At 51.4% G+C, this 71,131-nt stretch overlaps 4 protein-coding genes and 1 long non-coding RNA gene across 6 annotated transcripts in view; 2 read left to right on the plus strand and 3 right to left on the minus strand.

Annotated features, from left to right (window-relative positions):
• Window positions 1-937: 937 nt before the first annotated feature.
• On the plus strand, window positions 938-4,562 carry LOC119100824 (platelet-activating factor acetylhydrolase IB subunit beta-like). Its single transcript, XM_037223979.1, is given in 5 exon segments — window positions 938-1,012; window positions 1,014-1,163; window positions 1,723-1,845; window positions 3,260-3,448; window positions 4,146-4,562. Coding segments are annotated over 5 exon segments (627 nt in total). The 3' UTR covers window positions 4,236-4,562.
• Window positions 4,563-9,277: 4,715 nt separating this feature from the next.
• LOC119104651 (leucine-rich repeat neuronal protein 2) lies at window positions 9,278-19,025 on the plus strand. Of its 2 annotated transcripts, XM_037228375.1 has the most exons (9): window positions 9,278-9,429; window positions 10,953-11,429; window positions 11,996-12,252; window positions 12,734-12,849; window positions 13,094-13,233; window positions 14,766-14,947; window positions 15,610-15,831; window positions 16,586-16,804; window positions 18,187-19,025. In XM_037228375.1, exons 2-9 carry the CDS (start codon window positions 10,968-10,970, stop codon window positions 18,266-18,268), a joined length of 1,680 nt encoding a protein of 559 aa, XP_037084270.1. In that variant the 5' UTR covers window positions 9,278-9,429; window positions 10,953-10,967; the 3' UTR covers window positions 18,269-19,025. The 2 variants fall into 2 exon arrangements, with proteins under 2 accessions (XP_037084270.1, XP_037084277.1); XM_037228382.1 differs by lacking the exon at window positions 16,586-16,804.
• A 469-nt stretch (window positions 19,026-19,494) lies between these two features.
• LOC119104669 (eukaryotic initiation factor 4A-III) lies at window positions 19,495-33,070 on the minus strand. Its single transcript, XM_037228392.1, has 8 exons — window positions 32,766-33,070; window positions 26,475-26,677; window positions 24,204-24,336; window positions 23,204-23,337; window positions 22,312-22,539; window positions 21,493-21,601; window positions 20,400-20,642; window positions 19,495-20,020 (listed from the first exon to the last, which is right to left on the minus strand). The coding sequence occupies exons 1-8, from the start codon at window positions 32,911-32,913 to the stop codon at window positions 20,004-20,006; spliced, it is 1,215 nt and encodes a 404-aa protein (XP_037084287.1). The 5' UTR covers window positions 32,914-33,070; the 3' UTR covers window positions 19,495-20,003.
• Window positions 33,071-68,684: 35,614 nt separating this feature from the next.
• LOC119109666 (methyltransferase-like protein 24) lies at window positions 68,685-70,507 on the minus strand. Its single transcript, XM_037233388.1, has one exon. The coding sequence runs from the start codon at window positions 70,485-70,487 to the stop codon at window positions 69,876-69,878; it is 612 nt and encodes a 203-aa protein (XP_037089283.1). The 5' UTR covers window positions 70,488-70,507; the 3' UTR covers window positions 68,685-69,875.
• A 65-nt stretch (window positions 70,508-70,572) lies between these two features.
• LOC119102560 (uncharacterized) overlaps window positions 70,573-71,131 on the minus strand; it is an 8,198-nt gene continuing 7,639 nt past the window's right edge. Inside the window, exon 3 of the long non-coding RNA XR_005094710.1 lies at window positions 70,573-70,641. This is a non-coding gene — a long non-coding RNA (uncharacterized LOC119102560). The remainder of the gene's footprint in view (window positions 70,642-71,131) is intronic.

Raw genomic sequence — 71,131 nt, forward strand, 5'->3', positions numbered from 1 at the left:
CCTTTTGGTGCTATTGATAATCTTGCCCTTCCTAAGACCTAAGCCCCTCTAGTTCCTGAGCTATACGCCGCGAAAATTGGGAAAGGTATATTGGAGACAGTATTTCAAAGGTCCCTTGGTATTCATAACATCATAATAACGTCATTTAAATCTTGCCATTTCATAAGCCGTGCAGTGATCAAGGCCAACAAATAGAAATGTCGAGGCGTGTTTTTCTGTACTAGAATATCGCCAGAAGTTGAGAACGTGTGTTTACTTTGTTGTAATATAAATCGCGATGACCTGAGACGCTAAAACGGATCGGGTTGGCAGGGAGGCGTCCACATGCTCCAGATCAAACTTCATGCTTCAGTAATGCTGATATAATGTAATGTCACATTGAGTGTGCAACACAAGACAAGACTGATATAAGATGACCTGACCTGTTGGGTCACGGATGCCCAATCACGAGGTCGTGGTGACCTGACTTGAACCCTGTGAACTCCATACGGTTTATTTTAGCCTTTTGCCATGAAGCACTCCCACTCGTGACATGTCAAATGCTGTCAGGTAAACCTACAAGTTGTGTGCCGTTTACAGCTCCGCTGTCCCAATTCTGACGCTAGTTTCGTGACCTGAGCAGTCACCTTCGAACGCAACTATTTGGAGGCAGTGGAATTTGACTGGCCAATTATTCCATTCATCAACCTTCTTGTGGTGAAATTGACATTACCATGATGCAGAAATTTTATTTCCACCTCTTTCTTTCCCACCTTTTTCCACCTGATTCCCACCCTGTCACATGCTTAAGCGCCGCACGAGCAAATACTGATGTTCCATCAAACCTAGATAAGGATATTGAGAGTGATAAGAGCGGCCAAGTATAGTAATTATGATGATGATCATCATCAGTAGCAGGAGCAGCAGCATCATGATTACCGTGGCCTTGTCGCCAACGATGTGCCGCCCTCCACAGCACCGGCGCTTCGTGAGCGAGGCGAAGGAGCGCGAGCCGGACGTGGTGCTGGTCGGCCGACTCCATCATCTACCACCTGCAGCACTCAAACACGTGGCAGCGCCGCTTCGCGCCGCTGCACGCGCTTAACTTCGGCATAGGCGGCGACCAGACGCAGCACGTGCTCTGGCGCCTCACGCACGGCGAGATGGACAACTTCTGCCCCAAGGTACAGCTAGCGGCGAGGCGGGCACGCTCCTGCGCGCTGGAGAGCGGATGGCGCGTTCTAGCGCGATGTTATGATGCGTGATGAGTGTCTTCTGCAGCAGGGAATTAAAAACAGGTGTCAGACCTGGTTAGAGGGCTTGGACAACTTTTTAAGTGGCAACGTGGTTAGGTTAAAATCCGAGTTTATTTTAGCTTGAGAATATCCTAGTAGACTTCGAAAACGAGCGCCTCGCAGGTTTCAAAGTTTGGAGAAGCACCCGACAATCAGCTCTGACCTGATGATGCTTAGAAGCAACGCTTGTTTTTATCATCGACTGCCCACAACATGGGTCGTCGCTAAGGATGTGTTCCTTTTGTGTTTGGTTTGTTGCATTGCTTGTCTTTGTTAGACTGTTCAGATGCAAATATAGTTATATGCTGTGGACCTGCAGTCATACGAGCCTGAAGTGCGCTTCCTTGAGGCATCGGAGCACGTCAGTGAGTGGACCTCCGGCCTGTGTCCACTTATATCACGTCACTCTCCGAACTTCGTTAAACGGGCGCCGTATTCGATGCTGCAGGTGGTTGTATTGCTGGTGGGCACCAACAACTTCAACTTCTCGCCGGAGCAGATCGCCGACGGCGTCATGGCCAACGTGAACGTCATCCGGAAGCTGCAGCCGCAGGCCTTCGTCATCGTCATGGTAATGCAGCTGCGTTTTCTTTTCTTTGCCGTTGCCCATGAACAGGTAGCCAGGGAGCGCCCCTCGCTCTATCTCAGCTACACAACGAGCCGTACGTTAACACCAGAAAACATAAAATCAAGTCGTAGCACTCCTAGCTAAAAACTAAAAGCAAAATTCAGAAGCACGCAAAGAGGTGGTTTAGATCCGGTACGATTTGTACCAGACAAGGACAAATCATACAGGTGGAGGGTTAAAGAAGATATAGCCAACTTCAGCCAATGACAACCCGCTAGGACCATCCAAATTAGCTACTAGCACTCATTGTCAGTAAAGCCTATCAGTCACACAAGTCAGAGACAACTACCTGGCCATTTTCATGCGGGGTATTGAGCTGGATCTCCAGGGAGCCCACCCAGCTAAACGGAGCTTGTTGCCGAAATAACTCCCGAACCCCGCACCGTGAGTTCAGGTACCCAGTGTACGCACATGGATGTCAGAGCATGCTCATGGGATGTGGAAGAGGGTAAACATGGCGGGGGGGGGGGGGGTTATTTACACGTCAGCAGGGCAAAAAATCAATCGTTTCAATAGCTTTAGGTGTGTTGGTTGCATTAACATTTGTCGACAAAATGTTCCGCCTCTGCCACCATTTCGTCGCCTGCTACCTCTTGGTATGTTACTAGGTAGCATGTGACATTTGCTAGCCTGGTTGAGAATAACTCACTCCGCGTTTTGAGCCGTTTATTTCCTCGGTGATGTGTGTGTGTGTGTGTGTGTGTGTGTGTGTGTGTGTGTGTGTGTGTGTGTGGTGTGTGTGTGTGTGTGTGTGTGTGTGTGTGTGTGTGTGTGTGTGTGGTGTGGTGTGTGTGTGTGTGTGTGTGTGTTGTGTGTGTGTGTGGTGGGTGTGGTGTGTGTGTGTGTGTGGTGTGTGTGTGTGTGTGTGTGGTGTGTGTGTGTGTGTGTGTGTGTGTGTGGTGCGTGCGTGCGTGCGTGCGTGCGTGCGTGCGTGCGTGCGTGCGTGAGTGCGTGCGTGCGTGCGTGCGTGCGTGCGTGCGTGCGTGCGTGCGTGCGTGCGTGCGTGAGTGCGTGCGTGCGTGCGTGCGTGCGTGCGTTGCGTGCGTGCGTGCGTGCGTGCGTGCGTGCGTGCGTGCGTGCGTGCGTGCGTGCGTGCGTGCGTGCGTGCGTGCGTGCGTGCGTGCGTGCGTGCGTGCGTGCGTGCGTGCGTGCGTGCGTGGTGCGTGCGTGCGTGCGTGCGTGCGTGCGTGCGCGTGCGTGCGTGCGTGCGTGCGTGCGTGCGTGCGTGCGTGCGTGCGTGCGTGCGTGCGTGCGTGCGTGTGTGTGTGTGGGGGGCGTGCGTGCGTGCGTGCGTGCGTGCGTGCGCGTGCGTGTGTTGTTCTGCAGACCGGCGTGTAATCGCCGACCTCCGCCACAGGGCCTGCTACCTCGCGGCGAGAAGCCGAACCACCTGCGGGAGCGGAACGCCCAGACTAACGAGCTGCTGGCCGGGCGGCTGGCGTCGCTGGAGCGGACGCAGCTGCTGGCCGACTACAGCGAGCTGGTTTCGGCCGACGGGCAGATCGACCACCAGGACATGGCCGACTATCTGCATCTGACGCCGGAGGTCAGTTCGCAGCCGGTCCCTGATGTGGGACGTCGGTGCACCGCTTGTGTCCCGTGTCGGGGGTAAGTACACCTGTAGCTCACTGTGAGGGTCAGCACATTTAGACAAGTGTCGCGGGTCAGTACGCGGCCTGCGCCCATGCCAGAGGTCAGATGTGGTACGACCGTAGGCCTCCCTGCGGGGGTCAGCGCACTGCATCGAACTTTGTCCCTGCAGCTGACCTGGGAGGTCAGTACAATGTATCTCACATGGGAGGGGAGCGCACCATGTGCGCCGTCCCAGCCCCAATGACCGCAGTAACGGTTTACACCACGGGAGCGCCATTGTATAAAAGACAGAGATCTGCGGGTGTGTCGGCGGGTCTGGCAGCCGCGGGTCTGCCCGGCCCGTCTCCCCGCAGTTGGTCCTCGGCACCAGTCTGGCGCGCCAGAGACCACCTGAAAGGGAGGAGGGCAGGAGGAACTCGTAGCGTTGGATGACACAATGGCTTGCTGCGAGAGTGACGGACACCATCTGATGCATTGGCGAGCTGCGATGTGTGGTAAAGGGCCACAGCAGAGCGCTGCAGTTAACAGCTCTCTACTCTGCTTGACACATCAGTTGCACCCTTCTCACGGTCCAGTCAAGCAGGTGTATGGCTCTGTCGTTGTTTCTGCAAGTGATCCACCTGTCTGACTGCTGCTCTTGTTTGTCACAGGGCTACTCGAAGGTGTTCGAGCCCGTGTACGACCTGATTCTGCAAATTCTGAACGAGAAGGAATGCCTAGACGGCGCCACTGGCGAATAGGCCGCGCGACCGGCGCGTAGATGGCGCCACCGCTGCCCCGTGGCGCGGCTCCCGACCCACCGCCGGCCAGTGGGCGGTTATGTCAGTATTACGTTCTGCTTCTGTGTGACCAGTACGCTCCTATCGACGCCGTTGGCTTCCGCTGCCCCGCTCCTCTGAGTGCAGCGGTAGCGAGGGGGCCATGAGCTACTCAGGAGTCGCTTGGTTCGGTTGTCGGCACGTTTGGTTATGTACTGTGCGGGGTGGTGGCCAGGTTCATGCCACGGCCGCTCTTGTGTTTGGGGCTGCGGAGACGTCCGTTGGGCTCTGCAGGGCTGGTGGGAGGAGGAGGGGGCACCGCGCGAAACCCATCGATTACCTGAGGGGCGAACGCCTTGGAGGACCGTTGGTCACATTCCTCTCGGTTGTTTTTGGCTAGACTTGTTTTGTGGGTGTGTGGTCGGGAAGGTGAACCATATGCACGCCGCTGGTTCCTGGAGTACTTTGTTTTGTTCGCTAGCTGTAAGTGTCATTGCAAACGACTTAGCCTAGTTTGTATTGCGTACGTCTAGAGGGTCACCAATCACCAAGGAGAGACGCCACTTTTCTGGTTGCGTGGTGGGGATGGTTGCTTCCACTTGTCACCAGAAGCGGTGCTGCAATGCTGGAACTGACAATACAAACGCACTGGGTTGGGCCGGTATGCAATTTGCATGGAGCATGGTACACCGTGTGATCCACATCTGTGATTTTTCGTGTGGAGGTGTGGAAACGATTGCCTTTCAGTGGATGTTTCACAAAAGCCTTGCGAACGCTGCCCTTTCGTACTCTACCCTTGGCTGACCCCTTTTCACCGTGTTAGGCTTGCTAACGCTGTCCTATTTTCGGAAGCAGCTCTTGGCTTGCTGGCCATGGAGGCCTCAGCGCCGTGGTCACAGTCTGGGGGAGTCAGCTGAGTTTGGAGGATGGTGTGTGCTTCCGGTGTCATTGATTTTGTTCGCTGTATGTGTCGCGAGAACTCAGAATAAAGGGCATGCTGTTTCCTTGGTGTAAATTTGTGACTGTCGGAGAGCGCGCGTGGGACTGACCTGTCGGCCATCACTACGGTTCTTACTCCTGTTAATGCTGCCAAAAAATATAGTGTAGTTTGCTGCGCCGCGTAAGCGACACTTATGGCGCGATGCCTTTCCTAGGGTACACGGGTGGTCACAATCGCTTGCCCAGCTCGGTGTTTTCCGTGCAAAGGCTGACTTCTTTGTGGTCAGTGTTTGCGATGTTGTTTATTCCACACACGATTTACGGAAGAGGACTTGCTTATTGCGAGGGAGAAACTGCATTTCAAGCAAGACACGTGCTCTTCATTTCACACAAACGCTGCCAGGCAGAACCCTGTAACGACCAGGCTCCATGCTCCATGCAATAGCTCTGGGAGACCGCAGTCGGCGTTCAGCACTTAACGAGCAGCATGGGCTTGAGCTGAGCACGAGTCATCCCATGATGCGTGTGATACGCCCCGGGATAAGCCTGCGATGTCACCCCAGACGCGACCTTTAACACGAAAGCCACGCGCGTCGTATTGCAAGTATCGCGCGCGCAGCACGTGCGCTGAGTTACGTCCCGGGTCTCGCCGTTCTGGGACGGCCGGCGCCGGGAGCTGGCGCTAATGGGATGAAGGCCGGCTCTGAAGATCCTTAACGGTACCTGTGCCTTCCGGCAGCTACACAGTCGCTCAGAGACTGAGCGACCGGACGTGAGGGATGACACAGAGCAGAAACTTCACTGCGGCTGAGCAATCGGACGACAGTTTCAGAGACCGTACGGGTGGCAAATAAAGCGTAAATAGTCACAGCAACAGAGCAACAGTTCAGCACAGTCAGACTGAGTCCCAGAATCCTGGTCCGAACCCTATGTCATCAAAGAGTTCTGCTGCATCCGGCCTCCAGTATCGGGCTCCAGCCGTACGTCACCAGCAGTCATGGATCTGAACACAGCAGTGTCTGCCAGTATTGAACAGCTCAGTACACATAGGCGCCCGTCGACCGCGTAAAGCAGGTATAGTGTTATAAAGCGGACAATGTATCATATAAAGCAGGTACAATGGTGAGCAAATTGTACAATGCTGGAAAGAGGCGTGGCTCATGCAGCACGGCAGCGGCGGGCCCGGGCGACGCACCCATCAGCCGCGGACGTGCGCTGCGGTGTGGCCGGCGCGGCATTCACCTACGCCCTTTTTTTTAGCAACGAATGTAACTTAGCATTACGTACACGCACTGAAGTGGGTTGCTTGTCAGCATGGATGAAGTGGAATACCGGTGTACTGACATTGCAGAATTAACAACGTAGCAATTTAGCTGTGAAAGTAACGGAACTGGTAAGTACTTATCGCCTAGCCCCACTGTGGTAGGTTTCTTCGTAGATTGCAGTGATATGCCTCAAGCATTCTCCACACGGCGTGATGAATAGCGTATGACGCTTGATTACTATTTGAGACGAGGTAAGCGTGCTGCACCCGTCATGACATAGGTACATACGTGTGGTCGGACGTCGGTCGATCTAGCCACCTTGCGGCGAGGATGGAAAGTTGCAAGAGGCTACGCTCCTGGATCATCCCTGTTCAAAGTTCATGGCATATCAGCAACGCGACATGAGTGGGTTCTGCAACGATAAGATGGTTATGCTTGCACTGCGCTCGCGTTGAGTTTGCTCTGCACCATTTCGTCCGCGCGCCATTTTGCACACCACCACATCGCAACGAACAAGGAAAACTTAGGAAAACTGGTCGATATCAACCCAAATGTCCATCAAGCCCTACAGACCTGAAAGATGGCTATAGATGATAGACCTTATCAGACCCTATAGATCTGATACATGACTATAGATGACAGACCCTATCGGACAATATAGACCTGATGCATGACTATAGACCTTATCAGACCCTATAGATCTGATACATAACAATAGAAGACATACCCCATCAGACCCTCTAGACGTGCTTTACAGCGCAATCGTGCACAATGGAGGCAGCCGGGGCCATCAGCAGCCGCACGTGCCGGCCGACGATGGATGTGCCTCAGCCGTGCCTCATGGGTACCCCTCCCCCTTCAGAGGCCCGCCGGGGGTTATGCTCAGGCATGTTGCCGGAGGTCCACTGCGCACCAGCATCGTACGCCTCCGTACGGGTGAACTATACGGATGGTACGAATCACTTATCAGCGTTGAGTCTGTCTTCAATCTACTGTTTGCTTGACGGGGGCAAGCAGACTTAGGAGACAGGTTCACCTCCAATGATGGCATACGCAGAGTGTCAGTCGTGAAGGACACGAGTGTGTCACCAGGGGTCACGGGTGCCCACGAGGGGTCACATGAGATGTAGCTCGTCCGGGCGGCGCGGCGCCGAGTCTCGGTCAGCCGGTCGACTGCTGGGCGAAAGTGGATGCGCACGGAAGGGACTAAACGGCCGACCAAAGCTGTTGACAGCCCCATGCTCCGAGCGTATGCCACCGATTGACATGAAATCCTCTTTATTCGATGCCGCTTAGTCGATAACCTGTCCTTTCCAGAACGTGATGACTGGGTTGGGTCAAAGTTCAACAACAATACAAAAAAACAACGAAAAAATAGGTCTGCAGACAGACCATGCTGGGAGCATATGGCACCGATCGGCATGCAGCCTTCACCAGTCGATCCGCCATAGGCGAGAACCCATTTTATAATTTCGACTTGGCTGAAAATGGAATGCGGATCAAAGTTTAGCGTGAGTCCCACTTTCAAAAGAATCTTTCAGCCCAAGCTTGGCCGGCTCTCCTGGTCGGGTCTCGGCCCGAGTTCAATGTTTTTGTTATAGTTGTCGAATCCTATTACGATTCACCCCTAAATTAAATCGATTTACTCGAGCCCGGCCCCCCAAACAGCACAAACCCGGTATCGAGTCCGAGTTCGACCAGATTCGGACACACTCCGAGTGGTCTAGCCCTCCGGCAGTAGGAACACAGTCCGCGGCAGCGGTGGCTCACATCGGCGGGCGCCGCTCCCCTATCACCAGAGCTCCGCATCACTGGAGCCCTCAGCGGCGAGCGCCTTCCTCTATCACCAGAGCTCTGCAGCGACGAGTGCCGCTCCTCATCACTGGAGCCCACAGCGGCGAGCGCCTTCCACAATCACAAGAGCTCTGCAGCGACGGGCGCCGCTCCGCATCACTGGAGCCCTCAGCGGCGAGCGCCTTCCCCTATCACCGGGGCTCCGTAGTGGTGAGCAGCGCTCCCTATCACTGGAGCCCTCAGCGGCGAGCGCCTTCCCCTTTCACCAGAGCTCTGCAGCGACGGGCGCCGCTCCGCATCACTGGAGCCCTCAGCGGCGAGCGCCTTCCCCTATCACCAGAGCTCTGCAGCGACGGGCGCCGCTCCGCATCACTGGAGCCCTCAGCGGCGAGCGCCTTCCACTATCACCAGAGCTCTGCAGCGACGGGCGCCGCTCCGCATCACTGAAGCCCTCAGCGGCGAACGCCTTCTCCTATTACAAGAGCTCCGCAGCGACGGGCGCCGCTCCGCATCACCGGATCCCTCAGCGGCGAACGCCTTCCCCTACCACCGGGGCTCAGTAGTGGGAACAGCGCTCCCTATCACTGGAGCCCTCAGCGGCGAGCGCCTTCCACTATCACCGGGGCTCCGCAGCGACGAGCGCCGCTCCCTATCACTGGGGCCCCACAGCGGCGGGCGGCGCTCCCCATCACTGGAGCCCACAGCGGCGGACGCCGCTCCCCTTCACTTAGGCTCTACAGCGGCGGGCGGCGCTCCCCATCACCGGGGCCCCACAGCAGCGGGCGGCGCTCCCTTTCACCGGGGCCCCACAGAGGCGGGCGGCGCTCCCTATCACTGGGGCTCCGCAGTGGGGAGCCCCGTGCTGACATTCCGTCACCTGCGCTGCAGCGGGACCGCGCGTCATCGGTGGTCCGCTGTTTGCGCGCGCTATCAGCTGGCCGGCCGGACGCGCGATACGAGGCGCCGGGCCTCCGACATCGCGATACCGATTACCAGGCCGCTGACTCAGCGGCGTCGGCAGTGCGCCTCGGGCAGCGTTGCCGTCGCCGCCGTCGGAGACACGGGCCGCTCGTCGGCGATCGCTGAAGAGTAGCGGGACGACGCGTGAGAACGCACCGGCCGGGGAATCGGCCATCGCAGCGGGCGGAGACCTGCAGAGGTGAAGGACAGCGCGTGAGGTGAGCGTAAGCGAGGTGCAGTTGGCGGCGCTCCCGAGGAGAGTGTGAGGAGTTCAGGGGGCGTCTGTCTGTGTCCTCTGTGCTGTTACAGCATTCTGTCCGTCAGGTGTTACGTCCAGTGCATCCCGGGAGGTGCAGCTGGGTTCGTATGTATGGTGTGCAAACAGGTCATGCGGGATGCCGTGAATGTTATAAATGACGTCACGGTGAAGTCCAGGGGAAGACAAAAGGCCGAAGTGGTCTATGTGGGAAAGGGGGCCGTCGGGCGGGCAGTGTGCCTCTTCCACTTATAAATCTTGTCATTCGTCTTTTGGCATCGCATTGCTGGGGATCACGCGCATAGGAGAACAGTTTCTGTTTCCCCAACCCGTCCACCCGAAACCGCGCCTTCGTTTCGTTTTGTATGTAAGCCCGCGGTCATGACCATGCCCCCATGTCCCTTCAAAGCCTCATCGTTAGCAGAATCGCACGTACCGGACTTGTCTTGTTCTTTTCCATGGGACTGTCTGACGAGTGACATTGGGCACCGGTGGCGCAGTGGTTAACGCGCCCGCGTTGGCTACTGCGTGTGGAAACTGGAGGTAAGGGGCTTCATCCCCCGCGGTGCCCGCCCCTCCTGCCAGGGTGAGAAGCAAGCGACGCCATATAACCTCAGCAGCTGTGCGCGTCGTAGTCACAATGTTAACAACAGCATGTGATGATCCCCTGTAGCACGTAAGTTACTGTAGCATGTGAGCTCCAATATCCAGGTCGAAGTGGTCATATTAACGTCTCCAGTTATCTCAAAAAGTAAGCGTGAAACGGCAATGCAGAGGACAACACTGAAGCCCTTGAACACTATCAGACAGTCACTAATAGACATCGACACATCTGACCCGTGATATGTCATGTTAGGTCAAAGGAGTAAAGTAGTTTTTGCATTGGCCCGTGCGGCTGTGTCAAGAACTAAACAAGCCACAACAATGCGGACGAAAAGCTTAGAAAGGTCCTCTGAAGTTTTAAGATAAGCGTCATTAAGATTTGTCGTATGATCTTCAAACGGTCAAATCTGGTAACAAAATTCGAAGCGCTCTGGGATGACCTCATCTTGCAAAACCACCGCAATTATTTGTATGTACTGTAGAGAGATACAAGAATCAAGCAGGGTCTGTAAAACCTATTTGGAGCACATTTCCTGCGATAATAAGCGTTATCTGTCGCTTGTAAGCAAAACGACACAGACAGGACGTCGAGTGAGAGGTCAAAGATCACGCACCCTGTGGATCGGAAACTGAGACCTTCTCAAAACGTGTAAAGGTGCTTTAACTCAGGTATTAAAAAATCCGGCATTGTGCTCGAAACCGCTCAGAACGTTATTTCGGAAAATCTCAGAGGGTTTGCCGCGCGGCGCCCGTAAGGCACTCATCCGTAAGGGTTAGGTGCAACGTTCTGTTGATTGTTCGTGAGGGAAGCTTTGGTCGACAAGCACCGCTTGTGACAGGCTTATGAACACGAAGCGACGTTTGTTTTCATTTATGTTACAGACATTGCGCCCCGCCATGAAGACCTGCATCGCCCTGAGCGTCACCTGCCTGGCGCTGGTGCTGCCATCTACTGAAGCCGGCTTCTTCTTCGGCTCGACCGTGTGCTCACAGTGCAAGTGCACCGAAGCCGACCCGTACATCATCGACTGCACGGACCTGGACCTGGGGGAAACGTTCGGCACCAGCGACACCTGGCCTGCCAACAAGAGCGGAATTCAGCTGCAGTACGACCAGAACTCGCTGACCCAGGTGGTGGCGCTGCCGGCGCTCGATGTCGTGGACCTCTCGTTCCAGCACAATGACGTCACTAAAATCGCCGATGACGCGTTCCAAGCGCTGTCCCGTCTGCGCCGGCTGGACCTGAGTCATAACAAGTTGAGCCGTGACTCGCTGCAGGAGCACACGTTCCGCGGCCAGTACAGCGCCAACAGCTACCAGCCGTCGTCTCTGGAAGTCCTCGTTCTCAGCTACAATGGCGTGAGGAACCGGCGTGGTCCCGGGATGGCGTGTGGAGTCGGCGGGGTCTCGGGACCGCGATTGTGAGAACTCTTGCAGGGTCTGGAGACCCCGCAAGAGTTGTCATGGCTTGAGTAGCTGTAGGATTGGTGGATCTAAGCAAAGACCGTCCCGCAGGCAAATAATGCGACTTCCCGTTGTGTTCAACGAGCAAACAGTGCCTCTCTGACGAAAACCACTGGGCGCTTACATGTCCATGTTCAAAGTGTGTGTGCTCAAGATGATGATGTTTGAGTAAAAACTCACACTGTCAATAACTGCGTCCCATGTCCTATTTATCGGTTCATATGCATGCAAATAGGCTTGCACTGGCTTCTTATAAAGTGCTTATCAATATTCCACTTAACCAACGGAACACATTACTGCATATTTATAATCGATCAATGGGAAAGAAAATGCAAAGGTTAAAAGACAAGACTGCGTCTTGAATCTCTATTCAACATGCTACGCTATTGTTCTGTGGACATCCTCACATCCCCGCATCCGCACACTGCGGCCGCGTCACAACCGCGCCACCACTGCCGCAGATCCACTCGATCTACGAGGACGCTTTCTCACACCTGTCGAAGCTGCGAGAGCTCGACCTGTCGTACAACCCGCTCTCCGTTCTCGACCACCACACGGTGCTGGCGGTGACGGAGCTGGCACGGCTGCGCGTGCTGCGACTGGCCGGTACGGGGCTGCGCCAGCTGCCCACCGGCTTCCTGCACGCCCTCATCACGCTCCGTGAGCTGGACCTGGGCGATAACCAGCTGGCTGTGGTGCCGCCGGACCTGTACAACAGGTGGGCTGGAGGAGATGGCTCGGTGTGTGCGATGATGATGCTGGTGGGATATCAGTGGGAGGTATGTGAGATAGGCGTACCTGTGGATCTGCATCTCTTGTGCAAAGCTGATGTACACTTCCCATGAATATCATATGTTGTGTCACAACAGCTGTGATGCTGGGGTTACTCGCTTTTAACAACACTTCGGTCAGGGTGGACGGGGGAAACGGATACGACAACTCGTGTGTTTGAGATCACATGAACGTTTCGTCGATGGGCCTCCGCGTCATCCACAACAGTTAACAAGAAAAGCTGAATCATGTAGCCAAGGAATTCAATCGCCGTCGCGTAGTGTTAGAAGAGCGTTCTCAAAGAATGCCAAACCCTGCTCTCCCACACTTTCAAGTAATTCAATCGCCGTCGTGTAGTGTTAGAAGAGCGTTCTCAAAGAATGCCAAGCCCTGCTCTCCCACACTTTCAAGTCTGTCGCCCCTTCCAGTCACGCCATCACATCTCTGCGACTGAACGGCAATCCGATCAAGGCGGTCGACGAGAACTCCTTCAACGGCATGACCAAGCTGGAGATACTGAACCTCTCCTCCATGCCGAAACTAGGTGACCAAAGATACTGCAACATATTGCGTACATGCGAACGCTTCACCCAAGTCGACGAATCAAGAAAAGTCATGTCCAGACCACCATGCCATGCATACACAGATGTTTTGCCATTGACACAACTCGTTTCGGGCGCTGCCATAAGCGTTCGATGGCCATGCAGACCGTCTGCGCAGACTCCCAAACATGAGACCGTCCGCGGTCCTGTCACTCGCCGCTGACAGCTGGCCCGCCTCCTCCGCAGAGTACATCGGAGCGGGGTCCTTCTCCACGCTGGTGGGGCTGCGTGTGCTGCGCTGCCGCGATAACCCCCGCCTCTGGAGCCTCAGCCCGCAGGTGTTCCGCGGCATGGACACGTCTCGCGGCATCTTCCCCCTGAAGGAGGTGAGACCAAGCCGTCGGAGGGGGCCATCCCGGCGGAGCTGAGCGGCAAAGGACGAGCGGCAGCAGATGTTGAAGAAATAATGATGCTGTAGTGAAGCAAAACGTTTGCAGCCTACAGCCGCGGCAATGCTCTGCCCACTCCGCGCTGTGGCGTGTGTGCACATCAAATCAGCGCTTTTGATCTTGCTCTCTCTGTGCATTCCGACGCGGAATTCTGGGTTACAATCACAGAAGCCGTAACGGACGCAGCGCATGGGTATGTCTCAAGGTCAATCGGATGGTTCGTAGATGACTGAAGTGGCGATTTTTGATGTCATCATGAAGCACCAGCATTAACACGCGCTCGGGTGGGGTCAAATTGACCCTCGCAGGTTTTCCAGAATGGTTTCCAAACAGCGCGGTGTAGCCGCGGCCAATTTTGCATAGCTGTAAAAAATTGAATAGCGGATAGTCTGACATAAAACAAATGTAGATGCACCTTGCACGGTCACTGACCTATGCCAAGTCAAAGTCAGGCCATGGTTTCAGCGAAGGCGATTTCTAGGGAATCGTTCAACCTGATGCAACAACGAAGTGTTAGACGAAAGCATACATCTTTGAGATGCTTTCTTGGGCAACGCAACAATTGAATGAACAAATTACATTGACCTATGGTCAGGTATAAAGGTCAGACCAAGGTCAAAACCAACCTGTTTTTTACTACAGCACTTGCTGAATGGGATAGTTATGACGCTGATTTCGAATTTATTGGTACTAGGAACCGCAATATACACCTTCCATAGACTTCTTAAATGTCAGAACAGGCACTGACCTAGAATGACCCAAGTCAACATTTTAGTTTTAGGCGCATACCGCACAGTGTAATCTTTGTCGCTTAACCAAATGCAAAACTCAAAGCGGTCTTGTATGATTTGGGTCACCATGACATTTAAAAGGTCAAAAAGACCACTGACCATAGATGATCATGGGGCTTTTTGCTAGGGAAAGTTGTCTAGGTTCTAGGGACCCTTTGGAGGCCAACATGGGATTGAACATTTTTGAAGCTATTTGATCCGAAGGTCCTGACCTGGGAACCTCAAACTTTGACTTAAGTGAGTTCACAGACAGGTCAACACACCCTGTGAATTTAGTGTCCTTGCTTTCTTAGTTCCTGAGATCTCGGGGGGGGGGGGAATTGACTCCCCCCCCCCTCCTCCACCCAAGCGAAGGATATCCAACCGGCCCCCTGGCCGCGTGTTAAGCAAGCAAGTATAACACGAGACTTAGTAAAACCTGATACCCTTCTATGTACAGGACCGATGCGTCAAATTCACCGACAAACGGCTATGAAGCATCAGTTAACACTGACTGGTTTCCGTCCGCACCCTGGGACGCAAATGCACCACCCTCTAAAGGCCGCTGCCCTGTGAGTCTGCTTGCCACGCTCCTGGCGTGGGTACGTGCTCTTCTCCCGTCGCACCTTGGCTCCGCCCTGTCGAGCAGACCGACACGCGTCCGCCGCGCCGTCCCTATCACGGCCTCCCTCTCCACAGTTGCTCTTGAGCGGCAACAACCTGACCACGCTGGACGAGCGCACGGTGCCCTTCTGGGACCAGCTGGTGATGCTGCGGCTGGAGGACAACCCGTGGCACTGCGACTGCCTCATCAAGTGGATGACCACCAACCTCATGCAGCACTTGGAGACCGTCGACGAGCATGCGGCCAGCCGAGTCACGTGAGTGCTGCAGCAGACGACTGGCCTAGTCACGTGAGTGCTGCAGCAGGCCCCGCCAGCGCGTGAACACAGCGGAGAGGACCACCTGCTCCTCATGGACACCGCATCCTTCACACCCACGGTTAAGCAAAGCGCATGCAGGATGGTTTTCGGGCCGCACGGCTAGGCTGGCGGTCTGCAGACATGAGCATTTGGATATGTTATGTGCTTATATCATGTTTTAAACAGATGACATCTGCCTTGGCTCTTAATCACATTAACGTGGCGAGCAATGTTAAACGGAACCGGAGAGCGACAAGTCTGGCTGTGGTACTGCTAAGCTGGCGAGTGCATTGACCTCCGGAAATTTGAGCACAGAACCGCACTAACCCTCCACAGGTGCCAGCCATCCCTGGCTAGTACCAGATTCCACCCGACCTCCAGGTGTCAGTCACCCCTAGCCAGCGCAAGGTCCCACCTGACCCCCTGGTGCTAGTCCCCCCTGACCAGCACCAGGGCCCATCTGACCCACAGGTGCTAGCCACCCCTGACCAACCCCAGGTGCGACCTGACTCTCAGGTGCCATTCACCCTGGGCCAGCACAAGGTCCCACCTGACCTCCAAATGCCAGTCACTCCTGGCCAGCACCAGGCCCCACGTGACCCGACCACATCCCCCGTCAGGTGTCAGTCGCCGCCGGACCTGGCCGGAGAGGCGCTGGAGCGCCTGGCAGACACGCCGGACGTGTTCATCTGCCCGCCGGAGGCGCCGTTGCTGAACCGACGCGGCGGCTCGAACTCCACCTTGGCCGCGGCCCTCTCCGTCGGCGCGCTGGTCATTCTCATCGCCGCTGGCGTGGTCGGCTTCCTCTTCTGGCGGCGCGACAAGATCCGCCGCGCTTACAGGTGGGCGCGAGCGGCGCTGGTCGGCGGCCGCGCGGCTTTTCCGCCTGTGAGCTGCCTGCATGCTACGTGACGTGACGCGTGTGGCTGCGTGACGTGACGCGTGTGGCTCCGTGACGTGACGCGTCGCAGCGGTTGCGAGTGACGGGCGTCGCTGGGCCGAGAGGAGAGACAGCATGACGTTATGGCAGACTGAGCCACGGTCTGCGAGGGGGATACACGCGCCAATCAGAGCTCCATGGCGGCCTTGGCGGCAGGGGAAGCTCCTTTGGGCTAGCTGGAACAGCGTGTTGTTGCGCGGCCCTTCCCTGGAGACAACTGGGAGGTGAAGCTGATTCTGGGCATTGTGCTTAGTGTGCATTCAAACTTAAAAGGGTGTTAAAAGGGTGTAAATCTTCTGGCGTGCATGATACAAAAGTAGCGTATCTTTATCATGTTGACGCCACAAAACTACACAAGTTGACTGCACTGGCAGTGTTATGGATTCTGAACATCACAATGCAATGTAATACAGGAACCAAAACTTCACGTCACATTTGAATCCGTCTCGGGAAGATGCATGCCATTTCTCTCCACATGGCCAAGGCTACAAATACGTCCCCCCAGTCGTGACCAAGGCGCCACGCAACCGCATGCTTGCGGCGCCAACGTGTCCCCATGCTTACGCGTCCCCCACCAGCGCCGCACACGCGGCCCTGGTGTGACCAGCCCGGCCGCTCGCTGCGCCCTCACCACGCTCCCCGCCTGTCTGCTTCAGCAACAAGCTGTATATGACGTCACAGCTGGGGGCGGTGGTGGTGCTCATTGTCTGCGTCTTCTTCTTCTGGTTCATCGTGGGTGCGGACCGCACGGGCGTGATATCGCCCTCCGACCCCATCCTGCTGCGGCTGGTCGGCAGCTTCTTCCTCTTCCTGCTTATTTCCGCCGGCGCCGCCCTCTACGCCATCCGGCGTCAGACTGAGTCGGCCAAATACAGGTACCTGCTCGCGGCGACAGCGCTCTCGGCATGCTCGGTGTAATTTTACCGCATCGTTATCGTGAAAGAAATACGTCACGTCAGAGCTGCCATTGGGCCAATTGGTCATGTTCTGCGTGACCGGAGGGTCCAGATGCGCATAAGGAGGATGTTGCCGGATTTCTTTGTTCCTCTTGCTCGCATTCGCTTGCCAGAGGAACACCATTAATTGTAAGTTTCAAGTCTGCAAAGCCGACTTGACCCTGCGAGAGCACTTCTGCTCTCAAATTTCATAGTGCCCTGTATTTGTTTGCCCATGCACTCGTTCCAAAACCTCCCCGCTGTTATTTTTGCTTTCTGGTGGGTCCTAGGTTCACAACCATGACTTTTATTAGTACCCTGCCTGCTTTGTAAGGTAATTGGTGTTCCCTGCATCCTATCTCATGTCGTTTACATGCGCTCATCCGGTTCGAGATGCGCTCGCTCAAAACTTGTTTCCATGGCCTGGGCACTGCACGGTCTTCCCTTCCGTCGACTTGGGCCACCCTGTCAGCGGAGTCAACGACCCAGTGCTGTCTGCCTTATTTCACCATACTTTGTGCACGCATTTGTGCAGCGTCCTCTGCTTCGGTGACCTGTATTTGTCGGCCGTCTATTTGAACCATTTTCCCTACACATGTGGAAGATAAGGCGGCATTTTCTCCGCCATCGCAAATGCGGATCTTTACATCTCTGGACCATGAGGCATATTTTGACAAGAGCATGAGACTCCCAATACCTGCTTGCATGAAGTTCCTACGTCTCCAGCAGGCTGATGACTTTTCTCAGCTACGCAAACGTCTTCTCACTTTCTTTGGATTATGTGGGGCCGTCTCTAAGCACCGCCTAGCGCTGTTCATTTCCTCTACATAGTCTCGTACTCACATTCATTCAGGATCCCCAGCGACAGAAAGCATCCCTTTGCTTGAAAGCATCCCTTAGCGCGCGCAAATTCGCCACACTGTACGCGGACCTCCGCTTTGCTGTGGCGTTGGTCGCGCGTCTGCTTCCCCGCAATGAGTCAGGATCAGCTGCTCGCTCTGCCCATCAGCCTCGTCAGTACGTTCCGCCTGCTGCGTCCAAGTGCTCCACAAAATCCTGCACGATACCCTTTTTCGTTCCTATTTCTCATTCACTCACCTCTCGTTGCACAAGGCACCGCATCTTCCTTTCCACCGCTCTTGCCACCTCCACGCGTGCCGTTCGGTTCGACACCCTTTTTCGTTCCTATTTCTCATTCACTTCCCTCGCATTGCACAACACACCGCATCTTTCTTTCCACCGCTCCTGCCACCTCCACGCGTGCCGTTCGGTACTCTGCTACGCCTGCTGTAACGCCACGCTCTCCGCCTTCTCTCCGCCAGGGCGAGACAGCAAATCCGCTACCGGCGCGCCGTCATGGAGGAGGAGGTGGACGTCGACGACAGGCCCACCGTTGACGCGTAGGGGCGCCCGACAGCACGCGACTCGTCTTCACGGTCGGCGCCGCCTGGTGTCAAGACTGATCACTACGTGGTGTGACGTCCCCAATAGATGACGTGACGTCACCCAGCGGGCATGTGACGTCACTGGATGCACCGGTTGGTCTCGCAAGGCACAATCCAGTGGTTGAGCAGCTCAGATTCCCGTCAAAAACAGACACGACGTATGTTGTTGACTCCGAGCTAGCTCACGCGAGGCAGCCTGTGCAGTAGACTTGTCGACAAGACATCGACGAACGGGGTGTTTCAAGCGCCTGACTAAGCGTTTGAAAATATGTTATGATTGTTCTAGTCTGCCGGTCTGCTGAGCTGATGTCCAAACTTCAGCCAGGTCGACTTCATAATTAAACCACGCACACGCGTGCGTAATCAACACACGCAAACGGTGTCCGCTCGCCTGGGGCCTGTGCCAAATAGAACCATCACCAGATGCGTTTACGAGTTATTTGCAAGTGTTTCAGTTTACTGGTCCACAGGAGCGATGTACCAACTATACGTGGGTCGAGCTGATGATCGACAAATCACGCATGTGATGAGTTTTGCAGACGACCCGAGACAAATTAATCCACACCCGACACAGGGACGTAGTTTCGCGAAGCACGCTGACGGGGGTGAATTGTGAAAATGTGTCAACACCTCAAAAATACCCTAAAACGAAATTCTCACCAGATTTTGCACACTTCCTTTTCAAAGTTGGGAGAAGCCCTCTGAAATGAGTACGAAACTACAACCGCTGCCCTTTTCCGGTCCTGGCCACACTACAAGTAAGCACTTGATTGGAACAGCTGGCTGACCGGGATTTGTTTCCCTCATCGCATGCCATCCACAGCAGCCGATCCACGCGCATGCGATCATCGCCCTCCAATGCGGCGCGGTTTTCCGAGAAGCCTCGCCGAGCGGAGACGAAGCAGCGACTGCTGTGGACTCGTTGAGAATCCGAGTGCATTGTCGCCGTCAGCGCAGTTTGTCGCAAGGACTGGTTGTCATCAGCTTCACCTGGATCGTTCGCTGTGAGACACCAAGTGCACCAAGCGACGCGCGAGCGGTCAGTGGCGCTGTCCCGCTGTCATCCGCGGTATGCAACGCCGCGCCTTCCGGTAACGCTGGCGTTCGTCGACGTGCCGCTTTTGCGCACGCGCGCCAGCACCGAGCACCGGCGTCCACGGCAGCAGCTCGAATGATTCGACGTGATTGCTTTTTCACACATGTTTATGTGCTCATGCAACATACATCTCAACAATATGCATGCTTTGTGGGATACATTTCGGAAGTCGCCGGCCGATAAATCAGACTGAGTTCGGGGATCAGCTCCACCAGACTGAAGCAACTGGCGGATGAGAAGCTTGGCCAGTGCCTGAGGGACCCCTGCACATCGGAAGACCAGTTGCACCCCCCCCCAAAAAAAAAACACGAATACCAGTGGACGTGCACTCACGCCAGGTCCAAGGTCGAGCAGTCTGCCTGCGAGGAACGACACACCTCACCAGAGAACACCGCCGGAAACCAATGCTGCCGCGCGACAGGACCAAAAGATGTATTATGTACATAAGTTACGCGTGATCAAACAGTTCAGCATACAGAGCACCCGGTTCGCATCCCCGCACTCAGCGCGTCGAACGCCGCCGCGACACGCGCGCGCTGCAAGCCTTGACTCTCGGTCCGGCGCGCTGCTGGCGGCGACGCAGGGTCCCCGCCGACCTCTAGATCAAGTCGGCCACTGAAAGCGACCAGAGGGACTTCAGGGACGGCGAGATGAGCGCGCTGGGCGGAAACACATCACAAACGGTTATGGTGACGTACGCATGGGCTTACGGGTGACCTTGTTCGCTGTCACAATCGCCTCGTTTGATGAGGATGATGCAAAGGAACGTTTTGGCGGAGGTGTGCTGGTCCGATGTTGTCCCATAACCATAACCGTGGTCCCTGAATCTCAAATTAAATCAACAACATATCCAAAACTCACACGTAAACTTAAATCATCTCTTAAATTTACCAGCGGCCTCTAAGGGTAACCTCTGGACCAGCCCCCTGCTCCTCAGCCCCGGCACCTGTGCGGCACGGTCGGTCGCCGCGCCTCCCACCCCTCGGTTTCTCACCGTTCATGGGCATCTCGTCGATCTGCGTCGAGTAATACTGCTCGATGTCGCGCAGGATGCGAATGTCGTCCGCCTTGACGAAGTTGATGGCCACACCCTTGCGGCCGAAGCGTCCCGAGCGGCCGATCCGGTGGATGTAAAGCTCGCGGTTGTTGGGCAGGTCGTAGTTGATGACGAGCGACACCTGCTGCACGTCGATGCCGCGCGCCCAGACGTCCGTGGTGATCAGCACTCGGCTGTGACCTGGGGTCAGGAAGAAGGTCAGGCACCGGCCGTGACCTGGTGTCTGCTGGCCGGGTCAGCTCCTATCAATGACCTGTGACCTGGGGTCAGAGGGGCAGGTCAGCTCCCAGCTATGACCTGTGACCCGAGGTCAGGGCTCAGGTCAGTGGTCAGGTGTGAACTGATGTCACAGGGACAGGTCGCCGCGCGGGCGGCCCGATCGACAGTGGAGGCTGCATTACGAAGGATGCACGCTGGAGGCGTCATATTTTTTTTAACATGCTACCGGCGGCCGACCCAATGTCCACGATGACGGCAGTGAGAGGTTGTCTCGGCCCTTAGTGCCGACGCTCTGCGAGCACCAGATATGTTTGTAACGATCGCGTTGAAGGACAGTGCCAGCTAAAGAATGTCAGTGTTAAACAGTTGTCAATATTGTTTTACTAGTCGCGATAATCATTGCCCTTTCACGGCTATAATGCGAGCCCAGCTCCTCTGATCCAGCATCCGAATCCCGAACACCACGGACCGCCACATCCACTTCACGGCCACACACTATTCTACAGTTCTGGATTCCATGCCAACTTTAAATGGCCCCAGTGTTAAAACGGAAATGAATGCAACAACAACCCTGAAAAGAAATAGTTTGAAACATGCTTTGTACACGGTTTCTATGACCCAGACCACTCGGGGTTCTGCCGCTGACTATGACATCATTTCCCCGCATCCCTCACGTGACCCACACCGGCCTCTACGCCGGACACCTGCCGAGGACCCCGAGCCGCGGCGGACGCCACCGCGTCGGCCGTCGTCCCGGCGGGCACCGCTGGAGCGCCCCTGAGCGCTAGCGGCGCGGCCGGTCGTCACGTACCTGCCCGGAACTCCTTCATGATGGCCTCGCGCTCCTTCTGCGGCATGTCGCCGTGCATGGAGGTGACGGTGAAGTTGGCCTCCCGCATCTTCTCCGTCAGCCAGTCCACCTGCCCGCCGGCCGACAGGGGTGTCACCACAAAACCCCTCGGAGGTGATGCGTACTCACTCGCCACACCGGCTCGATATCGCCGACGGGGCTGCTGCCCGCCTACGCTGTACTTCATACGCATAAACAGCTGAAGGCCTCGAGACGGGAAGAGACAAAAACAAAGACAAAAAAGAAGACAAAGAGAGACAAATATCTGCAGTCGTTTTCTGGGGTGCTTCCACCGTACCCTGACATTATCTTTTGTCGCTGGCCCCATATCTCTGCGCACCCAGATCGTGAAATGAGTTAAACATCCAGGGCCGTCGTGAAATGAGTTAAAACGCCAGAGTCACAACATGAGCTAAAACGCCCAGGGTCGTCGCGAAATCGAAATCGGTAGACACATCGTTGGCTCCGATAGCCCAGCCAAGATGGTGACGATGCAGTGCCCAGACTTCTCCGTAAAAGGAGTGAATAGCAACGTTATCACAACCAGCTTAACACCAACACGCAGTTGATACCCACACTCTGCACAGACGGTTAGTATGCAGCGTAAACCTTTCATGGCAACTTTTCCAGCACAGAACAGTTGTTTGGATAAGGCAGGCGGATCAGTTTGCGACAAGCGCACTGACGTTAGCACGCAGCTTGCGCCCAGATACACGCATGCTCCCCAAAAAGAACAGAGGCGAGGTAACGTTCCACGGCCCGCTAGACCTGGTCCCATACCTTCCGCTTCGTGTTGCAGAAGATGACGGCCTGGGTGATGGTCAGTGTGTCGTACAGGTCGCAGAGGGTGTCGAACTTCCACTCCTCGCGCTCGACGGCCACGAAGAACTGCTTGATGCCCTCCAGCGTCAACTCGTCACGCTTCACCAGGATCCGGATGGGGTCCGTCATGAACTTGCTGGTCATCTCCAGGATCTCATGCGGCAGCGTGGCCGACAGCAGCACCACCTGTCGGCCCCAACATGAACTCAAGTTAGGACAGGCGTAACTTAGAAACTGAAGGAAACCGCGGATGGCCGGGAAATGTAAAGCTCACCATCGGACCGGGATAGCCCCGGGGTATCACAAACAATCATCATTTTCGGATGAGTTTTGAATTGATGACTGCTATGAGCCCGTAATGGTATTACAAAAAGTCAATACGCGCCGTACTATCGGCATCGCTGATGTTTGGAATAAAAGAATAACAAACCCGAAGTAGGCGCACGTAATATGTTCGGAAATGAGTGGACGCGCCACGCAAACCCCATGCCATTACGTTAATGAGTGGACGCGCCACGCAAACCCCATGCCATTACGTTAATGAGTGGACGCGCCACGCAAACCCCTTGCAATTACGCTAATCATTTGAGCCGATACGAGACTACACAGGCCAGTGGACTCCTAGGCGGACTACACATTCACCAAAATGCCGCGCACATTTCACTGAAACACAGGAACTAACACAAATAACAAAGCCGAAAGCAGTTTCCTGCACGTCTGAAAGACGCGTTAAAATTGATAGAAGTACCGACTCACATCTTCCCAACAATACACAAGCGGCCAGGCCTTTTCTCCGACACCTTCCGACGTCAAGAGAGAACAGAAGGGCACAGCGGCTGGCCGACCTGACCTGGGTGGCCGGAGGCAGGTAACGGTACACGTCGTAGATCTGCTCCTTGAAGCCCTTGTTCAGCATCTCGTCCGACTCGTCCAGCACGAGCATCTTGATGGCGCGGGTGCGTAGCGTCCGGCGACGAATCATATCTGCCGGCAGCAGGTCAGGTCAGGTCAGGTCAGGTCAGGTCAGGTCGGGTCGAGTTAGGTCAGGTCAGGACAGGACAGAGCAGGTCAGAACAGGTCAGGTTAGGTCATGGTGGCCAACATCACAGCAGCATTGATCCCAGCAGGCAGCTTAAGGCGCACACGTTGTGTGAGCCATGATAAATGATGAGTCATCAGGGAAAATGACGTGGTTCGTCCGGATGCTTTTCGGTTCATTCCACGTACCCGCTGAACTGCGCTTGCTCGGTGCACCTTTACGCCACCAACGCCGTCGTCAGCACAACTCCTGGCAGAGCGTGCACTTCGTACCCACTCTATTGACCGAACAACACAGACTGGATGACGATGCAATTGCTGTTTTTCTGACCCGTGCGACGGCACCAAAACCTGTCCTCAGTCAAGCCAAAACACATCAGGTGAAGCGAAACATGTCAAAGTTAAGCCGATTTTGTGCCTAACTGGGCTCAATGCAACACACCAGACATGGAAATGAATCCCGCTTCGGCTTCGTGCGTTTCGGCTTCGGCTGATAGGTAAGAGCTACAACATGCATTTGAAGGGGACTGGCTGCTGCGGTGTTCACCTGCCTGTCGCTAGCGTAGGTCGCGTTCAAAAGGACAATGAGCCTAGCAAAACACAGCCGTTTGCACTACTGCAATACTAAAACCTAATCAAGCTTACCTTACAGCACGTTTTCTAGCACAGCATACGCGCAAGCCGACCTCTGCGCGTGTCAACGAACAACAGCGACACCCCGCCCGACCCAGACCGGTCCCAGGCAGCACCAACACCCGCCTATCCCTCTGAAACAGCGGGCTGAAGGGACGTCAGACCCGCTCCTCGCTCACCGAACACGCGGCCGGGCGTGCCCGAGACGATGTGCTGGCCGTAGTCGAGCTTGCGGATGTCCTCGCCCAGGCTGGTGCCGCCGATGCAGGCGTGGCACTGCACGTTCATGTAGTCGCCCAGCGCCAGGATCACCTGCAGCGGGCGCGGACACTGATCAGCCGGCGGGTCACGGAGGCCGCTGGGCGCCCACGAGGGTCAGCACACTCTGGCTGCAGGTGATCCTGCAGCAGGCGGAAGTGGGTCAAGGGAGAGTGCTGGCCGCTCACGAGGGGCGGAGTCGCGCGACGCTGCTGGCGGAGAGCCAAGGGAGCGATGAGCAGTTAATTGAATAGAAAGGCCCCGGTTGATCTCGTTCAGCACACCGATTCAGGCAGCCGCCAAGCTTCGGCGATAAGAGGTGGACGCCAACGTTCCCAGTCGAGTTCAACTCCAAACACGCTGTCCAGCTTCATGGCACTGTCTCTCCGTGGACAAGAGGCAAACGGCGAGCGAGGACGCACTACCACCTCACAACAAAAGTAAAACGTGTTGCTGGAAAAATCGACACCACGCCTCCGCAGCAGGGTTGGCAGTACCGATCTGAAACAGTCTCTGCCAGGTGACTGCCACTAGTTCAAACTGACTGGCAGGAACGACTGGTAGTAATAACTGGAGGGAAGTGGCAGTTCTGCAAAACATTGCCCATGGAATAAATTGAAACAGCAGGGCGAGAATAGCCCAAATTAAATGGTAATTGTGGCTGGTGTTTGCACGGTGTCCAGTAAAGTCTAGTGTCTAGTAAACACGTAGACACCGTCTACATGGACAATCGCACGATAACAACAGGAAAAGTCTGCCAGAAATGGTAAGTTGTCACAAACGGCCACAAAAGTTAAATCCACCGTATTCATGTTTACACAACTTGAGCAAGAAAGACATCAGACTTTAAAAGACATATCTGGTTGCCAGGCAACCCACCTGTTGCAATGTCATGACACATTATGCAAGCTAAGTGCAGTTGGTAATAAATCAAGGTAATTCACGAAAGCAGCATCAAATGGTATCTAACTTCACAACGTCCTTCGCTCATTTGAAACCACACGTCCTGATAAGTGATAATGAAAGGCGCCTTTTACCGCTGAATAAATGTACGGTGCCCATGTGTGACAGGAAAACAAACATAAAATGACACCAACCTGTGCACATTCAAACTTAAGCTTAGCCGAACCACCAATGTCGCCGCCTGCTCATGAAACCAACCAACCCTTCACTACACAAATATTTGTTAAAAGTATAACCTGATGTCAGACCGCATAAACGCATGCAACAAAATCAGCAAAGCAGCACATTTTGCAAGGAGCTTCAATTGTATTTGCATGCAAAATGCCACAATTCACCAAATAACGTATGCTGACGTACTTAAAGGTACTTATTACATGCCCTTATAATCTCTCAAGTTTATTTAAAACATATTATAAAGACCTCATCACACACCAAACCAGCTGTATCGTCGAGGACAAAAATGCTGCCGTGGTCATTGAGCAGTTGCACCGGACATGACTTGCATAGCAGACGCACTATTTATCACGCCATGCAAAGGTGAGAAGGCGATTGGCCCACCAGAGTTAAGCCAGCATAAAGTGGCAATACTGCAGCATAATTTGACCTGCCAAATTCTCCATACTCCCACCTGACGGGAAGGCCAGAGGCTGAATTACTCCAAGGATTGGATTAGCCTGTCTTGGGCGGGCTGACCAAAATAAACGGACACTGTTTTAATCATGGGTTTGTGGTACATGAAACAAAAAAGGCCTAACAAGTGCTCTGAGCCCAAAACCAAATAAGCAAAGCCATTAAAACAAACCTTAAAAAGGAAATGGATTACATTTTTCCTAACAGCTGGACTTTGAATGTAGAGTGATAAATCAAGGCTATGTATTAACGTAGCCAAGTATGTATCAGTCATGTAAATCCGCCACATGTTGCGATCATGCTGTACTAATGCCCTGTTATTGGGTTCTTGACCGTCTATCAAATGCTGTAAAAACCACAGGGCGATATATTACATGCAAATATAAATTCAGAGGCATGTTAACAACGGCATACACCTAACGAAAAACCGTCAAATGCATACGTCATGCAAAACAGCTCATCATTCCATTTTTTGCCACAATAAGCTTTACTTTACTAAAGCGTGTCTTAACTTGCAAATTTTCAGCTGGCCGAAAAACGAGCCCGGTGCTGCGCGGCCCGGTCTCAGCAGCGCCTGCGTCGGCGCGGTGGCCGCTCACCTTCTGGATCTGGACGGCCAGCTCACGGGTGGGCGACATGATGAGCACCTGCGTCTCCCGCAGCGTGGTGTCCAGGCTCTGCAGCACCGAGATGGAGAAGGTGGCCGTCTTGCCGGTGCCCGACTGCGCCTGCGCGATCACGTCGCGGCCCTTCTGGATGGGGCGGATGGCGCGCTGCTGGATCGCCGAGGGCCGTTCGAAGCCTGGGGGGAGACCCGCGCCCGTAAGGCGTGCCGAGGCGGCATAGGCACAGAGCTGGCGCCTGCACAGCGGAGACGCGGCACGCCCGCTCCCCGCTCCGTCGTCGCCGTTGGGGTTTTACGACGCACTCAGCTGCTGAGGCTATGTCACGGTGTCGACCGCCTCTCCTCTCACTCCGGCAGGCAGGGCGGACACCGCGGGGAATCGACATTCCTACCTCAGGTTTTTTGAACGCGCAGCTGCCTACTACGCTACCGATTCCCGACGCAGAAAGGCAATACGCAATGGCGATATACTACATACTAAATGCGCATGCATACCTACTTATCACGTCACAGGGCATGCAGGTGAGCGGAAGTGGTACAACTCAGTATTCCGCGCCTTGGATCTTATTGTTTTGTTGAAAAGTCATGCTCAAACACCGGAAAGGATTCCGAGTGGCCGAACGGAAAGAAAGAAAGTTTCCGAACGGAAACGGACTATGCCAAACCAGCCTGTGCCAACTGGACTGAACCTAGCCTTCCCTATCCTAACCCTGCCTGGCCGGTTTTCTTCAAGTACTTCACCTTTTTTAGAAGAAGAAAAATCTCCACCGCGAGCGTTTTACGCGCAGTGCGGCACGGGCTCAACCAGCTCGCGTTAGCAGGATTGCCCAACTTTGAAATCATACAATCCAAACGACATCTTTAGCACCAAAAGTAATGAGCAGGCAATTAACACCATTCACTAGGTCGTTTCGACCACTGCTACTCACAATGCTCGCATGATTGCCTATCATCTTCAAGAAATAACCATCTGATAATATAATAATTTCGGCCACAAACAGGTCATATGATTTTTAACACGCAGACAGCCGACGATTTATAGCATGTACTAAAAGGACAACATAAGCACCAAATTACGTACATTCGAGCAATCAAGAAAATTATCCCAGTTCTTCACATTCGTGTCTCGAGTTGATGTTTCCAAACAGACAGCACAGAGAAAACCCCAACAACGTCGGCGGAAATGAAGCATTTCCGGCATTCTTAAAAAACGGACCAAGCCACGGGAACCAAACACCGAAGCCAAGCCAACGTTTTCGGTGCGGTACATTGACGTCTATTAGCGCAGTGCATCTCATACACGAGTCCGGATAATGTGATTCACACTTATTAGGACCAAACACATCGTGACGACATTGTCGCTTCAACTACAACACTTGGGTTCAATTAATATGACTACTCCGCTGCCGTGACATGCTGCAATCATGTGCAGAGGGACTGTCGTAGTACCCTCTTAAAGTAGTGCACCTCTTGTACAATTCCAACGAGCAAGGCTTGAAATCGCTCTGACATCTAGAGACATACTCTGCCGAGATCATATGCCAACAGCCACCCTAAGGAAACGGATCAAGCCTCGGGAAACGAAGACTGAAGCAAGGCCAGCGCTTTCGGTACGGTACATATACGTCTGTTAGCGTAGTGCACCTCACACACGAGTCCGGATAATGCAATTCACACCTTTAGAACTGAACACGTCGTGCTGACAATGTCGATGGAACTGCAAGACTTCGGTCCGATGAATAAGACTCATGCATTGCCGTGAGATGCTGCAATCATGTCGTGCAGAGGGACTGTCGTAGCACCCTCTTAAAGTAGTGCACCTCTTGCACAATTCCAACGAGCAAGGCTTGAAATCGCTCTGACATCAAGAGACATACTCTGCCGAGATATTATGCCAACAGCCACCCTACGGAAACGGATCACGCCCCGGGAAATGAGGACTGAAGCAAGGCCAGCGTTTTCGGTACGGTACATATACGTCTATTAGCGTAGTGCACCTTATACACGAGTCCGGATCATGCGATTCACACTTATTAGGACCAAACACATCTTGCTGACGATGTCGGTGGATATGCCAGACCACGGTCCGATGAATAAGACTCATGCATTGCCGTCAGATGTTGCCATCATTGGCGGACAGACTGCAGTAGCACCCTCTTCAAGTAGTACACCTCTTGTATAATTCCAATTGGCGAGACCTAAAAACCACTCTGACATCCAAAGACGTTCTCTGTCGAGATAATATGCCAACAGCCACGCTAAGCAAACGGACCAAGCCCCGGGAAACGAAGACTGAAGCAGGGCCAGCGTTTTCGGCACGGTACATATACGTCTGTTAGCGTAGTGCACCTCACGCGAGTCCGGATCATGCGATTCACACTTATTAGGACTAAACACATCTTGCTGACGATGTCGGTGGATATGAAAGACTTTGGTCCGATGAATAAGACTCATGCATTATCGTCAGATTTTGCCGTCATTGGCGGACGGACCGCAGTAGCACACTCTTCAAGTAGTACACCTCTTGTATAATTCCAATTGGCGAGACCTAGAAACCGCTCTGACATCCAAAGACGTACTCTGCCGAGATAATATGCCAACAGCCACCCTAAGGAAACGGACCAAGCCCAGGGAAACGAAGGCTGAAGCAAGGCCAGCGTTTTTGGTACGGTACATATACGTCTGTTAGCGTAGTGCACCTCATACACGAGTCCGGATCATGCGATTCACACTTATTAGGACCAAACACATCTTGCTGATGATGTCGGTGGATATGCAAGACTTCGGTCCGATGAATAAGACTCATGCATTGCCGTCAGACGTTGCCATCATTGGCGGACGGACTGCAGTAGCACCCTCTTCAAGTAGTACACCTCTTGTATAATTCCAATTGGCGAGACCTAGAAACCACTCTGACATCCAAAGACGTACTCTGCCGAGATAATATGCCAACAGCCACGCTAAGCAAACGGACCAAGCCCCGGGAAACGAAGACTGAAGCAGGGCCAGCGTTTTCGGTACGGTACATATACGTCTGTTAGCGTAGTGCACCTCACACACGAGTCCGGATCATGCGATTCACACTTATTAGGACTAAACACATCTTGCTGACGATGGTATAAGGTACGCTGCGCTTATAAATATATATGTACCGTACCGAAAACGTTGGCCTCGCTTCGGTATTCGGTTTCCGGGGCTTGGTCCGTTCTCTTAGAATTGCTGTTGACACGTTATTTCGGTACAGTGTGTCTTTGGATGACAAAGCCGTCCTTAGGTCTCGCCAACGAATTATGCAAGAGGCGCACTACTTTAAGAAGGTGCTACTACGGTCTGTCCGCACATGATGGTGACATCCCACGACAGTGCATGAGTCTTATTCATTGAATCAAACCATTGCAGCTCAGCCGACAGTGTCGGCACAATGTGTTTATTTCTACTTAGTGTGAATCGCGTTGTAAGGGCTCTTGTTTCAGGTGCACCGCACGACTAAACGTATATGTACCGTACCTAAACCGTTGCCTTTGTTTCGGTCCTCGGTTCCCGGGGCTCGGCTTTGTTCCTCAGGGTTCGTGTCGGGATGTTATCTCGGCGGGGTGTGTCTTTGCCTTTCAGAGTGGTTTTTAGGTCTCGCCAATCGGAATTATACAAGAGGTGTACTACTTTAAGAGGGTGCTACTACAGCCTGTCCGTACATGATGGCAGCATCTCACGGCAATGCATCAGTCTTATTCATCGGACCGAAGTCTCGCAGTTCCACCGTCATTGTCAGCACGATGTGTTTAATTTCCATAAGTGTGAATCGCCTGATCCGGACTCGTGCATGAGGTGCACTGCGCTAATAGACGCATATGTGCCGTACCGAGAACGCTGGCCTAGCTTCAGTCTTCGGTTCCAAGGCTTGGTCCGTATCCTTAGGATTTTTATTGGCATATTATCTCGGTAGAGAATGTCTTTGGATGCCAGAGCGGTTTTTAGGTCCCGCCAATTGGAATTATACCAGAGGTGTACTACTTGAAGAGGGTGCTACTGCAGTCCGTCCGCCAATGATGGCAACATCTGACGGCAATGCATGAGTCTTATTCATCGGACCGTGGTCTAGCATATCCACCGACATCGTCAGCAAGATGTGTTTGGTCCTAGTAAGTGTGAATCGCATGATCCGGACTCGTCTGTAAGGTGCACTGCGCTAATAGACGTATATGTACCGTACCGAAACGCTGGCCTTGCTTCAGTCTTCTTTCCCGGGGCTTGATCCGTTTCCTTAGGGTGGCTGTTGGCATAATATCTCGGCAGAGTATGTCTCTGGATGTCAGAGCGATTTCAAGCCTTGCTCGTTGGAATTGTGCAAGAGGTGCACTACTTTAAGAGGGTGCTACGACAGTCCCTCTGCACGACATGATCGCAGCATCTCACGGCAATGCATGAGTCTTATTCATCGGACCGAAGTCTTGCAGTTCCATCGACATTGTCAGCACGACGTGTTCAGTTCTAAGGGTGTGAATCGCATTATCCGGACTCGTGTGTGAGGTGCACTACGCTAACAGACGTATATGTACCGTACCGAAAACGATGGCCTTGCTTCAGTCTTCGTTTCCCGAGGCTTGATCCGTTTCCTTAGGGTGGCTGTTGGCATATTATCTCGGCAGAGTATGTCTCTGGATGTCAGAGCGATTTCAAGCCTTGCTCGTTGGAATTGTACAAGAGGTGCACTACTTTAAGAGGGTACTACGACAGTCCCTCTGCACGACATGATGGCAGCATGTCACGGCAAACGGAGTAGTCATATTAATTGAATCCAAGTGTTGTAGTTTAAGCGACAATGTCGTCACGATGTGTTTGGTCCTAATAAGTGTGGATCACATTATCCGGACTCGTGTATGAGATGCACTGCGCTAATAGACGTCAATGTACCGCACCGAAAACGTTGGCTTGGCTTCGGTGTTTGGTTCCCGTGGCTTGGTCCGTTTTTTAAGACTGCTGGAAATGCTTCAGTTCCGCCGACATTGTTGGGTTTTTCTCTGTGCTGTCTGCTTGGAAATATCAATTCGAGACACGAATGTGAAGAACTGGGATACTTTTCTTAATTGCTCGAATGTACGTAATTTGGTGCTTATGTTGCCCTTTTAGTACATGCTATAAATCGTCGGCTGTCTGCGTATTAAAAATCATATGACCTGTTTGTGGCCGAAATTATTGTATTATCAGATGGTTATTTCTTGAAGATGATAGGCAATCATGCGAGCATTGTGAGTAGCAGTGGTCGAAACGACCTAGTGAATGGTGTTAATTGCCTGCTCATTACTTTTGGTGCTAAAGATGTCGTTTGGATTGTATGATTTCAAAGTTGGGCAATCCTGCTAACGCGAGCTGGTTGAGCCCGTGCCGCACTGCGCGTAAAACGCTCGCGGTGGAGATTTTTCTTCTTCTAAAAAAGGTGAAGTACTTGAAGAATACCGCCTGGCCTAGTTAACCTAAACCTACCTACATCCATACACTGGGCGCTGCATGACCTCTAGCAGTCGATGCGCCCTAAAACTCCAAATCATCATCATCATACATCCATACACCTACTTCTAATTTAAAAGCTTTGTCTTTTGGTAACTTTCAATCAATGGCTTTTACATTTGTCTGATCACGATCATCTTACTTCTGAAGTAAGATCATACATTTTTGTCTTTCACTACCAATGTTAGCATGTGCTTTAAAAGAACCATGTTATTTTGTTGATGTACTGGGAGATACAAGTCAAGCATTAATGAGCAAACATTGATATGCACCATGAGGAACCTTAACACTGAATGTTTTGAGACAGTGCTCATGGTCACTTCACTACCTATTACATGACAGCCCAATTATTCACTGGTAAAGTTCCTACATGGGGTTGCTACTTGTAACTCATCTGATATCAGGATTTCTGCACAACAAAGATGCTCTACAATTTTTTTTTTGTTATTGTGGTGTTAAAGGCAATGTGCATACTGCCACCAAAGCGCCCTGTGTGGATGTATGGCATCAGCACATATTCTTTTGCCAGAATTATTATGGAAGGGTCAGGGAAAATAAGGCACCTTACATTGAGCACCACAGTGAACAGATCCATGACCTATGCTGGGGATAGGGTGTGACACAAATACCCGAACTGGTTTCTTTTCATGCAATGACATTGCCACCATCAAGCTCCCAGAAAAGGTGTAGGCAACCCACATGTGCTTTTGTCATATCACATGTGGGCCAGTTAGCATCAATCACAACTAAGAATACGTACCATATGCGTAGATCCCACGGAGAAGATCCTCACGGAGGTTCATATTATCAAACGTAGGTACAACTTCCACATCTTCACTGGTTTCGAATTCGACGTTGGATAGGTCTTCCAGGTCTTGATTCCTTCGCCCTACTCGCTCCGCAGCCATGGTCTCTTAGATACCGTACAAGCTTTTGAAACTTTCAAAAATGATCCGTTGCATCTATTCAAGCACAAAATGAAGACTTGCAGACGTACACAACAAACTCACGTACGCGAAACCACTGGCACAACCGCGGACACCACCTAACCCCGCGGTACGCTCGCGGTCCGTGAATCCAAGGTCGTGCAATGGGGTACAATCATCTGGCGATTTTGCTGCCCCATCCGCTCAACGTTAGCATGACGTCACTGAAGCCTTGCCTTCAGCAGGCGCTGCGCGTGATCCCGCGCAGTCCTCCGATGAATCATAGCTCACCTGTTGGTTTTAACCACATTGGCTATCACATGTAAGTCTGGGAGTGAGACGCTATTAATTTGTTGTAAGATACCGACGTTATCGATCAAGGCTATTTTGTTCAAGTCAGGTCCTGTCCCGGCCAGCATGTCCCACTGGTACCCATGCGGGTCCGAGATGGGCTGTCATATGGGGCCCATCAGGGCTGCCCACTCTGATCTCAAGTGGGTATGTCATGGACAACCGCCTGGGTCCCGCATGGGCAGCCCAACTTGGGTCCATATTAAGTCAAACTGGGACCACATGGGGCCTACTTGGGCTGCCCAGTTAAAGCCCATTTTGGTACCATGTAGGCATGTCATGGGAAACTAACTGGGTCCCACATGGGCATCCATCTGGCAACCACGTGGCCTAATTACGACCCACATGAGGCCAACCTGGGCTACCCAGTTGGGACCTACATGGGCATATTCAACTGGGGCCCACATGGATATGCCTAGCTGGAGCCCATATAACCAGCCCAGGTGGGATCCATATAACAAGTCCAGATAGGACATCTTTAACCACCCCAGATTGGCCCCATTTATGCTTTATAGATGTGCTCTTTCAAATTTCATGTGGTTGATGGACGCCCGTGATTCTGAACAAGCTGCTTCATATCATCCGTAATATTCCAGGTCAGGGGTTATGCACCATGCATTTGTCCAAAATTTCCTCATGAACAGCAGCGCCCCGCAAAACATCCAGTTTTCTGCTATCATTCCCGATATGATATCTTAAGTACGGTCTTCGCTCGACTATCTTACCCGTGTGTGACCACCTCGTACGCCCATGGGATATCATCCCGGTCAGTTCGATCAGAAACAGAAACAGACGAGGTCATGGTTTTCAAGGGTATATTGTAGAACCGGTACAGACAAAGGACGAGAGAGGCAGAATCAGTTCATACAACAGAGAACAGTACAAGAACAGTAACACAAGGCATCTTAGGCACACCCCGACCAGACCTAGGTTCGGCCGGACCGCACTTACTTCGTCCGGGTAGCCAGCTGCGTCAAAGCAGCGTTCATTTCAGCATGGCGCTCTGCCCTGCTTTCCATGACGTGCGTTTTTATAAGCTCTACGCCCGGCGACGGCGTAAAAACATCGGGGTATGTGGCGTGGCGGTGACGCCTCGCACGAGAGCCGGAGGCGCCGGCCGGCCGTGGCGTCCGGGAGGCGCGGCGCCGAGTCTCGGTCAGCCGGTCGGCTGCTGGGAGAAAGTGGATGCGCGCGGGAGGGACTAAACGGCCAACCAAATCTGTCGACAGTCCATGCTCCGAGAGTGTAGCACCGATTGACATGAGACCTTGGCCATTCGATGCCGCGTGATCGATAGCCTGTCCTTTTTAAATATGGTGACCTTGGGTTAGGTCAAAGGTCAACATAAATACAAAAAATGGAAAAATAAGTTGACAGACGATCCACGTTCCCAGCCTACGGCACCGATCGGCACGAAATCGTCACCAATCGACATGTCATGGTCGATGACTTATTATCGCGAGAACTTGGTGACTTTGAGTGAGACCTAAGGTCATCAAAAATGCTGAAAGCTACCAAAATTGGCTCAAGACAACTCCGTACTCCGAGTCTATGGCACTGATCGTCATGAAATCTTATGAAACCTCAGATTAAAGGTGACTAAAAACGACCAAAACCACCAAAATTGACTGAAGACAAACAAACCCATTTTCCAAAGGTATGTCACCGATCACCATGAAACCTTGATCAATCGATACGCCATAGTCGATACCCGTCCTTCCCTAAACACGGTGACATGGTGAAGTCCCAAAAGACTTAAGAGGCGTAGGTAGTCTTTTTAGACAAGCTTCATTCATGGGAACAACTGTAAACGAACTTATCCACACGAACGTTTACGGTGCAAGCAGTTCCGTACTGAACATTTTTCAGACTTTCGTTTTCCCAAGCAAGGTTTTTACGTAAGGATCTTTTCACAGTATGAAACTGATACCGTGCGCAGCTCATCTTGATGGACTTTACGCTTGCAAACTTGTAACTTGCAAATAGTTGTTACGCGATCTTTTCCACACGTACTTTTTCCGCAAGCAGAGACAATACTCCTCAGGTGTCAGCTGGCGGCTGCGTCAATATCTCTGCTGAGGTGAAAAGTACGCATAGAAATGATTGCGCAGCAATTTTTCTTGCGATAAAGTTTGTATGCCTAAGTACAGGAGAACAACATAGGCGTTGTAAAAAGCTCATCATGCAAAAAGTTCATCGTGCAAAGATCTACAAAAGATAATCTGTGTGACAGTGCAGCATTGTTTAGTTTTAACGAGTCTGGATGGCATGTGAATACAACGAATTAAAAGCATACAACAAATGAGATGAAGGCAGCCATCTGACAGCGGCGGCGGCAACTGATGATGTCTGTTTTCACTCCCTCACCTCGCAGATCATTTTTAAATGTGATGGTTCCAGAGACATCCGCAGATGAGCCTTTGCTAATGAGATATTTCTGGTTGCAAAAGTAATGTTGAACGGCTGGCTCTAAATCTAAAATAATCCACTGATACTCATTTAGAGCGACATACAGCTTTGAAGTGGCAAACATGTCAAACAATAGCTTATCATCACTTTTTCTTCTTTTAAATCATGCTGCATTGGACGTAGTCACACATGCTTTTCGACACGTCCATGTTGTACATAGGACCGCCGACCTTAACATGGATTCGCAGTTATAATCATTAACCCTCACTCTGCTAATAGGAGGGTGATGCACCCTTCGCCTTCCCCTTCCAGAAGTTTCTGGGGATATCTCTCTGGAACGTGCAAGCACGTCGAATGTTTCAATATTCCATGACTATTTATTGTGTGTGTTTTGACATCAAAAGCTTTTTATGAATCTGATTTCTGAAAAGCAAAGTTCTTGTCGGAATGCTGCATGGTAATCCAAGGTCGGCGCGGACGGCGGGCGGCAACCAACGGATCCGCCGTTGGCGCGGGGCGGCCAGCACTGTTACGTCAACAAAGCCATGCGTAATAAATATATGTTCAAAACACACCCAACTGTGGGTAATCCATACACCCATGTATATCCGTCAGTGGTACTGAGAATTACACAAAAAGCACGTTTTTGTAAGTTGTATGCAGTTAAGCAGGATTACTACGTAAACATGCGTATATAAAGCTGAACAGCATCGTTTCCAGGAAAATTGGCATTTGATCTGTCCTAGTCGGATCAAATATGAACACAAAGCTATCAAACTGGCTACCAATTGTGAGATATGGTTGGGTTCAACCCGCAGGATTTTCGGCAGGATTGTCTCTGTCGTAGTTTGGCAAAGGCATCGACCGCTCCCCATCTTCATGAAAAGCGGCGAATTTGGGACGAAGGTTAAAGACGCAATGCGATGAGGTATCTGAATACTTCCCTAGCTTATGAATGCCACTGGATGCAAATTCATTAATTAGCTTTTCAAAAACTGGTGCAGCTAAATCGTAGGCAATGGAATGACCAGGCAGCCTTTGTCAGCTGGGAGCGTTGGTTGCGGGTTATCCACATTGGTTGGAGATAGCACCCAATCGAACGCTCGATATTGGTAGCCGAGTCGCCCATGTCGGACTTTCGACACTAAAGCTGTCGATAAATTCAAGCATGACAGTCTGGGCCTGTGCCTTTCTTGAGCACCAAGCAGCTCAAAGAAACTGCATCTAATCAGTTGCGTGCAACCGCCAGAAACTGCGACCAATATTACAGAAGACAGTGGTTGGCGGTGTGCTCGGTGCTGCCGGCGCACCAGGCCAGCCGGCCCACCTGGTCAGCCGGTCCGCTGACCGGCACCTCTGCGCCGCTGAAGGATGCGAACCCCTCACTCCCCACCGCCGAGATCCCAGCGGGTGACCGGTCAGCGGGACACCGGTAATTGCCGGGGGAGCTCCAAACGCGGCCAATCATCCATCAACCAGTGGAAGGTGAATAGAGGACTAACTCAATGCGTTTCGCGCACAAACTTCCGACAGGAACACATCAGCCACTTCAAGTGACATGACAGTGAATCGGCTAATGTTAACGTGAACTAAGCTGGCCACGCGCAGCCCACGCGGATGAGGTCCATAGCAGCTGTCCTTATCTGTGCATGACATGGCAAAACCGAACCAGCGAGCACACGGCACGAAGATTATTAAACACATGGTCAAGATGCTAGCGTATTTTTGCAGCCAATTTGAACCCCAGTGGTGCCCAGACGACAGCCCGCCTGCATCCCATGCTAGCATGAGGTCGGCTTGTGCACCTGCGGCCCATTTGGATTCGAGTCTATGCCGCTTACTCTTGTTGCAAACTAGCGGGTGCACGATCAGAAAATATCGAACCATAGAGAACAAAGTACAAAAATTGATGCACTAGTGTAAAATATGATAGTGTGTGAGCGGCCCGTCTGGATCCGACATGGAACTCAAAGACCAGCCCACCTGCCACCCATGTTGACATGAGCCCAACTTGTCCACATACATCCCATGTGAGCCTCAACCCGTGCTGTTATCCTTTGTTATGTACTCGTTTCTACACGATGAGTAAAAATCCAACGTAAGAGCACAAAGTAACTACCCTAATGTATATGTGTCAAACACCAGCCCGTCCGCAACCTCTATGGAGGTGAGCCCAGCTAGCCCGTGTTCAGCCCATATTGACCCCACTCGAGGCAGCAGTCCCATGCTTTATAATAATGGTGCATGACATAGTAAAACCCGTGCAATAAAACAATTGATATACACATCAATACTGTGCGTGTGGCAACTTCATTGCGCATGTAGCATATGGGCAGCCCACCCGGGCCCCAGATTCAGTCTAGATACCAGACCACCTGTAGTTCATGTACAGGTAGTTAATTGTTATTCACCCTCGCCGTGAGTTATTCTTCTTGACGTGATGAATCCGGCTGGACAGTACAAGGCACGATTACCTGTAGCCCATGCCTACATTTTCCCAGTCGCCCCACGTTTAGCCCATCTCGTCCCCATGTGGGAATGCTGGCTGGGGTCAAGCTCGCCGTTCTCGCACCTTTGCCGTCGCCGGTTTCTGCGTCATCTACCTGCAGGTGCCAACGGCCATCGAACTAGGCCAGCCCGGACGCCAAACCGTCCCGGATCTCGCATCTGGACGTCCCAGGTGAACTTGATGGACAGCTTGTGATGCACCTCACCACGCTCAACGTTTAGCTTTTGCATCCAAGGTGGCATTGGGGCCCCGGCAAGCTCTGTGCAGTATGTGCCAGGCGTCCAGCTGTGGCTTCAGCAGACTCTTCGAAGATCCCAGGCCCCAAGTCCAAAGGTGGCCGCTGTGACCCCAGCAGACTCCTTACATTGTTCGCTGTATGCGTTCCAAGATTGTATAGGACAAACACACAGTCCAATTCACGCGCCTCAAAACTCCGTTGCACCCCAGCCGATCCCTCTTACGTGGGTCAGTTCCTCCGCCATAAGGCGGACGGAGGCCTGCCACTCTGCTATTTGCCGGAAGCAGTGTGAGCAGAAGTCGCTACGTGTCATTCCTTTTCAGTCCCAACACGATGTGATTCTCAAATAGCTGGATACCGATGACGGGGCAGCCCAGCGGACACGGCTTTACGGTGGCCACTGGCCAATGTTCAAGTCAGGAGTACCCCAGGAGGCGACAAAGGCGCCGGGTCCGGCACAGCTGCAAAAGCCATGCAAGACAACTCACGCCTCACTTCGAGCTACCCACGTTTCCTCACTGCTGTCAGGAGAAGACTCTGCGAAGACTTTGGAGTTTGAAACGCATCGCAAACAACGTAAACATCAGGCGAGTGCAGAGGTATTTACAGCAGTTTACCGAACATCAGAGCGACGACGCCACCAGCACCGTGCGTGACGTGATGCGCGTGATGTGCACCGTGGGTGACGTGATGCGCGTGATGTGCACCGTGCGTGGCGTGTGTGCGTGATGTGCACCGTGCTTGGCGTGATGTGCGTGATGTGTACCGTGCGTGGCGTGATGTGCGTGATGTGCACCGTGCGTGTCGTGATGTGCGTGATGTGCACCGTGCGTGGCATGATGTGCGTGATGTGCACCGTGCGTGGCGTGATGTGCGTGATGTGTACCGTGCGTGGCGTGATGTGCGTGATGTGCACCGTGCGTGGCGTGATGTGCGTGATGTGTACCGTGCGTGGCGTGATGTGCGTGATGTGCACCGTGCGTGGCGTGATGTGCGTGATGTGCGCCGTGCGTGGCGTGATGTGCGTGATGTGCACCGTGCGTGGCGTGATGTGCACCGTGCGTGGCGTGATGTGCGTGATGTGCACGGTGCGGGGCGTGATGTGCGTGATGTGCACCGTGCGTGGCGTGATGTGCGTGGTGTGCACCGTGCGTGGCGTGATGTGCGTGATGTGCACCGCGCGTGGCGTGATGTGCGTGATGTGCACCGTGCGTGGCGTGATGTGCGTGATGTGCACCGTGCGTGGCGTGATGTGCGTGATGTGCACCGTGCTTGGCGTGATGTGCGTGATGTGCACCGCGCGTGGCGTGATGCTTGCTGCGCCACGTCATCATGTAAACCTCGGTGGCGATATCGCGCGATCTACAGTGACACGATGCTGTAGTGTGATCTGAGATCACACTATTGATCTAGCACGCATGCAACTAGATCTAAGATCAGCGTGACAGAAGCGTACCGCACCAGCAGCGGGCGGCAGCGGCAGCGAAGAGCTCACACATGTCAGTGAGTAGCCTGCGCAGTCACCACATCCTTCCATAGCAAGGATGCAGCATTCAGTCGAGTGAGCAGGCAGCTGAGCCCTCAGCTCACCCGAAACCGCTCTATCGAGTTCGCTGTCGCTGGACAACTCTCGCTACCGCCGGCGCACCAGCCGCGACCAGTGGAGCTCAAAGTCCCGCCTGTGAGACGCCAAACATCGCTGGCAGCGCGGCAGAACAACATCCAGCGAACGAAGTACCGCCGGCGAGCCATGCTCGTAGTACCGCCTCTGAGAAGCGAAACATCGCCGGCAGCGCGGCAGACCAGCATCTAGCGAACGAGGTACCGCCGGCGAGCCATGCTAACCGTGCTAAAGGAATCAAATACGCCGGTCGTGCCACAGATGTCACGGCATACCTCACTTGCAAGCCATTAGAAACACTTTCAGCAACACCGCATTCTTGTTTAACGCTTAAGTGGAGCTTTGAAACACTTAAACACTGCGCCCAACGTCACATTTTCGCTGCGATGTGGCACGGAGCCGGCCGCACGGCGGCGGCGGAGCCGGAAGGGTGTAGTGGTGCCGTCGCCCCGCACTGGACCGCTCGGGATCTCATGGGAAATCCCAGGATGACACTCCCTGCGTCAATCTAGCAGCAGATTGGTGTGGCTATTACGGGTTGCCACAATTGCCTCCAAACTCTGTGTGCAGAGCGGATCTGTACCATGCTGTCCAAGGTGCAGAATGTCCAAAAGTACAGAACGTGTGGTACAAAATGCGCAATCTACAGATTGCACAAAGTTCATAATGTCCGAAATACAGAATGTCTAAAATGGGAAGCAACTTCGAAAATGACTCAGTGTGGAGATGTTCAATCCTGAAGTACACTGTTCGAGGTAAACAATATCCAAAGTACAGAATGTCCAATATACAGAAGGTTTAAAGTTCATGACGTCTTAGGTACACAATGTCCAAAATGAGAAACGATTTCTAAAGTGGCGCAGCGTGGAAGGACTCCTTATCTGGATGCGTAATGTACAGAATGCCCGAAGTACAAAATGTTCAAATAGCAGAAGGTCCGAAGTATTGAATGTCCATGATACGTATTGTCCCAGTTACAGAATTTCCAAAGGCCAAATGTTTCAAAATAGTTCATGGAGCGGCTGGCGGGATATGAATAATCGCCCTTATTGGCAGGCAACGTCATCCTGCTCAACGTCGGCCGCGCGGATACAGTCGACACCATTGCAAAGACCACGCGTGTGAGGCTGGTCGACCGGATTGCTAGCAAAGCAAAGCATCCATTTGCCATTCCACGATACGATGGAGACCTGTGGAAGTGCCGCGCCGAGCATTGATCACTGGTGGTCAAAGTTGAGTCCAGTAAGGTGTCCCTGTATTTTGAGCTGCTTAAAGTAACGTTGATAGCAGATGGAGTACGAAATGGAATTATATCCGCGTTGCACCTATAAATATAACTGTCGAAATCGACCTTGACGTTGAACAATTGTTGTCCCTGATCTTGACTTCTCCGCTGTCTGCACCTTACAGATATAAGTTTGGGAAATGTCACCAATATTTTCAGGCACCATACACCAGCATCGTAGCCACCTGACGATTTCAGCAATAGCAGCTTAACATCGAAACTGGTTTGTGGTCGCCGGTAAACAAAGTGAAATGAAGTGAACATTACTCAATATAGTATTATAGAAACGCCCCACATCCAGCACGTGCGGAGAGCCGCCCAGACCACAGGTGGTTAGATTTGAAGGCATAGTTGACCGGTACCCAGTATTAGGTAAAACAATATTTTTTGGAAGGGCATCAATGTTCAAGACAATGCCCAAAGCCCTACTTCTACACGCACTTAAGATACAAAAATGTCCCTTATGTGACGTCCCAAGACGATGCATGCGTGCTTGCATCTAGCAAATCTAACGGCTCGCCGCCGCAGTTTAAATATCCGCATGCCGTGCAGTGTTCAGCCGTTAAGTTGTTTGCGTTATAACTCGTGTTTGTTGCACAATGGTTCATCTGTCAAGCGACGCACGCGACGCGATTAGTTAATTTGACATCGCGTCTACTTTGCGCGCTTACCTGTCGTGTTTTCCCCTTAACGGTGACCTTCGGTATGCATGCGCCAATGAGGTGTCCAGTGGACCGATCTAATATGTTACGTTTCGATTATCCCACATGAACTGTTCCTGGACTAATGCTACCAGATACTTTATATCGTACATCAGGATGTTTTAATTTCCTTTTAAGCGTATTGACCCACACATGTCAAAGTTGTACCTCCAGCGGAACACTAGGGTATCCTGGAGGGGTCGGCTGGAAGGAAATTTAAATGACTGCTAGCCATGCCACCGTAGGGTCGTGCAGATTGTTTGCAATTATTTCGCTGTGCAATCGCACCGCGGTATTCATCAGTCTTAACAGTGTGCCATCATTAAATTCTGCCGGCTGTCGTGCGCCAGGCGTGTCTCGTTCGGCATTCTGGCGCAGGTGTGGCGTTTGTACCGGCGGTCGCCCATCGTGTCCTCACAACACGTGCAGGTGCTGTTCATTGTCACCCGCGTGCTGCAAAGCTTCAGGTGCAGCGGGGACGACCCAGTGCTTCGAAAGACTTTCGTAACAAATCCCGTGCAACACAACTTCTGAGTCCCTCAGAACGAGTTGATTGGTGCATTTGTCAACGAAAAGTCAGAATCGCGAGCCTTGAGTGCCCGCACGGCCGAACGCGGCTGTTATGCCCGGCCGCACCCAGCCGTACGCTTGCCCAGGTGAGCTCCACGGCCGCACCGGGTGCGGCTGTGTACGACTGCGCGGCCGGACCCGATCGTACCCGCTTACACTGGTGCGCTGCACGGACATACCCGGCCATACTCATTCACCCCGTGTGCTGCACGGCCATCGATGACCTGGTCATACCCGTACCGACCTGGTCGCCCTGGTAAACTTTCCGACCACCCCCGGCCGTACCATCCAGTACCGACACGCCAGTACCTGCATCAGTCTCCTTGTGCCGGCTCAGCAGCATATGTGCCAGTACCGGCACCAACAAAGCCCAGCTCGTGCGGAAGGTGCACTAGAAGCAGGTGACACCAGCTGCGCACCCGTCTCAGCCCCCGCCTCGCCCTGGCTACGCGCAGCATCCGCCGCCCGCGCAGTCAGCCGTGGCCAGCCACCAGAATATATCGATCTGACCATCCCTCTTCATCTCTTGTTCGGGACCTGACCATCTCTCTTCATCTCTTGTTCGGGACCTGACCATCTCTCTTCATCTCTTGTTCGGGACCTGACCATCTCTCTTCATCTCTTGTTCGGGTCTTTCCTGCCGAAGATGGATCCAATCTGGCCCCTTATAGCCACCCGGTGACCCTGCCCTCACCAGACAAACGGCATAGTGACCCAGCCGGCACGCTCGTCTCGCCCGCTTGACTTATGCCGTCGACCGACATCAGCTCCGGCAGGCGCACACAGTGTCGCCACCCACCGATATCACACCATCGCCAACATTACCTCATTCAACCACCACATCACACCAAAAAACCATCACCGTCACAGTAAACCTTAGGCAAGCGCAGATGTTGTTACATCAGTTCATGCTATTTATAACACAACTTATCCCAACATTTACACCCACACACGCACCCTCCCACCCCTGCGCCCCATATATATATATATATATATATATATATATATATATATATATATATATATGTATACATATACATATATGCATATATTGTCATGCATATAATGTCAGAGCTTTCGGGAAATATACCGCTAAGAATGAAGGCTCAGTATTTCGTCGGGTATATGGTAACTTATATTGCCAGTACCTTGGGGGTAAGTGATACTTAGACAGGAAAGGGAGATCATCGTTAAATAAGTTTACACGTCGTATATATATATATATATATATATATATATATATATGTATGCATGAATTGTAAATGTATAGTGTGTACACGCATGTGTTTGGCAAAAATCCCGTTAACTTCCACAGAACCTTCAAAACGGTCACATTGCGAGGTGTTCGTTCGCGAACAATCCACTAAACCCGACATATTTGACGCATGCGCAAAGGACAGTGATGTTAAGCGCTTGCCAGTAATCCTCGGCCGTGAGCTGCGCCGTAAATGGCCTGGGAGAACTGTAGGAGCGATGCCATGGTTTGTACCTTTTGGGGACTAAAGCGTGTGAGCTATGGGATAAAACGCTTAAAACGGTTTGAGGGTTTAGGATGGTTTAGTCGAATTTGAGAATGTAAGCCGCGTACCATGCCGTAAAATGATTCAGGATAGGTTTCTTGAAGAAAATATCACCGTTTCCTTGTTTCCAACTAACTTTTAACATTCCAAAATTTGTTGTTGTTTTGGGCGGATCCCAGTGCTCGCCTGCTTGGCTGCCCGATCGATGCAAGTAACAAGCGCAGGATAAGTTATAAAACACTTGAAATGCAAATATTTGTGGTAGTAAAGCTTTCAAAATCGATTTATAAGAGCACGTCTTCTTTATTTTTGTGTGAGGAAGATTCTTTAACACGATCTCGGGTGGGGGTGTGTGTGTGTCAAATTGAGCCTCCAAGGATTTGCAGTGGTTTCCGAACAGCGCGTCGCAGCTGCGCCAAAGTTTGCACATCTGTTGCCAATTAAAATCCAATTGTGTAATATAAAAGGTGGGATGCACCTTGTAAGGTCGCTTGCCTACAGCAGGTCAAAATCATGCCATGAATTCGTTTAAGTCGATTTCTAGGGAATCGTTCAATCAGATGGAACAACGGAGTGTTAGACTAACCTGTTCTGCACATCTTCCACGGACTTATCATGTGTCCGAATAGGCCACCGGTCTCAAATGACCCGGTTCAACATTTCATTTTTAGGAACTTGCTGCCTACCGTAATCTTTGTCGCTTATTCATACACAGAACTCAAGGCAGTCTTCTACGATTTTGGTCGCCATGACCTTCGAAAGGTCAAACAAGATCACTGACCTTAATGAGCATTTGAACTTTCGCTTAGAGCACGTATCTAGGTTCTGGAGACACTTTGGAGACCAGCTTGGAATCTGGCCTTGTTTGACCTTATTTGACCCGAAAGTCATAACCTATGAACCTCAAACGCTCACCTAGGTGAGTTGATATACAGGACATCACGCCCTAAAAATTTTGTGTCCCTAGCTCCTTTAGTTCCTGAAATCTCACGAGGTCAAAGTGGCCTCCAACCGAGCGAAGCGTATAAAACCGGCCGACCGGGCGTGTGTTCACTCCTCACGCATAGTTGTGGTAGCATTAACAAAGCACGCAGCGGGCCGACTACCGTCCGCGTTTTTCCATACCGACTTATGCAAACGTTTGCTTTTGCGAGAGGTAGGCCGAGAGCGAGAAGGTAACGCGCCGCTGTAATTTGAGGTAGCCTACCTAGGCCTGAGCAGCCAGGTCGCGTCCTCTGCGGTGGTCGGGACGTGTTCGCGTGGCGCACAGGCCAGAGGAGGGCCGGGAGGACACCTGAAGTGCGCCGGCCAGCACTCGGCGATGGCGGGATGAGATCTGGCTGGGATGCTGGCCGCTGCAGCACTGTGTGTGGCTGCTAATACCGCCGTGGGCTTTGCGGTGGCATTCATTCATTCATTCGCCCATGCAGTAGTTCATTGTCATTCCATTTTGGCTCAAAGTGCAAATGAGTGGAGAATGTTAAGAAAGCGTGTGTAGAAAAATAATTGGAAGAAGCAGGAAAGTGAAGCAAAAGACAGGTGAAAGCCATTTTAATGCAAGGTAGCATTCTCTCTCTCTCTGTCTGCTATACCGCATCTCTCTCTCTCTCTCTCCTCTCTCTCTCTCTCTCTCTCTCTCTCTCTCTCTCTCTCCCTCCTCTCCTCTCTCTCTCTCTCTCTCTCTCCTCTCTCTCTCTCTCTCTCTCTCTCCCTCTCTCTCCATCTGCTCCTCTCTGGCTAATCTCCTGTCTCGTCTCTCTCCATCTTTTCTCTCTACTCTTCTCTCTCTCTCTGTGCACACGTCATAGCACGTGGAATTCATGTTGTTAAAATTTATTCGAGTACTTTTGATGATTGCATTTGCCTTGTGACAACGTCAGCAACTAACACTTTGGCCAGTCAAGTTTCTAGAGGACAGAATGGCGGCGTAAATGCTTGAAACATTATACATCAGTCTTCAGTTCCTCACCGCAACTTTGTCGAAGCATCTATGATCAGCAACTCTGTCGCACACTTGCTTATATGTTTTGACTATCGCATCGACGTTGTGTCCGATGGCATGTAGCCACTTTCTGTAGAACAACTGTGGTGTAGAGTTCCAATCATGTACCAGGGAGCCGGGCTAGTCCACAGCGAGGCTGGCAGTGATGTGCATGCCCCCCCCACCCCCCACCCCCACCCTACCCCTGGATTTGTTTACTTACAATGAATGGCTTCCGACAACAAGTCAAAAACCGGCGTGATGCGTACTCACCAAGCTACGCCCCCCACCTTGAAAAATCCTGACTGCATCCCTGATGTCTAAACGCACCGCATTCCATTCCAAATCCGGTAATCATTGGCATACCCTATCCACAGCGACTCGCACCAGCTAAGGTGCAAACAGCCGCCGGCGACCATAACTGGAAAACGGTATTGAACGTTCGCGCTTAAGTGACGCCCCACCCCGCAATTAATCGCGCGAAGAACTGGCGAGTAAGCTGAATGGAAAACCATCGAAACGTCCAATATTGTAGCGTTCAAAGTTCATATCACCCAGGGTCGCAACATCCAGCGTTCATAACATCAAACATGCGTGCAATTCCGTGCCCATTAAGGGCCTTCATCGCATCCAAGTGCACAACGTCCAAAGTCGTAACATCCAATGTTCATATTTAACAGCCAAACATCCAACATCGTAGCATCCAAATGCAGCAATTAAGACTTAAGCTTTTCTTTTATTCTTGCCACCAGATGCCACTACTGTGGCACATTTCTTTCGACTCCTGTCGCTAGATGGCCCAACAATGGCATATCTCCCTTTTTCATCAACAGATGGTACAGTCAACCCAGCGTTGAACCCATGATCACGCGACAAGCACAGTGGACCATGGCTACCGCGAATTCAGTGGAGTGACTGACAGCTGTGTCCTCCCTGGCGCGACACCACCCCGGGCCCGCCGGCGAACTGAGCACAGCCACTCCGGGAGGCGCCGCGACCGGAGGCTAGCGGCCGGCGCGAAGTCGGCCGGCGCCACTGCACCCACGAGGCAGGCGGACTTTCCCGCCACCCACGCGCCGGTCCTGGCTTTATGCAGAGGCTGGGTGGCGTGACGGGCAAGGCTAGCGGCGACGTCGAGGGCTTCATGTCGAAGAGCAAGTAGCTCATCTTTAAACGTTTCGGTGTGTGAGAGAGGCGGTGCGGTGGCAGTAGGGCGTCCCGCCGGCACCGTCTGAGGTGCGGCGGGTGCGACGGCTGACGGCTGACGACCGACGGGCATCGTCTCGCCCGACTTACTGCGAACCAGCGGGATAGAAAACTTCGAAAAGTTACTTTGAAAACTTCACCACATATGTCACTGCATTAAAAAGGAGTACCTGGCAGCTGGCGGTCCTTCATTCAGTCCCAGCATAGGCTGCGTGCCACGAGGGAGTCTACATTCCACCGGCATCAATTTATGCATGACGCGATGTCACACCTATCACGCTCCCTGCATGGAAATTACCAAGCTAAATTCCGCCGACAGCGCTTTATGATCCCGACTCAACCCGGAACCATTGGCTCCAAACAGCCATTGACGCCAATTGCTGTCGCGTACCCTTGTGTGAGTGAGTGGCAGAACATTGTATTGCGTTGTGCTGAACAGAATCGGGTCATTCCTCAACTATTGGGCTATTCTCATACCCTCGTCAACTTACATGGTCTCAGCACAGATCGCATGTGACTCAACACTAGGCCACCCTACCATCCATCCCAAACTCTAACACCGCATGCGATACACACGTACCGAGAAGAGGTCGGGGTTGTCGAATCATGTCGCGAATCTCAGCTTTGAACTGACTCTTTGAAGTGTAGGATAGGCCTTGAGTAAAGGCCTGTTCGCTGTACTGCTGGGTCGCACGATACGTCTGGGGTCTCTTTTCATGGCTGTTCTTCACACGAGGCAGGCTCAGGTGGTGTGACTGCCTTGTATTTCGAACCACACGCTACGATTGTGCATTAGCGCGAAGAGAAGCGCGCCTGGCTCTCCAGCGACGAAAACGCTGTGCAGCCAGCAGAAATCAAAGTATGAAATAAACTCATGTGCGGAGAGCCGGCCTCATTATTGATCACATCCGATATGTGATCATATTTTTTTCGACCTGAGATTACCCTGGCAGTGAAGTTGAAGTTGTTTTGCGGTTTGAGATGTTCGGACGAGTTGCCCTACCATACACTTGGACACATATACATCTACATAGTACATGTAACGCGCATGGGACGGAACCAGGACATCGATGATCCTAGGTAACACGATTGAAGGATTGTACATGCTAAGCATCCAGCATGCCTGTGAAAAAATACAACGCGTTTGTTCGCCACGTTATCTACGTGACAGCTGTATGACAGGTACGGGCCCATCACCATTCCTAGATTTCGCACAGTTTCAGAACACTGCACACACAGAACACTTAAGCAATAACATTTTAGACGGATGATCTCGGAGTTGGCTAAGCTGGCGACGATCGCGAAACAAGAGCATCTCGGGGGGGGGGGGAGAGGAAGGGGAAGGAGGGGGGAAGTTGACTTCCCCTAACCTACAATGTGACTCCAACCCTCAAACCAAGCTGCAACAACCGCCTCAAACCACCTGACACTCAAACCCAGCCTGCGACGGATGTGTGTATTGGAGTGCGGGAGGTCTAACCAACTGAGCTATCCGAACGGACCAACCTTCTGTTGGCACAGGACTGGGTCACGCTTCGCGTGGGTCGCTGGAGTTCGCCGGAGTTTGCTTGCGTTTGCGGCAGTTGTGGAGTACCCCGCGGTGTTCTTGCGGAACGACGCGAGTCGTGAGCACTGCCCGAGCAAGACGCGCAAGCGGAAAAAGTAGGCCGCATCGTTGCTAAGAGGTTATGCACACTGCAAGCGCTGCACGACGTATTGATATAGACAGGGTCGAGCAAATCTACGCTCTTCATCACATTGCCTTCCAATAAGCTCGTGCATTCCACTCTGGCTATACGTTCAATCGCTGATACCAGTATGTTGTCGGACAAATGAACAAGAGAAAATATAATGCAGGTTAGGCGAGATACGTTCATATTACTTTGCGACGATGGATGCCCTTATGAAATTATGCCAGCACGTGGGATTTGCTAGGCTCTAAGTTGAATGAAATGCGCGTCGTCTGGAATATACCGTTTTTTTTGTGTCACGTTGCTGGAACGACGTAGGAAATTTCGTATGGGTTTTGCTGGCTTGTACAACGAGCATTAATGCTGATTTCACGTCACAGACTTCGATCGGAAATATATAACCATGCTTAGCGATAAAACAGTGGGTTGAAATACTTAGGCGTAATATTTGGAATTATGCAGGGATTTCCATTTGATGCGCATGTGGTAGTCATGCATTGGGACGATGCCATACTGCGCTGCGCGATGGCCAAAGCAGACAATCGTAAATGGTATGGGCTATCGATGACACAGTCCTCAGAACAGCCATTCGCGGGCGAGGTCATTCGCCGGGCAATTATCTTTAGGATATTTTACGACCAAATGCGTCATGGGACGTCAACAGCAAAGCAAGTAGCATGCAATCGGTCATCGCCACCGGCCTTTCGAGATTGGCTTGCCACACTCGGGCCGGCCCTCAGCGCATCAGACGCGTGAAGGCGGAAGGGGCTGCTGCAGCCGGCTGGTCCAGCTCCACGCCGGCGGTTAGAGGTGGCCGACATCGCGTTGCAGACTGCAGAGGGTCAGGAGATGTGGAATAATGGCCAAGCAGTCTATTGCCGCTGGGCGCCATTACTAAACAAGTTTTCCCGGCACAAACAAGGCCGCAGCCGACTCCGGTCCTACAGCGCCGGGAGCAGACCAACCGCCCGAACGCCGAACATCGTCGGATAATGTCGAACGTCGTCGGATAACGCCGAACGCGGCCGAAGAACACCGGACGCCGTCGGATAACGCCGGACGTCGTCCGGATAACTCCGGACGCCGTCGAATAATGTCGAACGTCGTCGGATAACGCTGGACGTCGTCGGATAACATCGGACGCCGTCGAATAACGCCGGACGTCGGTATTTTTCCTCATTAAGGCTGGTAGCGGGCATGTTCAAAAGTACTTGGATTGTAGCATGCCTTGCTTCCATGCTCTACATTTTCATATTATTATTCATTCAGTTGGTTTGCTATACTTTACTCTATTAATCTTTTTGAGGAACGGATTAGCGCACTCAGGGGAACGTGGGTTAATCATTTAAATGCTAACTTTTAATCCGCTCTCAATCTATGATGGTGTTCAGTGCATGCGCCCGTCAGTATATACTAAGTGTTTTATGGGGTAATTTCTCCAAAACCATCTTAAATCCGCACACAGCTGTGAAATTGTGTATCATTCAGTTGAATTAGTGTGGGGAAAATTAGTTGGCCTGTAGTGACCTCTCGTGCCTTTATTTACCAAACTGTATAGCATTTGGGTGACATCAGCGTACATAGACAGGCCGTAACCATCCGCTGCGCAACGCCTGCATTGATGAAGCAATAAGCAGGTGAGTTGTTGAAGACCTCGTTTGCCGCTCGTCTCCTTCTTCTTGGTCTGCTACATCGGCCGCCATTTGCCTCCAAGCCGCCGGCGGCTGGTGACCCTCTACTCAGCCGGAGCCTGCCAACGCCGCCGGGCGGCTCCAGTGGCGGATGGCGGCGGAACAGCGCACCGGGGTGAGAATCAGGCGACCACAGTTCGCGGGGCCGGTCGCAGCGTCTTCCCACTATCATCACGCCTTTTATTCGAGAGATCTTCAGGGCACTCCGCGGGACGCGGAAAGAGACGATGACAGTGACAAGGCGGTGGCGCCAGCACTGAGTATGCTGGCGTTGATCTCGCTCACCGCAGTGGAGTCCCTGCCATGGCCGTAAAAGGGAGGCGAACCGCCAGGTGATTATCGCGTCATCTTCGCTTAACGTTAGCGTGACGTCATTGGTGCGGGGACTTCAAAGCGCGGGGATGCTAGCCGTCGGAAATGCTGACGAGCGAAAAACGGGACATCGAAACATTCGCACAGATGATGAGAAGCCATCGGCAGAGGGTACATATGACCAGCGAGCGGTAAACGTATAATTTTGTGGTGAATATCATGATGTGATTTGAAAGCCTTCATGACAAATCACTAAGAGGCAATAGCATGCATGTCAAGTAAAGGCGTACGCATCTCCGTACCAATCATGAACAAGCTGTTAAATACACACGTTCGTGAACATCGAGCCTGTTGTATAGCATCTAACGACGAGTATGATGATGTGCATGGTAACCTTCAGCGGCAAGCCATTGCAACGCGCTATAATTTTATACGGCCTCGTGTCCCGTGGTCGCGCCTCCGCCGGTGGTGCGGGTGAAAGCCGCAACATAGTCCGCTAGGTCAGATCGCGTAAGCCGCAGAGCCATAGCCGTATATAACGGTAGCCGTAATCAGCCCGCGTAGCCAACGCCGTCCCACACGTTGTATCGTTTTTTTGCGATGACCATGCTAGATGGTGGTTGGGGACGATATCGAAGGTATAATCTTTTCCACCGCATTTGAAGCTGTATTAAACTTGGTTATTAAAGATAAGAAACCAGACACTTCGTGGCTTCCTCGCCTGCCCGGGCAATCACCGTGTTCGGTTTAAACCTGTCTATTGGGCCAGCCGTGCTCGTTCCACACCTGTCCACACAACCGCCGCACTCGGGACGTACCTTATATCCACATACCGTAGTGCTCGGTATGCACCTGCATGCGCCGCCGCCGTTCTCGGTCCGTGCCTATCTACATTACGGCGTGCTCGATTTGTACCTGTCCGTGGGGCTGGCCGTCGCGCATACCTTCATTCCATACCTACATTCCACCGTGCTCGGTCCGCACCTGTCCGCGGGGCCGGCCTTGTTCGGTCCGCGCCCGCGCACGGGGACGATGGTGATCGCTACCGGTCTGCCTCGTCACCGCGAGTGTCGAGCCACGTGTGTGGCGTTCTTGTGACGTTTGTACGCGTCGCTGTGTTGAACGCCAAAGTGGCATGTGGGTAACTTTATACATTATGTATTGTTAAACCTGGGTGCGGAGCACGATACGGATATGGGATGCCGATACTGTTTCTTAGCCGGAGCAGCGTGAACCGTGCGGCCAATCGATCTTCGTGTGTTTCATACGAATGGACGTGCGCTCCAATAACCACATTTACTTCATCTCTGAGCGTACTTAAGCATGCGACATAAATGCGACCACTCCGAAGCCGTGATGATTGCATCCACAGGTTACTATTTGCATGAAGTCCCATGGACGGTACGCGCGCCCGTGCGAACCTGGTCATTTGTGCCTCTTAACGAAAGACGATCTTTCCTTGTTAAATGCAGCTTTCCCTAACTCAGGGCTACTAAGCCTAGCCAAAAATAAGTTCACGATCAACCCTCAGCGTAGGAGGCAAGCTGGCTCCCGAAAAGACGCAGAAACAACGGAAACTCTCCTAAGTTGGGAGGGGGGGAGGGGGAGGGCGACAGCCGTTTTGGTGATTTTTTTCTCGTCATTGCCCATGGCAGCCAATGCAAGATTTTTATTTTAAAAAAAACTGAAAGCTCATCCACACACCTTAGTACCCACGCCCCTGCGTAGGTGTATTCGGTTTCCACGGCGATTAATTTTACCGCCTTTGGTAAGCATATGCTCGCAAAGCGTGCATGAGCGTGCTTGCCACTTAATTCTACCTCATCTGTTCGCGTATATATGCACCTACTAGTCATGATCTGCTTGCTACTGGTAAAAAGGTAGCCAGATGTTCAGAATCCCTACCTCCAACAATGCGCGCATGCACGTTTTCGCTCTTCACGGTGATTGCATTTTAATCGCCAGACATATAAATTTGCAATTAGCCCATCAGTGTAAACACTCCGCCTTAAATTATACGCACTCGGCAGCTGGTCATATGCAACAATCCCCAACAGTTTCTTCAATATGGTACGAAGGCAGTCCGGTGTCCCCGCCACCTATCTCTGCAGCAGTTTTCCCGTAAGCGTTTTGGACTTCCACGCCGAATTCACCATCATTGTGGGCCGCACAAGCTTGCAAACGCAATCATCATATTCAACGCTAAATTATACGCAATTGGCTCTCTCTTCTATGCACCTCCGGCTAACAGTTCGTTCATTCTGTGCACGGGTATGACTGACGTTCCAGGCGTCCCCCAGCGTTGCTTCTCACGGTTAGCGGCCGCGCCGCATTGAAGTCTCCGCGTTAGTGACGTTACCTCCCTGTGCAGAGCGGGTGAAAAGCAGACGTATTATAACGCCTATGCACGGCTCCCCGCTGGCTTGGACCAGTCTGACCGAGCGCCTGTCATCTGTATCAGTTCTTCCTGAGTCTGACGCTGAACAGCACGTCACCATCAGCGTCCAGGCCCGGCTGCATGGCCCCCCTGACCACAATACCCTTTAGACGTGTCAGCTGGAACGCGCTCCGTCCCCGTCTCCTGACCGCTGACTGGGAGCTGCCCTACCGTGCGGCATCGGCGAACGACAAGAAACACCATTTAGACGTGTCAACTGGAACGCGCTCCGTCCCCGTCTCCTGACCGCTGACTGGGAGCTGCCCTACCGTGCTGCATCGGAGAACGACAAGATCGCCGTATGATGGTGCGAACATTCATGAAAAGCTCGTAAAGGAGCGGATGCACCGCTGCACGGGCCACGTTATTAATGGGTGAGGCGTGCTGTTGCACCCGCTGCATGACTGGCATCTATAATCACCGGCAACTGGGCCAGGCATCCTACTGGCACAGTCTGACGAACCAGCGTAAACTCTTCCGCCAGCGCGCTATGACCCAGACTGCCTTCAAAAGGGGAGTCAGTTCAAAAATAAAAACTCTTGGGGCTGAAGCTCTCAGCGCATTAAAAATTGAGTGGAGAATTGTGAACTCATCATTTAATTCTTAGGTCGCCACACATTTGCCAGCACCAATCTGTCAAAATCACTAAACAGGCTGGCGTTGCTCACACACGAAGCAAAGCGAAAGATGTGTGACATCCTTCAGGAAGCAACTGCACCTATTTCAATGCACAGTTCGGTTCACAAAGGAAACAAATCAATTACCAAGGCTGTTTGTAACAGATCTATGCAAACAACACACATATGGGCTGAAGGAAGAGTGTATATAAGCTTCGCAGAAGCCATATAAGTGTACAAGTTCCTTCATAAAAGTGCATAAAGTCGACCTGGTTGTACAGGATTGAAATATACATGTAGGAATGCACAAAAATACGTCATCAAGGTAACCCTAACTTCTGTGGTTTTTTTAAACTCCACAAGGGCTTTGACTTTAAATCCCGTAAAAAATTATACACGAACACGCGCGAAAAAACGCATCGATTTTGGCACCGCCCAATCTCTAGCCGGGTCTCCATGGCGCGTCCTGCGTCGGCAGTCGTTTCCGTCGCGGTCCCCCCCCCCATAAGATTCGCACGTGCATGTCTGACAATACAATAGAGTTAACGTAGTGGGTGTGAGCCCGGTCGATGGAGCGTTCGCCATTCACGCCGCACACCGTTAGAGAACATAAAGACACGGCCGACACGGCACCATCAGCGAGAAATCCGGACATCATAGATCCGTTCCGCCACTCATAGCGGTTCGACAAACCAGTCGTAAGTGGCGTCCTAATGTCAGTGTGTGTCGGCCGTCCCAGACTCGGGTGGGTTTTTCCACAATATTTTACGGGCAGCTGCCGCACTGGCCGCCGCCGTTTGCGCCGCTGCAAGCTCCGTTCGCATTTGGCTGAACTCAAGCGGCGGCACATGGGACAAGAGCACGCTTGGCGGTACTGATGGCTGCAGCGTGGTCGCCTCCGGTGCACGGTCTGCATATCTCCACGCGTCGCTGCGACCCCTCCTGTCAGCTACTGTTCAAAGGTTCCGCCAGCGGGGAAAGCCGATCCGTCTTCTCACAGGATGACCGCTGTTGCATCCTCTCCACGCCAGGCTGAGCCACTGGCCGGCTTCTGCCCATGCGCGCAGCCCAGCCGGTTGTCTGCTGCCCGCTCAGATCGACCCGTTCATCAATTGCTACTTTCTACAGGATAGCTCCCTAGTCATCCCCCACCCATTACTCCCTAGTCAGTTAACCCTACAGGCTGCTCACTCAGTACCCCCCCGCCCCCCCCCTTCTTTGGAAGACCAACTGGCCTGCTGATCGTCTGCTACCCGAGATGTGCCCCACTGGTCGTTTCCCGAAAGCACCGGCTGTCCCACTGGGGGTCTGGGGATTGCATTGCCCATACCAGGGCGAGGGTTAAACCCCACGAAGAAGTGTTTACCCTGTCATATATTTGTCTTCAATACCGAAGGATACCATCATCGCCTGAAAGTTCATGGTTGATAACATGTCCAAGACACGCAACCTTGGTGGCAGTGAGCTCGAATTGCTTTTGAATTAGGGTGGGAGTGAAAAATTACATCGCAAAAAGACCGTCCGGGAGTAAAAAATTCAACTTACAAAAGATGGAACTTATGAGCTGGTGACTGATGCTCCAGCAAACAGACATCTATTTCAAGTTGGCATGGACGTAATATCATAGACTTGACAAAAATGTTTTGTGTTTTAACATCTTAGTCCATTAAAGTGAAAAAGAATACATTAGAGCATACCAACCTCATGACAGTGTAATGAGCATAAAAAATTCAGTAACACCAATACTTTGATGCTGCACTTTGCACTTCCCTTCCACAACATTTTCGACACGAAAAAACAAAGGAATTTAACAACAAAATAACAACATAAAATTCAACAAGGATACAGTACTAAAAAAACAACCACAACTTTGGACTCCTACACATCAGCCCATCACCAAGTCAAACACAATACACATACCTCTGGCTGATGTTAAGTTGGGGTCAGGAAAAACAAACATTTTGTCACTGTTTCTAACAAAATGCCACTGCTTATTTCAATGAAAGTAGCCTATGCCTAACCTAAAGAGGCCTTACTTTATCTCATCCTGTCTAACCTGTTGGTAGCACAGCAGCAGTTGTGAGCTACTGATTCCTGCATAATTCCTACTGTCACTTGCCATGCACTTAACCAACTTGATCTAACTAAGAGTAGCCCATATGTTGAACATCACCTCAACTCACCTATCTGTTGACAGCAGCACTTATGATAAAAACATGATAAAGCTAATTTTTTGCTGGTTTCAACTTGCATTTTTTCAGTTCATTTGCGCATGCTTGTTGACATCAGACGAAGTCGTAAACACAGAAACGAAAACACTTTACATCACTTTGAATAACCTATTCTGATTGCCATGGTTAAGCTCTGTCAAGGGCAACAATGGCTATGCTCCACAAAACAATTGCTCTTCTCCAAAAGTAACATAACTTTTAGATGACCATGCCAGTTTTGCTGCTTCATTTTTCAGCTGCAGCAAAGGCATCTATTTAGGCTTGTTAATTCATATTTAATGACATAGTTTGAGATGTTGGCTTCACATTTTAAATGGGATGGTCTGATTATTTGCTTAGCGCTGATATTTACCTCAAACTATAATTGCTATGCATCTTAGGGTATCCCAACGCTAAAAATACAGTGCATATATACAGTAGGGTGTGTCATCAGTAACAAAGCCATGTAAGGCAAGGAAATTCTTTGGAGCAGAAGTCCGAAAGTACACGGCATAGCAAAAGTTCTTCCCAAAAACTTAAATTTGTGAGGCGCGAGTCGATCGAAATATCGCCGTAAATCGACGCCCGGCGTTGCAGTCACCCCATGCTGGGCGTCGCCTGTCGCCGCAGGTAACACCAAGCCGTGGGCGGCAAGCGACACAAAATACTTTCGCGTATAGAAACGATGCCACCGAGCGCTCGTTATGCTGTCACACGAGAACGTCCCGGTCTAAGGTCTAATATGCGGATCAGACATTGCCCGATTGATCGTCATTTGGTGGAAACTTTATGTGCTGTTCAGCATGAACTCGTTGTACGAGTATGCTGGTTAGCATTGCGTTAGACTTTCAATCCTTTAAGACAACTCACGTGATGCAAACAAAACTATGTATAACATATAACTCAGAATATATTGTCTGGCGTGCAACTTAATACATACAGCAAGTTCTGCAGCCTGTACCACGGACGTATAGGGAGGGAGGGGAAGTTGGGCGACCCCATGCACATCTTACTCGTCGTCGAGCCTGTGTATTCGATGCACCGACCCAAACAGCAATTGCTCACAGACTGGAAACCCAAAACGCGTGTTGGCAGAGATCGCACGGTAGCAGAAATGCCTTCGCAGCTGGGCTCCACATCTTGCCGAAGGTCCAGCACCAGCCGAAGACGTCCTCGGCAGTGCGGCACTGCGTCGCGCTCCTAGTGTGAACCAGATAGGGTAAGATAGCCAGAGGTGCCTGCACTTTGTTCCTCAGCTCGCAGTCGGTGAAGTCTCGCAGTGGAGGCTGTGTGACTGGTCCGTGCCAGGGAATCAGTTCGGTGTACCTCACGGCCCCGAAGTTTACCGCTGAGATGGCGAAGACCCTGGGCTGAAGGAAACGCTCGGTTTGCTGCTCACGTGCGGCGCGACGATCGGAACCGCCTGTTCGCGGATCATGCGGTTCTCATCCCACACCATGTCCAGCAGCAGCTGTTCCGGACGGACCCAGTACCCGTTACGCTAGAGGACTGGATGCACCGTGGCCTCTGTGTGCTGCGGCAGGTCGCGGAGCGGCGCTATGCTCCGGAACAAGTTGCGTAAGCCGAAGCCGCAGCCGCTGTTTTGCCGGATGGCGAACCGCAACGACACATAGTGGCGGACCACGCACTGGACGAGGTTCTTGAGAGCGCTGCTGGAGGTCTCTGTAGAGATGTGAACTAGGAGCAGACGTGCGGCCAGTGTCAACCATCTCAAAACAAAAGCGAAGATATTAGAACAATTCGCTACGAACTTATCATTAGATCATACACAAATTATTGTGCCTCTTTAGTGTATGTAGTTATGCCGATATCCAGAGTCCTTAAATATGACGGAATGCATGTAAACAAATGTGCTAGTAAACATGAACCAACCATCAAATGATGCGACATGCTACGTCACAAGGTATGATAATCAATGCTCAACAGTGACCACATGAAATATCAATTGACACTTAAACTGTAAGCACTCATTGCTATAAATTCGAAGATAATGGCTTTTCATATTTGCCTGACATGGTTCGATGGTGCGATCCGCCGCTGGGCTGCCACGTTTCGGACAGAGCCGTTTTGAACACCGGAAACCAAAAAGTACAGCAACTGCTGGTTGATGCGCAGCTGCTGAATCAGGTCGACTGGCAGGTTTAGCACGTGCCCCGACCTAGGCTTGAATGCCACAACGTCCCTTTCCCAGACCTCTCCGGCACAGGTCTTGCCGATGGGTCCAAAAAAATTCGATCCCGTGGTCGTGCCGTCCAAGCTCGGTGGCAGATGGTGGAGGCTCAGCTCGTTGCCGTGCAGCTGGCAGATGAACCAGTGTACGGGTGACTCGGTGACCAGCTCAAACAGCCGGAGCACGTCGCCTATCGTTTCGGTGTTGATGGCTGTGTCATCGCAACCGAGCACATTGATGTGACCGTCGCACTGCGGGCTCACGGAGTACAGCTCGTTAAAAAAGCGCAGGGCGCGACTGAACTCGGACGTAAAATGAGTCACGTAGCTGCTGCCTGGCTCAGTGATGACAACCACGTGTCTTTCGACGGCATCCGTCTGGCTCCGTGTGGCTCATGTAGCTCTTACCTTCGCGTCCGTCGGAGTAGAAGATGGTCAAACCTGACTCGTGGATTGCTTCAAAATTTTAATGAACCATCTCCTTTCCCGTTCTGCCTCTTGCGCATCAGATCTTCTTAGGATCTACGATATTTGATTTCAAGTAGCCAGTCCGTCTCTGTTGTCTTGTTCAAACGCGTTGATGATAGCAGCAGCGGCCCGGTTTGAGCCACCGTAGCTGCCAACTACCATAGCGGTGTTAGTCAGATCGTTGACGTAATAATGTACAGTGACGGTGGTCAACCGGAACGAACATTCGGCGTCGTCGCCACCTGCTACCATGTACGGAACCGCGTGCGAATCCGTGCTCTCGGCTAACTCGCCAGCGCTGAGACCACTTGGTCCCGGAGCATGCTCGGGGTCAGCACTAGTAGCCAGCGCTGGCTGAGCAGACGGCGTCGGTTCAGCAGTCGGCGGGGAGGGCGATTCAGGTTCAGCAGCAGACACCGCCTTACTGGCGGCTGAGCCACGGCGCCCCTGGAGTTGCCTAGCCATCCTCCTCATCTCGCGAGCCTCCCTAGCCACACAAGTATACCGGTCATATGACCTCAGGGCAAGCTTCCGGTGCCTGCACTGGTTCTTCATGGGAATCTCCCCCCGACACACTGTGCAGGCAATTGGGCATGGAAAGTTGCACTGAGGCTTGCACTGGCATTTCGCGACATCAAGAAGCTTGTTGAATTTCGCAGTGGCGGCGTTGCTGTGTCACTCTCTTTCTTTCTTTGATCTCTTGCTGATAGGTCTGTTGGGATGATATCAATCCCTTTCGATCAATTTTGTCACGTATTTTAGATCATGAACAGGGATCGCTTTGTTGGTCCACAGCACCCTGATTTATACTGTCGCGGTCTTGAAGATGGCATTAGTGAGATTCCTCTTCGAATCGCTCAGCCACCTGATGTAGCTCAATGCTTTCCCGTAGTCGGAAGTTGGTGGTGGGACAATAGAGCCGGGTGGCCTATCACAAAATGTTTTGTGCGTGACCGTGTGGTCTTCGGCATGGTTATGCAAGTGATTATTCGAAATAAATGTTTTAGTACCAGCAAAACATAACTTATAAACCCATATCTCGCACGCAAAAAGCACATAACTTGCAAATCAACATCATAAAGATGCGCTAGCATTAACGAAGTTGGACCTATCCCGGTCTGGTGAAGCACTCAAAACTGCACAGCTTTGGTTTTTTACCAAAAATTAATGTTCTTTACTAAAAAGTCAGGTCAAAGGCTGTTTGGCAATGTTTTGCGGGTGCTCTTCATGACACATATTTCATACTTGATCTGCCAAGTACCAGTAGTGTGAAATGTGGCAGCCTTGAGTCTCGTTGGAGGATGATCCCAGTGCGTAAAATAGGTGGCACTAGTATCGAATACGGCTTTTTTGGCCAATCAAAGAAAAACTGCTCCCGCCTCACGAATATCAACATTGGTGCGGTGCGACAGACCTGAAAGTTTAGCATTCGTCCGTGTGCCAAAGAAAAACTTTGTCTCAGCTGATTCCAAGAGCTTCACCCTCTCGATGACACACCCTAATGTACAGTACAGTCATTTGCCAGTCGGCAAACCATGACAACTATGGAAATCACCTGGTTAAAGCAACTATGACGGACCACTTCGATAAATTTGGGACAAATAAACAATAATTTGGAGCAAAATAAGCCCGCTGCATGCCCTGAGGCAGCATTGTTTGTCTTATGACAGACCTCGATGGATTGAAACCGATAATGGCTAGCTCTGGTTACAAATAATGTGTTGGAAGCAGGTAAGGTAGGCAATCACTTAGTCCACAGGAGACTTACTGACTTTTCAGGGCATACGTCTCCCTGGTCCGCCAAAACAAGTCAGTACCACAGTTTGCACAGTTTGCCGACAGACAGAGTCATCCCACTCACCCCCCCCCCCCCCCCAAACATAAAGATTAATCACGTCCACCAACCCACGAGATTTAAGTGCGAAACAAGTAAGAGGGTGCGTGATAAACATCTCCCGAGGGCAGAATTTCGCCATCAAACACTTCTGTATTAGCTACGTCAGGTCTGTCTCAAAGCTCTATATGACAGCATAAGGAAAGCCTTGTCAGGTAGCTTGGTGAGTTAGACACTCGGAAGGCTTAGATTTATCATTATCGAGCACCGCCATGAACCAAAAAATGGCTAACCGAGGGTTTAACAGTGCAAAAAAGGCGGTAAAAATAAGTTCTGTGCTTCAAATTGTCTCCTTCATTCCCTGTAAATTGTTCACGCTTGGGTGCACATCAAATATGTTTGAGGCGGCTGGCGAATTAATCCAATTTATATACAAAATGCGTGCAGGTTTGCAGTTGGAGCATCTTGCAGAGAAATTGGTCAACATTTTAAGCAACATATGGTACATCTAAATGCAATGGGAAAGGAAGGAAGAATAAAGTGTTGTCACACTCGTATGGTACCAAGACAAAAAAGTAGTTAGACATACATAAAGGACTGATGCTTTTTAGAAAAGTTTTGTTATCAGCTCGTTCGACTTAAAATCTGTTAAAATAGGTGCTCAATTTGTGATGTTAATCATGTAAATTTCATTTTAAAAAAACAATTCTTGAATTTTTCACTGCTGCATTCCGGGAGTGATGCAATTTAGGCGTCAAGTTTCTTGGGGTAAATACCTGGAGCAAAGTTATCTACCAGGTCTTGCTGATATTTGCACCAAGCTTTGCTTTCGTGGTGTGGTGGTGAGACAAAAAAATTGGGGATGTGTGAAAACCTTGCATTTGGCACACTGCCGTCGATTGTGATGCATTTTGTAAGCAAACCAAACTTGATGCGTGCAAGCGGCTGGAGTCGCGGGGGGATCTTGGGCTTGAAAGTACCTAGGCGGGACATAGCCATAGGTGTCGAGGTTCTGTGGAGCCTTGTTTATGCTTGGTGGTTTCAAGTGAGCTCGGTTTTGGATAACATCTGAAAACCTCAGAAAGGGAAATATGGGTTCGGCATGTGCGATTAGACAATGTCAGGAAGGAGTGAAAAATTCACATAACATATTTGGAAAAGGAGCGAAAAATTCCTCGTCATAGGGTGTTGCTTTACACCCAAAGTCGGCAATTCTAGGACACTGCTTGGTAGCCTCCTTAACCCTCGCCGTGATGGGGGATGCAACACCCTGAGATTTGCTGAGGATGGCACTCAAGCATTTTGCTCAATCGCGCCCAAACTTTCCGTAACACATGAGGCATTAATTGGAAGTATATTGAAACCAAACACGTGCCCCTAATTTTTGCTGGTTTCGTAGCGGCGGTGGTTTTTGACGAACACCGCACGGCGACCCGCGGCTGCCGCGGGCGGCGGATGTCAACCGACGATGCCGCCGAACGCTCGCAACGGGCCGAAATTGTCACATGAACAGCTGAATACGGCGAACGTATGCTTAAAATGTATAAAATATACACCATTGTACGTAGAAGTGAATAAGGAACACACTTGTTCAAGTTTCGTATCGTCACAAACCCAAGCCTTGAATGCATGATGGCGGGAGCCAAAAAAGGCGTGACGATCTGGAAAATGTGATCTTTGATCTGTCATAATGGGCCAGTTAGTGACCTACAAAAACAGGCACACTAACCGCGAAATGTCATTAAGACCCATTCGCTAATTTTTTAACCAAGTTTTTTCCATTAGTTTGAAAACGCTAGGGGAGCCGCATCAACCCCTTGTCAGTCCGTCTTATGAACAATGGCAAATCAGGGCGAAGGTTAATTAGAATCCCGCTTAGGTTAAAATGGGGGATTTTGAGGATTTATCAGTTCGCATGGACAAAATCCTCACATTTGCACACTATTTATCAGCTTACGTGCAGACGGTGTTATATGTGTGATATCGTTTGAGTGCTGGATGTGATTCAATCAGTGTCTGCATCAGAACAGCCCACCCTACACGAGCTTAATGATGCGCGCAGATCGTCCGTATGCACTTTGAATAGGTATGGCGACAATATTCCTACTTACCAGACTTCATTACGGACAGAAAAAGGATCTGAGCGTACCGAACCACATTTAAAAGACATACTCCGATGTGAATACCAATATACCAATATACCTACCAGAGATGATGTGCCCACCAACTCCTCCTGACCAACTTCTGAAAAAGTTATAATTCACGCTGCCAAAAGCTTTGCCCGCATCCAAGAAACAACCAAATACGTTAACATTTAATACTCTGCACGAGTCTGGAAGCTTTCTGAATATATATATATATATATATATATATATGTATATATACATATATATGTCTTAGTCTGGGTCGTGCTTTTGTTGGACGTCAACTTGTTCAGTGAAATGACCAAATGATAGGTCACTTATTTATGTGATATGATCTCTAATACTTAATTAACTACACCGGCTAATGCAATTGATTGGGAGCTGTCTCTTGCAAATATGTGTACTGCCTTTGTATTGACAACTGGGGCCACCATCAGAAAGAGCACTTATTTGGGAATTTTTCATCACTTAAGCAGCTTGTCAGACACTGTCCTAATAGCGACAATGCTTTTGAGAAATGTTTAAAATGCTCTCTGAATTCTGATTGGGTCTTATCATCTCCATATTCCTTTTGAATCCAATTTCTATTATCAAATTTTTATTTCTGTTAGAAATACCCCTGTTTCGTCGTGGTGTGTTTCCACGACTCTCTCCAGGTCCGAGACAGAGCTTCAGGATGTTTGCCCAATGGTCTTTGCAAAGAGTGCACATTTGTTTCTCGCCAGTGGCGTGGTCTGTGGTTGTGACAATGGTGCTCTGCTGTCAATAATTTGACTGGCCTCTGTTGAAAAAGAGCAAGGGTCATGCATTGTATTTCGTAACGGAACTAATGGGATGTGTGCGGCAGGCTGTAGAGCTCCCAAAAAGCTAAAAGCAGTCCACTTTTTAGTTGGCCTCCGTCTCTGGTTTGTCCCCATCCTTGAGTTTGTCTCCATCTCTGGGTTCGTCTCCATCTCTGAGTTCGTCTCCATCTCTGGGTTGCCACCATCTCTGGGTTTGTCTCCGTCTCTAGGTTTGTCTCCGTCTCTGGGTCTGTCTCCGTTTATTCACGTACACAATCGGCGAATCCCTGTCTACGAATCAGCGGTCCGATTGCTCTAGTCTGATTTGCTGTGCCGTTTGGACTGTTAGTGTACACATATGTCTAATGGAGACCTTTAGTGCTTAAGCACTGTATGCTTGCATGAATTTTTTCATGCACGAAATTGTCATTGTATGAAATTTCTATGCATGTATACTGAAATTTCTACGTATGAGAAGATAGAAAGATGCAAGTGCATGCGATCTTGTTTCGTTAAGCGATGGAACTTCTATGGACGAATTGTTCTGGACCTATTTCGGGATCCATTTCTAACCTAGCCTATCCTTACCTAACCGTCACTCATGAGAATCTCTGGCCGATCCTACCTCTGCCAGGATGCCCGACGGGAGCTGGGTGTGATGGGCTGACCGCCAGAGACGTAAGTGGATCATGGGAAACAGACTTCATTAATAAGCCAGCTTTTCGTGAGGCATCATGAGTTGAATCGCTTTTAGCCTTGATGGAAACCACTGAGTGACATTCCGATCCTCCCTCGCCCTCTTTATATGCGTTTGCAAGCTGGAAAGTGGCTGGTTCAAATACCTGAAGAATTAGATTTCATCTGTTTGAAAAAAAAGACAGTCCTAGGCCTATGGGGACAGCATCGATTCGAACCTGAGCTAAGCTCTGCTATAGCGCTGGCCGATTTCACGCCATCTCGTCATACGTCGAAGCTGATGATGAATAACAAAGCAGTAGAAATAAATGATTCGGAAAAAGCGTCCGAGATAGTTTTCTGTACAGAGCACAAAACCTGCTTACATCAGCGGTTATCCAGCTTTCGTAACTTGCTTTCTAGATTTCCACTACCGTTGGAGCACTGTAAGACACTCTAAAAGCTCAAGAGGGCACTTGCTACCACTGCAAATGCCAGATCTCCCTAATTTCGCTTCTGCCACTTGTCAGTGCTGCTGCATTGTTTCTGTAGTATCATTTCTACATTTCTGTACTGTATCGTCTTTAGTGATACTAAAACACGCCTCGCGAAGCCAATGGAAGGTCTGCCCTGTCGTAGAAGTGAGTTTCGATGAAAAATGTCTGCATTTCTTCGGTCCCTTGTCACACCCGTTCCATTTTTTGTACACGATGTGTATCCCTGTCTTTGCCTGATGTCTTTCCCTGAGCGATGCCTTTGAGTGTCGCGATGGCTCACCTTTATTGCGACAACAAACGAGTGAATGAACGAATGACGGCTACCGAACACCGACAACATGCGGCTTGTTGGCGTTTCATTGCTTTACTTAAATTTCTTGCTAGCGGCTATTGTACGATCGATCGGTGCAATTTTTCGCGACGCAAAAATGTGAGGTAGCAGCCCTCCAGGAAAAGCTGGTGTATGGACGGGACAGGGCGCAGAATGACGAATGAATGGCTGGGAAATGCAGTCGATGAATCAGTGCATGTTGTGATGTGAATTTAGCCACGATCCTGGCGAGAATTCCGACGGCAGCAAGTTGCATTCAAAGACTTTTTCGGAGTGCCAACATTCCTGGCTTGCCCTACGAGCATGGGCGCAGCCGTGTCTTGCAAAAACTCGTGTTGGTCGCATATATTGAGGACGGTTCGTCGGCCGATACTGTGAAATTGGATCCGCGTCTATTCTCGGTCCGGCTATCCAACTCTGGTAAAAACCGATCAAATTTATCTCGGCCGCTTTTGTGCACGTGCCATATAGCACGTGTTGCAAAAATCTGACACCACACGATTAACCGTTCAATAATCTATCAAGGCGGGTCAATTCATTGTCACTTCGACCGCTACTTGCTCAAATGTGGCCGCGATTTCGAACGGCTGCTCCTCGGCTTTGCCGTCGGTGACATTTTCGGGCCGCCTTCGCAAAACCAGTGGGTCTAAAACCGCCCTTCCACCACGTGCCACGCCCGACCCTCCGGAACGCAGCGGCTCTTGTTCCAGCTGTGTACAAACGCCTCGCGTGTCCGCGCGTCGTGTCCGGACTTCGTCACCCTGCGACCCACCGGTCGACCCGTGCACGACGCAACGCAAAACGGAATAGACCCCCAGCAAATAGCATCTAGACAAGCGAGGCCCGCCCGCTTGACTGGGCGATTATCGATGTTTTTTTAGGTGTACTTATGTCTTTTGGCTGTTCCAATTCAGCCAGTTTATCAGCCATCTCGCCTTTGCATATTAGCTCTTTCTTTAGAATTTAACAACAAACGAATGTGAAGAGATATCATGGCAAACCCAACAGTTTTTTCTCTTATATTTTTTACTACTTTTGGAATAATTATATTTTTAGATAATAAAATATAATAATCCTTAAATGCTTTTGTTGGCAAATCGCATAGCTTCATTGTCAGGTCATTTTAAATTTCAAAACTCAACATCAGTGGTTTGAGATAATTTCAAATAAAACTTGGATCAAACGCCCCTAGCATAATAAATCGTAGCATGTCGCATGTAATCGGCCGAGCCGAAGCCGCCTGTTACCAGATGTGCGACACTGGTCACCCGTCTCGCTCCGCTCGCAACATTGTGACTGAGGCAAGTGAACACACTGACTGGGCAGATCATGCTGATAGTTTGAAAAGTGACAGCATCGATACACGGATATGGCGCCAATTCAAACCTGAGACAAACATTCGCATAGTGCACACAGCCGCCTGACCATATCATCATGCAGCCAAGCCGATGAGAAACAAGGCCTTTGGGACACAGATAAATGATTGCTACCCGACCCTCAAGCCAATTTTTCGGAGTGGCACAGCGGCGTAGATCCGTTACGGCTTCGACGAAAATTGGACAGCATCCGCTGACAGCCTCGCCCCTTTTTCTTTTTCATTCCCGCGCGCTGCAGACAGGTTAAGCCATGCTATTGTGGTTTATTTACACCATAAATCGATATGGACATCCTTAGCTTAAATCAGGATCAATCACCCACAAGCGTAGAAAACTTGAAAGTTACCGACGCATTCCTGCGGCCAAACTGGTGCAATGCCAAATTCCGCTACGCACATGGCGGAATTACACGTTTAATTTCGTCACAAGAACGGAAAGCTTGGAATAAGCTTTCAAAAATAGTATGACGTGCCTAGGTGTGGTATCCCATAATCTTGCCGCCCAGCTAGTTAGACCCCAATCTCAGCGGCACACAACCGCCGTGACATGTCAGCCCAGGCGCAGAGCTGTGACCGACATTCCTCATACGCCTGCTTTCCATGTTGAAGTCAAATATTCGGCTTCCAGTTGCTGCTCTTCAAATTCCTGCTGCGTTTGGGGCCTTGTGGTGCATTCCAGACGCTTCCATAACATGTTCTGACTCTGCTATGTCAGCCCCCATCTACGAGTGCTGCCGCACCTTTTATGACCTTGCATACTCCGCACATATTGTAAAATGAAGGCAGAATATACTTTGCGTGCCGTTTTCCCGAGGCACCATGCTTTCCAAGATAACAGCTGACCCAATAAATCTTCTGGCGCTAACTGTTGGAAGTCGTTTTTCCCTCTATGCAGATACCTTGTCTTTTTATTTGTGCAACTGCCAGCATGACCTTGTCTTGAAATGCCGCATTCTCTTAACATCGCCACCTTGTATGATCTCTGAAATACCTTTCAAAGGGATATCATGTTCCGTCCGCAACGAATGCATGAACTGAAGCTGAATAAAAATCGATGGTCGTCAGCGATCTAGGAACTACGTTATCCGTCGTTTTTCTTAAGTAACTCGACAGCGGGGACTGCGCGATCGATCGGCGACATTTCGATCTCGCGAGGAAGCGGAATTGTCAAGCCTTGGATAGACTTTACATTTGAACGAAATAGTGCACGAAATGATAAACAAATGGGTACTTAATACGGCCAATGGATCCACGCATGCGGTGATACAAAGCTCAATACGATCCAGGCGATTGCTGCGACGACAGCGCGTCGCATTCGACACCGTTCTTCAAAATGCCGCTATTTCCGGCTTATACGACAGACACAGCCGCGCGTCGCACGAACTCGTGCGGACTGCGACTGCGCGGATTGAAGGCGGTACATCGGTCACCGCTTCGAGGCTGGACTGACGCCTGCACCGGCTCTGACTGCCGGGGTGTGTCTTAAAACATGAAAACGGTCAAAGCCGAGAAAACCTGTGCAGACTGCTGCTGTGTAAGTGACACGTGGCACGTGCGCCGTCCCCTGCGTGACGGCACGCAACTCCCCCCCCCCCCCCCCCAGTTCCCTACCAGAGCGCGTCGAGTTGGCGTCGCTCCGGCCGGCGGTCGCCGGAATGTAGCCGCGGTTTTGAACAGCCACTCACCGGATCCGAGGCCAGTCGATGACTCAGGCCGCCCATGCCAAGCTAATGAGCTAACAAATCTTACTGCCGCACGATCCACGCGTCCGCACATTGACAGCACCGGTGCGAAACCCGTCACGTGGCGCTGTCTTGAGTGCTCGTGCACCCTGCCAAATCTGCACTTTTAAACGATCCACTGTTTGATCCGCACACGGCTCAAAAGGCAGAAGATGACAAATAGATCGGCAGACGGACGTACCTCTTTAAAATGTTATGGAGATAATTTTCCAATGTGAGCATGAACGATAGTGCATGCTCATCAATGACAATTCACAACAAATGGGTATCAAGGCAGGATTTCCCCCAGCTTGTTTACGGCGCAAGCAGCGTGGAAGGACTCGTGTATATCAGGCGGTGTCTTTCCTTCATGTAAGTTGTTGGCTGTTTCAGGTCCAAACTCACAATCTGTTTATTGAAACACAGCAAGACAGTAATCGGCAGCACATCAAAACCATTTACTTCACTTAATAACAATCATCTGCTAAACCGCAAAGGGATCAAATCAAATCGCCACGGCACAACACAAAGATAACAATGTAACAACACATATTGCATCTACTAGCATTCAGTTTACTTACCAACTTAATAAAAAACACTTGAACTGCCATCAAGGCAAACAGTAATGCATTGCAATTAGCTACGAAGGCATCCACAGCCTTTGATTAACTCTGGTAACTGTGAAACAAAACGAGAATAATGTTGCTCCAGGGAGGCTTCAGGATTAGCCACGTCTAATAATAGCATTAGGTAGTGCTACGTCAGCATCAACACAGAATAAAGATACCAAGTTCGATTATTTTTCGGACGAAATCACGGTGCCAGCGCTTTCTAATAGCACCACGTTTCTTCCCCGTAGTCGCGCCACCTCCGCCCTGACAACCGTCGTGCGCACCTCTATTGGTGCGAATAAAACGTTTGTGATTGGCCCATCGGGCGGTCTGGGCCTCTTAAAGAAAAGCGCATTGGATGAAGTTTGAATCAGTCACCATGGGTCATGTGAAACTCCCATTCCCAAAGCCGCAGTGCGCATAGAAAAGAACCACTATAGTTAATGCCATAGGAGAGAAACTGAAAACCATGGCATAGCGTTTCGTTGAATTCGCGGGATAAGAGCTCCATAATTACATATCTTAATATCTAAACATAACCCCCCAAGCCTTTATAGCGCCTAGTACACAAATATTTTCCTACATTAGTGTGTTGCAAACATTACAGAACAAGCACGTTGGAAAAAGCCACGCAAATGAAATATCATTTTCATAGTGGTAAACGGGAAATCAAATAAAAATTTTCCCCAGGGTGGGCTACTTCAAATCGAAATGCTGAGATATTCATGCATCTGATGTAATTTTCGCACGCATCTGACGTAACAATGGCTGAGAAGTATGAAAAAGGTGTGACGCTTCCTTTAGCTAAGCAATCCACCAGCCGTGCACGTCCATTAAATTTGGGCCAGCCAAGGCTCACGTCAAAAGAGAAAAGTGTAGGCAATGACAATGCCAGGCAGTGCTTTGGTCTACCCTTCTCTCATCCAGACCAGTTCGTACAAAGAGGCAACCTTACCGCTCACTCCTTTCACGCTAGCATGTCTGCCGACACCCTATTAGGGTTTGAGTGGATCAACCTGAATCCAACCTGCTGTATACGCCAGAATGCGTCATAGTGTTGCCTGAGACCCTTCATGTCCATCCTCATGTGCACCTCCATGCCCATCTGGCTGACACGCTCCAGACCAGGTATGTCATTATCGAGCCAGTCCCACTCACTTCCCTCGATGTCTATCTTCAGGTAGTCAATGGTTCGCTCCAAGTGACCCAGCTTGGCCCTGAGACCGGTCAGCGTCATCATTTGCCAACCGTTCTTCCTCGTCTCCGTGCGGCCGCCTAGGCCGATCTGGTAGAAGCGGGCGCCAAAATCTGTTGTGTTGCGCGTGTAATTTGTCATGGATGGGTCGAACGCGTAGACTTGACAACCGTAGCGGGTGATGGCACGGTCGAAACTCCACTCGTTCGATATTCCCAACGAGTAGACGAGGCAGTTGCCTGGCGGCGGCGCGCGTCCCTCGTCCAGGCAGACGAACTTATCGCCGTCCACATACTGCGAGCTCTTTATGGCGCCACCGAACATCGTCAGCTTTCGGCAGCACAGCTCCGGGTTCTCCAGGTAGTGGAAGAGCGCCGCCGCCATCGCCTCGTCGCTGTCGGGAACCGGCGGCAGCCCCGGCGGCAGCCCCGGCGGCGGGGCGGCGGGCGCCGACACCGACGCCGCCAGCGGCACGGCGGCGGGCGCCGACACCATCGACGGCAAGGCTGAGACCAACGTCCGGTAGTCCAAGGTGTGCCTGCAGGCCCAGACAGTGCCCCCATCAGCAGCGGCACCTACCTCTCTCTTTTGATAACACAAATCGCTACCCTTTCGGCGGGCTACGCTTTGTCAGTTTCGTTTTTAGTTGAGGCCACACATACTCGAAAGTTCGTGCGTAATGCGCCATTACGTGTTACGGTAGAGGAGAACAGCAGACGGCTAAGCTCAGTATAGAAGGCTCCGCTCGCCATCGTTGTGCAATCAGCCAACAGTTTGTCTTCTGGCTGACGTCACAAACACACCAGTTCGTAAACTGCAGTTCAATTGGGGCTTTCTCAATCATGAATTTCGGCCACGTAAAAAATGTGACATACATTATAGGACCGGCAACAACGGCGCGTACCTCTGCACGCAAGACCACTCAATTAGTTAGACCTTGTACAAATTGCAGCAGTATAACTTGGCGGGATAATATCCATGCAAACCTCAAATAGACATGCAGCAAAAAATATCATTCGCAAAAACGC

Source organism: Pollicipes pollicipes, unplaced genomic scaffold (assembly GCF_011947565.3).
Source record: "Pollicipes pollicipes isolate AB1234 unplaced genomic scaffold, Ppol_2.1 Scaffold_2555;HRSCAF=2994_pilon_pilon_pilon, whole genome shotgun sequence".
Lineage (NCBI taxonomy): Eukaryota > Metazoa > Arthropoda > Thecostraca > Pollicipedomorpha > Pollicipedidae > Pollicipes > Pollicipes pollicipes.

Coding starts and splice junctions, on each gene's coding strand:
- LOC119104651 (XM_037228375.1), top strand. CDS start 10,968: ATGAAGACCTGCATCGCCCTGAGCGTCACCTGCCTGGCGCTGGTGCTG. Junction 14,948..15,609: donor CATGCGGCCAGCCGAGTCAC/GTGAGTGCTGCA, acceptor ATCCCCCGTCAG/GTGTCAGTCGCCGCCGGACC. Junction 16,805..18,186: donor ACTGAGTCGGCCAAATACAG/GTACCTGCTCGC, acceptor TCTCTCCGCCAG/GGCGAGACAGCAAATCCGCT.
- LOC119104669 (XM_037228392.1), bottom strand. CDS start 32,913: ATGGCTGCGGAGCGAGTAGGGCGAAGGAATCAAGACCTGGAAGACCTA. Junction 23,338..24,203: donor CACGCCCGGCCGCGTGTTCG/GTGAGCGAGGAG, acceptor TGCTGCCGGCAG/ATATGATTCGTCGCCGGACG. Junction 21,602..22,311: donor TCTGCAACACGAAGCGGAAG/GTATGGGACCAG, acceptor GCCGGCGGGCAG/GTGGACTGGCTGACGGAGAA.
- LOC119109666 (XM_037233388.1), bottom strand. CDS start 70,487: ATGGCGGCGGCGCTCTTCCACTACCTGGAGAACCCGGAGCTGTGCTGC.